General features: G+C 36.8%; 1 long non-coding RNA gene across 3 annotated transcripts; it reads left to right on the forward strand.

Annotated features, from left to right (window-relative positions):
* Positions 1–5,806: 5,806 nt before the first annotated feature.
* On the forward strand, positions 5,807–47,044 carry LOC118927883 (uncharacterized). Of its 3 annotated transcripts, XR_008997593.1 has the most exons (4): positions 5,807–6,882; positions 34,563–34,824; positions 42,836–43,084; positions 43,811–47,044. It is a non-coding gene; the product is annotated as an uncharacterized LOC118927883 (long non-coding RNA). The 3 variants fall into 3 exon arrangements; XR_005031003.2 differs by lacking the exon at positions 34,563–34,824 and having other exon boundaries at positions 5,811–6,882; positions 43,537–47,044; XR_005031002.2 differs by lacking the exon at positions 34,563–34,824 and having other exon boundaries at positions 5,821–6,882.
* Positions 47,045–72,089: the final 25,045 nt, after the last annotated feature.

Genomic DNA, 72,089 nt, shown 5'->3' on the forward strand with positions numbered 1-72,089 from the left:
ACTGTGTGACATATAATAAACTGGAATACAATCCTTTTTAGTCTTGAATCAAATTTGGCTACATGAATTTATTTCTTCATAATTAGATATTATCTCCATTGTAGAAACAATACATAAGTGATATGAAATTGAAAACAGCAGAACTGGTGATTCAAAACCTGCTTCACTTTAGAAATGCATGAAGAGTTCTTAACACCAGTTTCCATATTCCATGCTAAACAATTAAATGAGAATTTGTGTCAGGGGTGGGCAGATGCTTAGACACTGTTTTTTGTTTCAATTTGTTTAAGTTCTAATATTAACTAATTTTAGAACCACTGAGTTAAATCACTTCATTAAAAGGTCTATACACAGATGAGGTTAGAAATGCTCACCATATTAAAACACCAAAAAAGTATAGTTTTGCCTTTGAAATCAATGTAGAACTTGAAAAAGAAAATATGTTGGATATAGCTAATTCCAATTTTTCTCCATTGCCAGCACGTTAAAAAAAAAACAGATTTGTATAACATTTAAAAAAACTCACATACTTAAGAAAATGAATTTATTCTATGCAAGAAATGAAGGGGAAATACAAAGACAAAGCCGTAAAGAGTTTCAATCCTAAATATAACCAATGAGATACAAGGACTTGGGTTCTGACCTCCATATGAAAGTGGAAGACATACACTTGGGTCTGTGTATATGAGGGAGCTGGAATTAATAGCTATGCATGACAGTGGAATTCTGGATGGGCAATAATTTCAAATAAAAGTAGTAAGAACCTCTTGACTCACCAGTCTAGATAAGTGTTAAGGGACAAACTGGCAGGAAAAAAAGAAATGAGAAATCTGTGACATTTCAGGGGTCAGATCATGATATGAGAAATTAATATAAAAACAGAACAGAAACCAGGAGCCCTCAGAGGCCCAAAAATAAACAAAAGCAAAATCAACCTTTAGAATCAGTTTCAAAATACAGGAACATTGAAATACCTTGAAAGAAAACAAACAAAATAAAATAACACTTAGGATATACTTAATAAGAAGGAAAATATACCAAGAAGTAAGGCATAAAATCCTGAAAGTAGGATTAGTCAAAATTTTTTAAATATGCAATTAAATAAAATAAGAAGCAATGGTATAATTAAACAAAAAGCTAATGTTTGGAATTTTAAAACAAGATAAAACCAAACAGTAGATCCCTTTTCATGTAACATGGGAGAAACAGATATAAATTTCACGTTTTCTAAGGCACTTCTATTGGCTAAAGACAGAGAGATCGTTAATTAATTTGTTTTAGAATTTTAAGTCAAGTAAACATGATAAAAATATAGTCATATAGAGTAAAATAACATAAATAAAATGTAAATTATACTAGGGGAGAGGAATAAATAAAGAATACAACCACTATAATGGAAAGCCAACACAGTAAAAGCAACCAAAAAAAGCATGGTATTTGAAAATACAAAATAAGCACACAGTAAGATGGTAGGCAGTAGTCCACATGAAATATTAATCAAAATGTTTTAAATTCATAAAAATAATTTTGAGGAAAACAGATCCTTAAATTGTATTTTAAAAATCTAGCTGTTTTCTCTTTAATATATAAACACAATGAAACTGAAATGTTGAAAGCAAAGGGTAGAAAATACAGAGCACACAAATACTATCCAAAAAAACTGGTGTAGCGTTATCAATATTGGCCAAAAGAGAATTTAGACAAAGTGAAAAAGAGATAAAGAGGCTAATGAGTTAATACTGAAAGGAAAATTCTTTCCAGAATAACAAAATAAAATAGAACATACTTGTTCTTAACAACATAAATTTAACATAAAGGAAAGTGAAAGAATACCATAGAGAAATTGATACACCCACATTCATTGCAGGACAGTTTTAAACATCATTCTCAAGATGATATACACAAATGCAAAAAAAAAAGAAAACTATACATGGAAGATTCATATTACCAAAATACACTATATCTCATAGATGCATAAAGTACCCTACAAAAGAATAATAATATTCTTTTAAAGAATCATTACATAACATTTACAAAATTTGAACTTCATTACACTACAAAGTAATTCTTAACAAGTATCAAATTATTTAAATCATATAAACAATGTACTCTGGAGAAAAAGGAAATACAAAGAGCCATAAACAGGTAGAGACTTGCAGCTCATCTTCCATTCAAATAATTTTCCCCTTCTTTGGCCACCCAACTGAACAACATTCCTAGCCTTCTTTGCAGTTAAATATAGCCAGGCATCTAAGTAGTCTGCAATGTGAGCATAAGTAACAAATGTCATATTCAGGCTTATACCATGAACACTTCTCTATGATCCTATTGCTTCTACTGGCACAATGAAGGTTACGATCAAGCCCTAACAGACATTTTAGGCAGAAGATGTTAGGAGAAGAATTTTTCAGATGATCACCAAATGGAGGAGAGTTCACTAACCCCAGTTGAGCAAGAACTAAGCTACCGTAAGTTGGAAACACTGGATTTTGACTTTCCTCTTACAGCAGTTAAGCCTTCTCTGATACAAAGAACTGAAAAAGAGCCTTATGATTTGCAATTTAAAATTACACTTGAAAAATGAAAATCTATAAAAATTTGAGAAATACAGGAGTTATAGTATAATAGCATTAATACTCACATCAGAAAAAACTAAAGATGTAAAGTTAGTAAGTTAAGTATTCAATTTAAGAACAGCATGGAAATTTTAAAAAGGAGAGAAATAATAATGATAAAATAAACTGATTAGATTGCAAAGAAATAATAGATACTATTGCTTTAAACATTATTAACAATGTAGGTGATACAAACAAACTTTATTCAACACTTTAAATGGGCAGTTGCCTTTTAGAGAAGTGCAAAATGGGGAAGAGAGCTTTTCAGGGTAAAGAATAAAAAACAAGGAAGTGACAAATAGAAAATATCTGATTGGCTAGGGCTACACAGTCATTCTTCTTGGGAGTGAGAAGGTCCAGAGTTGGCTCATTGTTTGGGATTGGTTGACTGGACATACTCTATTTCTGATCAAGTGGAGCATTTATAGGGACACAAAAAGTAACTAAATTTTGGGTTGCTGACATGGCACCCCAGGCAGGAGCAGCAATATCTTGGGCATCAAAATTCATTTCAACACTCCCCCCTTCTGTTAATCCTCTTGACCATTCAAAAGGTTTGATCAAAAATACCAGAGTTAGTGTGACTCTCCTTAACATTGCTCTTTGAGGTATCAGAGCAGTATTTACAAAAGACTATGCCAGGTGCCTATTATTGGAGCTGCTTATGTTTTTCTGTTATCTTTTTTGGTTCAGTTGGAGAGAGACCAACTGTGGGCAGGTCAATGACTCTCCACCTGCACCCAAAGCTTCTTAGAGAATGTAGCATAATAAGGAGAGAATAATAATTAGCAGCAACAGACAATGCCCATGGTTTGGAAAGTGTTCCTGGGCTGGGGTCCCCATGTCCCAAACCAGTGAGAATGAAATATGCCTAGAAATGATTCCAAAGAGGATCTTCTTTAAGCCCATTGGCCTCTATATATTTCATGTAATTGTGTCTCCACTTCCCCAGAAGTGTCCACTCAGTGAGCTTATTTCAGAAAAACTGAGGCATTGGAAATCAGGGAGAAGTTTGCAATGGGCAGAGAGAACTACGGGATCACCAGCATCACAGCAAATCCAACAGTCATTGAGAGTTAGATTACCCTTCTTACAATGGCTTTAGATATGTGAACAGTGGCATTATTTATCCCAGCTGGACAAGGCAATAAATGGAAAAAAGAATCATAAAGAATTTCATGGTGTAACAATCAGAAAAAGGATGGTCAGAGAGGGAAGGAGGAATAGAAAAAAGTGTTTTTGATCTGACATTTTGGGAAGGTTAAAATCACTTCTTATTTGACAATGGTTCCTATGTAATTTAGTGTATCAAATAAATCTAATTAGTTTGACATTTCTAATTTTATAAGGAGAGAAAACAAACCTTTTAAGATGTTCCAAGGACCCTCTGAAAAAATCCCTAAATTAGTTTAATGTCAAAAATATTTTAGAATTTTATTTTTGGAAAGTTTTGTCAAAAATATCCATTTAACTGAAGTGACAATGAAAGACTTTGAAGGCAAATACAGAAAGTTACATAGTGGTAAAAAAAACAAACTAAAAAAACAAACAAACAAAAAAGCCTTTAATCTTTTACTATTGAAAAGATTGGGTTTTCTTAAGTAATCAAAGACCTGATAAAGTCAACATGTAGCAAAGTGAATTACTTTGGTAAAACACAAATCTGCTTTCCAGGAAGATTATTTAAAAGGTGAAGAAAAACCTTTGTTTAAAATTTCTTATTAACAGAAGACTAATAACCTAAGAAAATTTTGTCCATTCAAGAAAGAGAAAACCAGAATCTAATTTTACATTAGTATACTCTTGATATTTAAACTCACTTTTTATTAAAGAAACAAACAAATCCATTATAGTCGTAGCCAACTTCACCACACATGAAATCCCTTTCTCAACATTCCTTTTCCACAAACTTTCTACAGTTTTTTGATATCCATTCATACTTTTGTTTTTTTATTTATTTTATTTCTCTCATTCTGGAACAAATATTTTACTTTAGGACAAAATTACTTTATTTTTTCTCTTACCAAATGAAAAAGTTCTCCATGCCTTTCTTTATCCAAAACCGCATTCTGTTTTCTTATATACTTGCACACACTTTTGTTTTATTTCATCCTTGTTATTTCTAAGTAGTTTTAATTTCTTAGAATTCTTCACATTTAGAATCCTTAATTCCTAGTGGAAATTAAGGAGTAGACAATTGTGGACTGTTACACCATCATTTTGTGGACTGGAAATTATAAATACATTTCATCATTTCTAGAAGCATGTTCTTCTCATAATAAATTTTTCTCAAAATAAATGTGGCACAAAACATGTTTACTAACAGACCCAAGTATCTTTAGTTCCTTTGTAAAAGGAAGCCAAAGTAGATAAACCTATGTCCAGTAATTAATGTTTCAGTATTTTATTTGGAAATGATCTAGTCAATGAATAACCATTTTACTTATCTTAGTAAAACCTTAAGGTTTCAAGTTACCAGAAGGATTTTGGAAACAATTTTTAAGTAGACATACCATAAAGCATAACTAATTATCATTTAAAAATTCATTTAAAAAGTTTGATCTTACATACATCTACTTATTTGTTCTTATGTTTAGATTACTCATGAAAGTCGCATGAGACATTAAACAGTTAACCATCATCTTAAGTTATCTTTCTTGTTGACAAATTCTGTAACAGATAATATGAGCTTATTTGACTTCTAGTACACCTAGGTAGAGTAAAAGTTAAACATCTGTATTATACTTAATATTGATAATTCTAAATACATGACTGCTTTAATTAAACTAACATAGTTTTTTTTTCCTCTAAAATTATCCTAGATCACATGAGCTAATTTGGATTACTTTCTATATTTCTGACAATATACTTGATTTATATAAATGTTTAATTTTATTTAACCCAATTAAATAGAACTCTTTACAAACTAATTTCGGCAATACCATCCAGAGCTAGAAAAATATCACATATCCGTAACATACATACATAGGCTTAAACATACAGATGGATGCAAACAGACATCTTACAGTTTTTGTTTAAAAATTTTAGCCATGAGACAGTTATGATAATGCAAAACTCACCAGTTTATTTAGAAATAGTTTGATCGAGATCATGTTTCTGGCAGATGGAATAAATTAAGATTACTTGCTCAGATGGTTTAAACTTTTTAGTAATATATGTGGGATTTTTTTAAGATTTTTTTTTTGTCTAGTTTCCTAATAGCCCTGAAAACAAACTTTTTTTCCCTTTTGATAAGCATTACCTAAGTTCTGAGAGACCAAATAGAACATTTGTATGTCAAAGTCCCAGGGCAAGAACGCAAGTTCTTCCAGTTTCCCAAGGCCAGAATTTTTATAATAGCTATAAACCTTTTGAGATGAAAAGGGGACGTTTTGTGATCAGTTAAAAAAAAAAAATGAATTTTTTTTTCCTACTCTTGCAAAGACTCAATTTGTAGGACAAGTTGTCCTCAATTCGCAGGACAGTTGTTTTCAGTTCCTGAAAGAATTGGGTTGTAACCTGAATAATACCAAGGGTGCTGACCCACCCATACAACTAACTACATTATCTTCAATTTGCTTCTTTACACCAGAGAGAGGATCTTTAAATAGAAATCAAAATATTCCTATGTTCCAGATTTAAAGTTGTTTGTCTTTGGAATGTTTTCATTGCCCTGGGGGTGTATAGTTTAATTTTCGCTTAGGGGAGAAGGCCAAAAATACTTTCCTGCCAGGCTTTGAATATTAGCTACCAGTTTGGCCAACTTCTAACCATAGAGTTTCTTTAAAAAAAAGCTTTTCAAATATCTTTTCAACTTTCAACCAGGACAAGCAGCAAATATTCTGGCAATATTGAGCAACCCAAAGTATTCTACTCTTTCCAAGATCCAGAGTCACTTCCAAAAATAGCCAAAAGAAAGAAAGACTTAGACAATTCCCTTGAGAGCTGGCAACAGTTGGTAGGACCCTAACTACAAATGTAATGCAACACACATTTCTGTCCAGCCATATTTTGGGACCCCCAACCTGAGGGTGGAGCTGCCTATGTACACAAGAATGGATAACCTGTATGTCCCAGGCAAACAGAATGTGGATCCAAGTTTTCAGGACACTGAACACAAACAACAAGGAAATAGTTTTCCCTGGGATAGAAAGGAGCCACAATGAATACCCCAAAACCAAATCTGTAAGAGTCTGGATTTGGAAAGTGACGTGAGATTTTACTTTCCTTTCTCAGCCTGCCACCTCTGACATCAGGAGACTGACTGGTAAGAATTCTTACCTTTTACTGGTTTCTGCCAGTTTTCCAAGGATTCCATTTGCAGGCTTCTAAGCAGGTGGATTTAAAGAAAAGAGTAGGGCCCAGGTTTTACCACAATTTGCAAGGTTTCCACTAATTTTAATTTTAGTTTCGCCCTGGATGTTAAGGAAATAATTGGAATGAGTTTGCCAGAGATTTCCTGAATTTCTGCCAACCCTGGGAGGGGCCCATATGGGGGACCCTCTTTCAAGGTGTATATGGGGGTGTGTTTGAGTTAGTGTGGAAACATTTGATGAAACCTTCAAGTACAATGTTTTCTCCAGTGTTCCACTTAATTTCAAAGACATCCATTTCTATGCCAGTGTTTTGATGATGGACCCCAAGGAGGGTATAAGAGGCAAAGTCCAAGTGTTTTAGTTTTCTGGCCTTGAAGCAATAGAATTGTAAGGCCATTAACTTATTGGACTTTTATTTACAGTCTGCCAGTCTCTTCAGAGTGGAAAGACAATTCAGAGAGAGAAGTAGTAGATTGAACACTTGAATAAAGAAGGATAGAGGGAAGTAGTATGAGTCACACCAGTTTTAGAGTCTTTTGTTTTAGGTACCTCTTGTGTTTTTTAAGTTTTATGTCACCTTTGCAATCAAAGTTTTATCGAAATCTATTTTGGAATTTTTGAAGCCTTTTGGAAGCCTCTGATATGAATTAAAATAGATATCTCGTTCTGTTTGTTAACTTGGGAAACCTTGTATTCAAGTGCACTTTTTAAGTGAAGAATCTTGTCTAATTTGAACATTCCCCATAGTGGCCATTGTAATTCTCGGTTGTCTTAGTTAGATCTTGCCATTCTTATAGATATCTCTATCTTTCAGGACCACAGTTCTTTGACATAAAATAAGCAGGTATGCCAGAAAGTAGAGCACTCATTTTTTTGAAATCTGAGAATCCCATTTCTTCAGTTAAGCCTTGGGTCTTCCAGAACCAAATTAATACCTAAAAGGGATGTACCACTGGGTTTGGGATTTTGTGGTATTTTACAGTGTGCTTCAGTGCTTCAGTGCGTGGATATTTACTTGAATTTGGCCAGTGACTTAGTGTCAGTTTAACCTAGTCTGTGGCCAACTTATCTTAGCACAGGAGTCTTAGAGCGTGGTGGCAAGCACTCTAACAGCTTTTAAATGCTCACCCATTCCTACAAATTTTGCATCTTTGGCTTTTGAGATTCCCACTAGCAATAAATACATTATTTCTTTCACAAGATTTCTTTACAAGAGGCATATAAACTGATGGTCTTTAATAGTCTGACTTGTGCCTGTTTTGATTTTGATTTTGATAGTCAAAATAGTCTGAAATTCTTGTCTTAACTTATTTTCCCAGTTTCCCCAATAGTTTATGCCATGGACTAACTCCATGGTTTTGTGAGTCCCCTAACAACTGCCACCCACTGTGAACAATGGAATCTCTTCTTCTTGATTCTGCCAATGGCTATCACTCATAGTACACTACCAGTCTTATTTCTCAGGAACCTTTAAGGGGAAGGGGCCAAGGGCAGGCCTCCCTAAGATGTGCCACTTTGCCATATAGATTACTTTGAGCTGAAAAACCATCAAGGCCCAAAAGAATACCGGAGGATACTGTGACATCCTTCCCTCACTGTACAAACAGAATTACATGGAGAAACTACTCCAGAAGGAAAGCTCTCACCTTAGATAGCTATATTACAATGTAAACTAGGTGTGGCAGATAGGGAGGGGTGTGGTTAAGTCTGTTAAAATTCTGTCTGTGCCCCATTGTTTCTGTGTAGCCCATTAAATATTTTGTTTAACAAACATTTACTCTTTTCATATTCCTGTGAATTTCTTCCCTTTTTCTTTGAAGTCTCTGACCTGTACCCTCTTCTCCTTGGTTCAGGATGATACATACACCTCATTCTTCCTGACTGTCTTTGAAACCCATATCTATGGCTTCCCCATACATACATAATTAAACTTTGGTTTTTCCTCCTGTTAGTCTGTCTCATGTCAATTTGATTCTTAGACCAGCTAGAAGAACCTTGAGGTATAGAGGAAATTTCTTTCTCCCCAACAAAGGTATCCCAGAACCTTTTTGAGAACTTCAATAAACTCCAGAACCTTTCCAGGGTCCCAGAACTTCCCTGGGAACAATATATATACATAATACATACATACACATACATATACAAAGTAAAGTTTGGATCAGAGTGCTGCACACAGTGGGGCACAGCTCAAATCCAAGAGTGACTTACCCAGACCCTTTGGTAACGATGAGAGGAACAGTGAACTCCAAGGGTTCAGCAGGTGTCTTACCTACCTGTGTGTCTAGAAGTCCTGCACACCATTAAGCAGTCAGCTTTGGATACCACTCCTTGTTGCCAAAAGATTGTTTATAAAAAATGATTAAAAAAGACAATTTAGTTGATACAAACAAACTTTATTTAACACTTCATGAAACTGATATCTCCTTTCAGAAAACTGCAAAATGGGCCAGAAGGCAGGAAGCTTTTATAGGATAAAGAAGAAAGAACAAGGAAGAGACAAACAAAATATACGATTAGCTGGGGCCAGTCAACTTTCTTTGGGGTGAGGAGGCCCACAGTTGACTTGACTTTTGGAGATTGGCTGACTGGATATATTGCATTTCTGGTCAAGCAGAACATTTATAGAAACATGAAAATTAATGAAGTTTCACTTTGCTGATGTGGTACCCTGGGCAGGAACAGCTCCATCTTGGACTTAGAAATGTATTTCAACACTATCAACAAAATCAAATGCTACTTCTTTGAGAAGACTCATAAATAAGCTGATTTGATAGTCAAGAAAGAAAACCTAAAAAATACAAGTAATTTTAGAAATTGTAACATTAGCAAAAATCTAGTCACAAAGATAACACCATGACTACATAATGTATTTTAGAGGTGACACTAAAAGCTTAAGAAATTGATAAACCCTAACTTATGCAAGATATTGATTTATTATTTTAAAAGGTAAAATTCTGTTATCCATTTTAATGTTATAGTAATAATATAGAAAGGCATTTAGGTGAATAATTTTTTATATCAATTTGACTGGGCCACAGAGTGTACAGACATTTGGTTAAACATTATTCTGGGTGTGTCTCTGTTTTTGGGTGAGATCAACATATAAATCAGTAGACTGAGTAAAGCATACTGCCCCCTAATATGGGTGGCCTTCATCCAATCATTTGCAGTCCTGGAAAGAATAAAAAGGCTGACCCTCCCCCAAGTAAGAGAGGATTCCTCCTGCCTGACTGACTTTGAATTAGGACATCAGCTTTTTCCTATCTTCATATTCAAACCGAAACATAAGCACTTCTTCAGTCTCAAGCCGGTTGGCCTTGAGCCTAGAACTCCACTCTTGGCTTTCCAGGGTCTCCAGCTTGCCAACTCATCCTTCAGATCTTAGGACTTGTCAGCCTCCATAATCGCGTGAGCCAATTTCTTATAATAAATCTCTTTTTATAGATAGATGGGTGGACAGATGGTTCTGCTAATAGTTCTATGTCTCGAAAACTCAAAGTAATGTAGCACTGAAAGAAAAGAAAATTGTGGGACAATTCTCTTTCTGAACAGAAATGCAAAAACATAGACAAAAATAATAGAACTCCAGTAATATGGATGCATATATGTTTATTTACACACACACACACACACACACACACACACACACACACACACACAATTGTTAAGTGGGACTATTCCTAGGAATGTAAAGACATCTTTTTATGAACTTTGCCACATGAAATAATTAAAAGAAAAAACTTTTTAAACAAATTTAAAAAGATTTTAGCAGTAGCCAGAAGAAAAAGCATTAGACAAAATTGAAAGCTCATCTATGACAACTGCTTCAGTAAATCAGAATTATATGAAGAAATTTTAACTTAATAAAAGTTATCTATCAAAAATCAGCAACAAATAATGTAATAAAAAATGTAAAAATATCTTAAAGCAAGGAACAAAACAAAATTACCTACTATCATAGATTCTATTCAACAGGATGTTTACGAGATGTTCTATCCAGGGCAAAAAAAGTAGAAAAAGTAAAGCATACAGGAATTGGAAAGAAAGGCTTTAAAATATTTTTGCAATGATTATCCACATGGAAAACTACAGATAATACAATAAGATGAATAAACAAAATTAAAATATATAAAATCAATATAAAAATCAATAGTATTTTTGCCCAGCAAAACTATTTTTGAAATGAAGTTTTCAAAAATTCAACTCACAGAAACAGCATCCCATATGGTATATAGAAATAAATCTAAAATACAGCCAAGATCTTTATAAATAAAATTATTTTTAGAAAATAAAAAAGACCTCAGTAAATAAATGGAGTGCTAAACTATATATAAAGACTCAAATCATAAAGATAATAATGCATCTCCAAAATGAATCCTTAACTTCTTTATTGCTGATATCTTTTCTAAGTGTATCTTTCTTATTGAAGTATAGTTGATATACAGTATTACATTGGTTTAAAGTATACAGCACTGTGATTCAACAGTTATACACATTATTAAATCCTCACCCCAACTTGTACACTTACTATCTGTCAACATAGAAAGATGTTACAGAACCATTGACTATATTCTCCATGCTGCACTTCCATCCCTGAGACCAACTTATATGATGATTGAGATTTACCTTTATAGATATTGAAAATTTTATCCTAAAATTATTGAATCCTAAAAGAAAAAAAAAGGAAACTAGGAGTTTTTAGAGATACGTCAAATTAATTCTCAGCATTCCAGAAAGGTATTTCACACTGTCCTCATTTTTCAATGCTTTCTTTATGTATGAAAATCTTCAGTATCTTTCTATTATATTGCTAATTTATGGTTAAGTGGTCTGAGTTGCTATCACTGATGTAACACAGAGAATTTTAACTAATACATTTGCTTGAGTTCAAATTATTCATTTAAGTCCCTGTGACTATTTCCTCACCTACTAAGACATTTTTACTGAATATTTTCCAAGTTTCCCTCAAGCCACTCAAAATCTTTATTTTCCCCTCATATATATGCAAAGGACAATGCATTTTCTATCTCTTAAATCAAAAAACACCTCTGATTAGAGGAGTTAGAGGAATTAAAACTACTTGCCAAACTCATTCCATTAGCCTAGGCACATTAGGCAGTCTTATGAATACTACTACTCCAAAGCCAAGGTTGCTGGCCTTTCACATAGGAGTGATGTGTATGGTTCGCACTTTCTAAGACCATACAACACTGGAGATTGCTGGAGTTTGAGAGTGCTTATGTTGATAGTAAAATCACCATAGCAACATAGCCCTGATCTGGTCCTGAAGATTCCTTCAAATTATGCATTGTTCCCAAGCTCAATAACCAAAACTATCCACTTTTATCTGGAAAAGAATTCTAGGAGAAGAAAAAAGAAATTAAATGGATTTTGTTGCTCTGTTGAAAAATAAAAAAGGTAACATTGATTTCATGCAGTGGAAAAATAATCTGAAATTTTTAGTTGGACTTCAAATTGGACATTTGTTTTCTTTCTTGAATAACAAGTATTTATTTACAAACTAAATCTTCCCTTAGTATTAAATTAACCTCATGATAAGATTTAAAACTCTGAGAAACACAAATAAGCACAAAAAGGAAACATAAGTGGCACATAGTCTTCTCTAGGACTCAGATATTTATTGCTTTAATTATTTTTCTTTCTGAGGAAATGGCACAACCTTTTGAACAGTCTAGGTTAAGGTCTGTTGCTACAAGAATTCTTTATATGTAGAGGATCTCTGAAACTATTCAGAAGTTTTTAAAGTATATTGATAATGAATTACTTAAATATGAATGTATAGCTTTCATTAAATTAGCCTCTGGCAAGGAATTCTCTATTCTAACGCTAAATATTCACTTGGAACAATGTAGTGACAGTGGTAAAAAAGCAGGATATTAATAAGTTAGCACATCTTCAGTGATAAACAGTAAACAAACTGTTTATATTTAATAGACAGTAATCTCTTCATTATTTTATTATTAGTCTATCCAATGTAAATTCCATTTTACTTTTAATTTAACTTATAAAGAAGTCTAGGTTGATTCCTAGGACTATATAAAATTTTATAAAACTTGTGCTTTAATTCCTTATTAGCTATTTAGATATTTTGAGCTTCTGTTTTTCTTGCTCTAGCACCAATTAAAAGTTGTGAATATAATTTACACTTCCTTATTAGAATTCGCTATAGATTATACTTGTTGAATGCACTCCATGGAAATTAATGCTTCAAAGGGACTTTCTTTTGTCAAAAACATTTCTGAATCATGTACACACTGATTGAGTGTAGAACAAACATCAAAACTGAAACATTGATTGATGATTCTGGTTTTATTTCCAAAATATTTTTGTTAAAACCCCACAAAACAGTGCATTCTAATTTAGCATGTCTCTTCAAAAGCCATTACTTCTGGGTATTTCAAATCAAGTTATGATATGCAAAGATTTTTAAGTCATCTGCTTTATAGCCACTTGCAACTTTACACTTGATTCAGCAAATCTGGATTATCAAGTATCCCACAAGAAATACCACAATTACATTGTGCTGTAATGATTCTCAACTTCATAAATAATATCCCAAAACCCATGGATGCAATAAATGCCATGAAGACATTCCAACCTGGCTTTCTTTATCCTACACAAATACTATGTCCAAGGTAGTTTTGAATGCATTACAAATAACTGATAAATTAATTATATATTTTAATAAGGAAATATAATACTGTGAGATAGACTCATTGTTAACTCACTTTGGAATTTTAAATATTCTTCTTTTCTCAGTGAAATTTTGACACAAATGTTTGACCCAAAATTTTATTTAAGTGTTCCACATTTTTTGTGAATATATAGTTTCCTATTTTTAATTTGAACAAACACCCTAACTTTCTATTATAAATGGTGATTTCTGTTCAGAGAGCATCTATTTGAAAGGGAGGCTAGATGACAGGAAGGAGCTGCTTACCCATTTAACTATTCATTGAAAAATATTAATAGATTTTTCTGTGTGCTAGCACATTCTGATAGGCACAAGGGTTCTATGGAGAGATGAAAAAAAGAAACAGGAATTTCTTTCATGAAGTAGATAATACATTGGATATATCTATATGTTTCTCAGTATCACTCACATAGAGTTGGGTGCAATAATTAAAAGGCAAAATCTGAAACTTTTGAGTAATATGGATCTTTACTATGGTTTTCATTGAAAGAGTTTACATGGCTCACTACATACCAAATGCATTTTAAAACCTTTAAAAATATTTTTTTCTCTTTCCAGTATTTCCAACTTACAGGAACTACAAATTTGCTATTTATACTTTCAGTTGCTCAGGGCAAATATCCAGAAGTTATTTTTTACCCTTTTTCTTCTCTCACAGCCTTTGCCAATGTCATCAGCCTATTCTTTTGGTATCATCTTCTAAATACATACAGATCATGACTTGTTCTTATCACCTCCAACACTACCACACTAAGCCATATAAGATCACCATAAAGTTACTCAAATGGTACACCTTAAGAAATAAGATACAAGTAATAACTCATTAGAAAAACAAGTATAAACTGGGACTCTTCTACGAAAGGTCACTTTGGTCAGAGTCTTTTATTCTAGATCAAATCCTAGCCAATGTAGTTTCAATAGCCTCCTAATTGATATTTCTGTTACTCCTATGTTTAATCAGCAATCAGCACTCCCAAAATGGAACGCAGGTCACGTCTCTACTCGGCTCAATACCATTCAACATTTTCCTATCTCCATCAGGTAGAAATCCAAAATTCTCGTAATTGTCTAAAGGCCTAGATGACAGAGCTACCACCACCTTCCCACTGTGTCTCTGGCATTGTTTCTTTGTCTGTTTCACATGCTTGTTTGCAGTAGCCATACTTTCACCTAGCCAATGATAAAACATGCTGGGTCATTGTACTTACTGCTCTACTTCAAATTTCTCCAGTCTCTGGCTTCCACTGTCATATATTCTTGCACAAATGTTAACCTCACCACACCCTATTAAAATAGTAATCCAAAACTCTCTACTTCTGTTCTGTGATGCATGTTCTCCATACTACTTAACACCATCTGACATACTGTATTATACTTAATTATTTATGGTCTGTATCCCCCACTATTTCACTGGAAATTTGATCCAGGAAAAATGTAGAGATTCCTATAAATATTTCCATATTTAATGTGTTTGATATTCATGAAATCAGATGTAACCCTTATAAGGGCCTACAGTCTAGTAGGCAAATTCTTCTTAAGAAACCTCATAGCCAATAAAAATCAAAGTTGATATTTTTATTTTCATTTATAAAAGGTTAAAGCATTATGATAGTCTAGATAAATCTCTATCCAAAAGGTTCACAAATTATTTATGTAGATACTCTGCTCTCAAGTAGTAGAACATGACTCCATACTCTTAATGTGGGCTGTGCATAGTAAGTTTCTTCCAAAGAGTATAGTATGGAAATGGGGGGACCACGATTTTAGAACAGAAAAACTTGACACACACTACCTCATCTAGGCGATCAATATTAACAACAGTATCAGACACTTTAATAGAATGTATGTTTGATATGATACAATGAAATGCCACTTTAAGTCTGTGTCTTCCTTTCAAAAACCCATAACACTAATCATAGGAAAAACATCAGAAAAGATCCAATTGAGGGACATTATACAGAACACATGACCAGTACACCTCAAAATTGTTAAGGTCATCAAAAACCAGGAGAGTTTGACAAACTGTCACAGTCAGGAGGAACCTAAGGAAACATGACTAAATGTTAGGTAGGATCCAGGATGGGATCTTGCAACAGAAAAAGGACATCCGGTAAAACTAAGGAAATCTGAGAAAAGGATGATGTATGTGTGGTCCATTATTATTATTAAGTAATAATGTGTCAATATTAGTTTATTAACTGTGACAAATGTACCTGACTAATGCAAGTTGCTAATAATATGGGATATTGAGTGTGGGGTATATGTGATTGCTCTGTACTATCTTTGCAACTTTTCTGTAAATCTATAAAGCTACTCTAAAATAAAACTATATTAATATACTATGATTTTTTCTTATTAATATAGACTTTTTAAAATTATCTTCTCCAACCTAATAATGCATCTAAAGTTCACATAACAATGACTTATAAATCTTCCTGAGATGTTGGAAATGTCCTAACTATGCACTATGTAGACTCTTAAGCATTTGAAAGATGGCTAGTATGACTAAGAAATTTTATTTTAAATTTATTAATATGAAAGTAAATTGTCACATATAGCTATTACATTTTTGGATGGTACAGATATAGAGTGATCACTGATCACAGAGATTTTGAAGTTATAATTATAATTTATTATTTCTACTGTGACTTCTTGTTTTGGTTCTTTTATTTACAGCAGTAAGGGCCTATTTTCCTTAAAAATTTTTAACAAAACACGTATGCACATTTATCTTAAACCACTGGCTCTTATGCAAAAATAGCCTAACATAGAAAATTGTATCTCTTCTCAATTGGTGTAAAGGTGATGATTAAAACTGAAAATGATCCTATATTTTATAGTGTTACATGCATGTGGCTAAAATTGTAATATTTCCAGGATATCTTGCCTGGCTTTAGTACATCTGCATATCAACAGGCATTCAGAGGTGTAAAGAAGTAGGCTTTAGTGCATTTGCACCTTTCATCTCCATATCAGTGAGTAATTACCTGGGCAACAGAGGGCTTATCTGTACCTGTGAAGTGAGGGGGAGGGCCGGTGTGGTTGCTGCTGGAGAAGGAGAGAAAGATGGGCCGGACGACACTTTTGTAAGACCCTTTCACCCCAAAAAGCATTTTGTGGTCAATTTCTTTGGTCACACTGGATCCATAGTGAACTTGCCCGGGCTGAAACCCATTATCAAGACAATTGGCATAGTTGGCAGGGTTCACTGTTGACCAAGAGAAAAGACAGGCTGCCCTTATGGGAGGGGTACTTTAGCGGGCTGCCCCTGTGAATGGGGAAACAGTGGACTGTCCCCCAATAGGTATGTGGTCTGAGGTGGTTTGCCTCCTAGAGGACTGAGCCCCACCCCAGGACTGGAGGCAAGTGGAGGTGACACCTGAGGCAGTAGGGGTGGCTCTTAGTATAGTAAGCAGAGCCTTTGAGAAGCAGAGTGCCTGTGAGGCAGTGGGGACTGTGGGTTGGCTGCTTCTCACAGACTTAAAAAGGTCTACAGAGGAGACCCAATAAATGACAGCACGAGAATGTGAGCTGAAAACTTCAGTAGATTCCCTGAGGAGGGAAGTGGCATTGTTGCAAGAGGCAGCACGAGAACACAAGCTGCAGACCTCTGTGGATGCCCTGAAGACTGAGATGGTACTGATGCGGGAGGAGGCGGCACGAGAACAGGAACTGCAAACCTCTGTGGATTCCCTGAGGAAGGAGATGCGGGAGGAGGCAGCACGAGAGCGCTGGCAGCAAGGAGACACTGGAGATGAGATGGCAGTGCTGCCAGATATTCAGAAGGAGGAAGAGGCCATCAAGGAAAAAGACGAACCCCTGAGGGAAGCACAGGTGGAGGTGGCATTAGAACATCAGCTGTGCAGCATTGAGCTGAAGGTAAGAGAGCTTCTGAAGACAGAATAGCATTGCTGCGAGGCACAGTAGAAAAGGTAGATTGTAGCAGAGGAGGCAGTCGGGGGAGGGGAGAGAAAGGTGCCATCTGCCCCAGAAATGGAAGAGCTAGAGGAAGATGAAGGGGTGGTGCCGGAAGCACTGGCGCCTCCTGTATTGAAAGCATGCCCAGTGGTTGTAAAGAAAATAAAGACCCAGCAGCTGAAAGTTCCTCAAGGAGATGTGCAGCCCCCTCCCCAGGTCGTGGCACACTCTATGGTCCGCCCCTATACTCAGGCTAAGCTGGTAGATTTGGGCTCCCTGTTTAGACAGAAGCCCTCGGAGTCAATATCAGCTTGGCTCCTGCGTCTGTGGGACTTAGAGGTGGATGGAATTGTTCTGTCAGGATCAGAGATGGGAAAGCTGTCTTCCCTAACAGTGCAGCCTGCCTTGAGGCAGCGATTACAAAATGCACATCAGACCCCAGGGAGTCACTCCCTCCTCTCTTGGCTTATGGCTGCACTTAGTGATGTGGGGCCCAATCCGAGTGATCTGCCATCCTCTCCTGTTAGGTGGCAAACATATGCTGAACTCCAACAGGTGCTATGAGAGTTAGGCATAAGAAATGCCATCTATAGTCCAGACAATTATGGCCCAGATGAAGAGATTTTCACTACTGGGATGAGAAATATTGTACTTCAAATGGCTTCTACATCCCTCTTTGGGTCTCTAGTGGCCATTCTTTCCCCTCACTGAGGGCATGTCAATAAGCGAGATGACACATACAGTAGCAGACTTAGGAGAGGCAGAAGCAATGAGAATCTGGAAAGAAATAAGACCTGTTACTCACAAGAAGAATTTACAGGGCCCCATGAAGGTTACGAGGACCCAGATGTGGGTTAATTTAATACGGGCAGGAGCAGATGGAAAGAAATTAGATGGAGAGTCCAATAGGATCTTACTAGAGCTATGGTAACAGCTGAAACCAGAGCAGCAGTTCTAGCCATTAAGACCAAAGAGGCAAAGGTCAGAGACAGAGCCACGAGACCGGCCTGTGTGTTTGCAAGAATTCCTGCTGGAAAACGAGCCAACCTCACTTGAGCCCACACAGGAAGGTTATTGGGGAACATGGTTTGACTGAGGGAAAGGTCAAGGTATCTGCCCTGAGGGACCAGGGGGGGAACAGAGGCCACATGTTGAAATAGCTATCCATTGGTCCCCAGTGAACCTACAACATGTCCTGGCTCTAGTGGACACAGGAGCTGAATTCATTGATTCATGGTAACCCAAAGCAGTTCCCTGGGACCCCCACTATCATAGATGGATATGGGGGGGAAGGCTATCAGAGTAAAAAAGCCCAAATCCCTTTGGGAATAGGGCATCTATCCCCAAAAGAGTATACTGTGTATATATCTCCTATTCCTGCGTATATTTTGGGGAATGATATCCTGCAGGGTCTATGGTTGCAGACCACTGCAGGTGAGTTCAGACTGAGAGTATGTGTGGTGAAGGCAGTTCTGAGGGGACATGCTAGGCACCCACCCATAGTTTTGCCTGTGCCTCAGCAGGTGACTAATACCAAACAATATAAACTGCCTGGAGGGCACAAAGAGATTAGAGAAATTCTCCAAGAGCTGGAAAAGGTGGGTATTATAAAGCCCACCCATACTCCTTTCAATTCCCCAGTGTGGCCTATAAAAAAGCCAGATGGCTCCTGGAGTATGACTGTGGATTACAGAGAACTGAATAAAGTCATACCCCCTATGCATGCTGCTGTCCCCTCTATTGCAGGCTTGATGGATACCCTCAGCCATGAACTAGGAGCATACCATTATATGATAGATCTTAATAATGCCTTCTTTTCCATTGACACTGAGCAGGAAAGTCAGGAACAATTTGCCTTCACATAGGAAGGACGGCAGTGGACTTTCACTGTCCTCCCACAGGGATACCTCCACAGCCCCACCATCTGTCACGGACTTGTAGCCCAGGACTTGGCTACATGAGAGAAACCACCAACTGTGTGGCAATACCATTATATTGTTGATGTCATGCTCACGTCTGATTCTCTTTCAGATCTAGAAGATGCTGCACCTAGACTGCTACAACATTTACAGGAGAAAGGATGGGCTGTGAACAGCACCAAGGTTCTGGGACCTGGTTTGTCTGTTAAATTCTTGGGGGTCATCTAGTCGGGTAAGACCAAGGTTATACCAGAAGCAGTTATAGACAAAGTCCAGGCCTTTCCTACCCCCACAACTGTAGCATTGCTGCAGGAGTTTCTGGGTCTTCTAGGCTACTGGAGAGTGTTTATACCGTACATGGCACAAATTCTGAAGCCCTTATACTGGTTGGTACTAAAAGGCGTCAAGTGAGACTGGGATGAGACATGTGCATCTGCCTTTACTACAGCAAAATGGGCAGTCAAGGCAGTACAGGCTTGAGTGTGATAGACGCATCAAGGCCCTTTGAGCTGGATGTTCATGTCACTGAAGATGGTTATGGCTGGGGTCTCTGGCAGCAGCTTGAATGAACTCGCCAACCTGTTGGATTCTGGTTACAACTCTGGAAAGGGGCAGTGGTACGATATACTTTGATAGAAAAACAACTGGCTGCCATGTATCACGCCTTGCTGGCTACAGAACCCATCACTGGAATGGCCCCAATAAAAGTAATAACCACCTATCCTATCTTGGGGTGGGCACAAGACTGGACCCAAAAGTCAAGGAGTGGTGTGGCACAAACACCCACACTAGCCAAGTGGGGTGCTTACCTACAGCAGCATAGTGCCCTCTCTAGTAGCCCCTGGAGTGAAGAACTCCAAAGCTTGTTGAGGCCGGTGACATATAGCAGTGAAAAGCAGGAAGAACTTGCTTTTGAATCATTAGCAGCAAAGAGTCCCTTTCGGGAGGGAAAAGCCCCTATACCTGAAGATGCATGGTACACAGATGGCTCCAGCCACGGGCAGCCCCCAAAATGGAGGGCCATAGCTTTCTACCCTGAGACAATATGGATGGAAGATGGTGAGGGGAAGAGCAGCCAATGGGCGGAGTTGAGGGCTGTTTGGCTTGTGATCAGCAAGGAGCCTTCCCCTATAGTTGTCTGCACTGACAGCTGGACTGTCTATCAGGGCTTGACCCTGTGGCTACCAACCTGGTACCATGCCAACTGGCTGGTTGGTCACTGATCCCTTGGGGGCAAGAATTATGGCAAGACTTATGGGCTTGTGGTCAGACTAAAATAATTACAGTATACCGTGTGACAGGTCATTTGCCACTGGCATCCCCAGGAAATGATGAGGCAGATAAATTGGCCCAGATACGGTGGTTAGAAGAAAAGCCTGCCTCTGATGTAGCCCAATGGCTACATCAACGTTTGTTGCATGCAGGGCAAAAGACAATGTGGGCTGTAGCCCATCTGTGGAGCTTGCCTTTGACCTTCGAAGAAGTTAGTAGAGCCCTGCAGGAGTGTGCCGTGTGCTCCAAAAGGCACTTACACCGAGTTCCACAGCAACATGGTACAATAGCTAAGGGGCCTATACCCCTTGTCAAGTGGCAGGTAGACTATATTGGGCCTCTACCTGTGTCAGAAGGATATCGGTATGCGATGCATTGTGTAGACACAGCTACTGGACTTCTGGTTGCTTTTCCTACCTGATGTGCAGACCAGCAGGCGACCAAAAGAGGCCTAGAGCGTCTCTTTGCTGCCTATGGCTGACCACAGGTGATTGAGAGTGATCAGGGCACCCATTTTACTAGACATACACTGCAAGTATAGATACGACAGCTGGGAATCAAGTGCAAGTTTCATGTGCCATACGTCGTACCGCAGCAGGCATGATAGAGAGGCACAATGGCTTGTTAAAATCCGGACTAAAGTCAGATACCAATAGTCTGCGGGGATAGTCAGTCTGCTTATGGACTGTGCTACAGCATTTGAATGAGAGACCCTGAAAGGGAGCTTTGATCCCCATAGATATGTTAACACATATGGCTGCCTCCCCTGTACAACTGCAAGTACAAATCAAAGAAGAATCATTGAAGCTGAGGTTTGGCACCAGAATAACCTCTTGCTGCCAGCACCAATTGCACTGAACCCCAGAGACTCGATTGAGTGGATGTGGCCTTGGACCTTTCAACACATGGACCAACAATGGCTGGCTCTCCTGGCACCTTGGGGACAAGGCCTAGAAGCTGGCCTCCTGTTATTCCTGGAATAACAGCAAAGTGGCCACCAAAGCTTACAGTAGTATTTCCTGAATGGCCAGAAGGTAAGAGCATCTTACTGGGGAGTTTTGTTTGATCATTGTGGCCAGTGCATGCACCTCCAGTAGCACTATATATATATATACCCTTCAGTAACCCCCACAGGGAAAGGAGTAAAAGTATGGTATACTAGACCAGGAAGGGACCCCCTTCCTGCTACAGTCCTATCACAAGACCACTCTCTTGCATGCATCCTACCTGATGGACAAGATTTACCTGTTGGTGACATTAAAACATATGTCTTATCACCCCTAAAGTCTTTGTGGACTAGAACGTCCTCTGGCTTGAGGATTATTATAATTTTTGTATCAAAATCTTGCTGTATCTTAATTTTTATTATCTCTTAAGTTGTTGTTATCCTCTGTTGCTATTGTGGAATCTGGTTACAGTGTTCCAGCTTTCTCGCACAGGGACCATTACGGAAGATTAAAAGCATGTAGATTGTAAGGCAAGAATCCTGGAGGGGTAGAGTGTGGGTAAAATTCTAATATTTCCAGAATATCTCACCTGGCTTTGAAACATCTGCATATCAACAGGGATTCAGAGGTGTAAATAAATAAGTTTTAGTGAATTTGCATCTTTCATCTCCATATCAGTGGGTAATTACCTGGGCAACAGAGGGCTTATCTGTACTGAGAGGTGAGGGGGAGGGCCCGTGTGGTTGCTGCTGGATAAGGAGAGAGAGAGATGGGCCAGACGGCAGTTTTGTAAGACCCTTTCACCCCAAAGAGAGTCTTGCGGTCAATTTCTTTGGTCACACTGAATCCATAGCGATCTTGCCTGGGCAGAAACTCATCATCAAGACAATGCCTAATCAATATAAAGTTGTCAAAACAAACGAAAAATCATATAAATATCAAATTATGCTTTTAGTTATCAAGAGGACAAAACAAGGATCAAGCTTATGGATGTCACTGAGTATCTCCAGCTCTTAACAAGTGTATCACACAGTTCAAAAAGATTAGGAATAAATACAATAATTGCTTGCTGAAAACAGTTTCAAATTATAAGAAAAACATACTGTGGGTAAAATTGCAATATTTCAGAATCTCTCACCTAGTTTTAATTCATCTCCATATCAATAGGTGTTTCCAAGGGATGGAGAGCAGTCCATCTCCATATCAGTGGGTGATTACGTGGGGAAGCAAGGGCACACCTGGACCGGAGAGGCTGGGTGGGGGCTCTTTTTGTAGCCAGATTGTGAGAGACACGGGCAAGCAGAGTGGATGACTGCCTGTAAGCAATAAATGGGTTTCTCCCACTTTATTTCTTCCTTTGACTGATTTTGGTTTCAAAAGTAATTTGCCCCAGGCTGGGAAACTATTTTTCCGAGTTACACATGCCTAAAGTTAGAGAGCCCACATCTTTACTAGGGGGCAGAAAGAGGCAGAAATGGAGAGAGAAAATTCCTGTACATAACTCTTACATATGTATACTTATATATAGTATAAATACTATAAAGAGCAGAATACCAGGAATATGCAATAAAATTACCTCATAATAGGAACACTGGCAGTGTTTCCAATAGCTTTTATTTATTTTTTTACGATACTATTTTAGGGTGATTTGTTAAAAAGTTAGCAGCATTTCCCTAGATATAACAAATTTCAGAAGAATGATCATTCTTTTTATCTCTTTTCTAGCTCATACTTGAATTTAGGAATTTAAGGCCCATACTGGAAAAGATAAATCCCATGGTGCATTCTATGGTTGTGTCTACACTGAGCAAAGGTTACTATTATAGTCAAACAAAAGTCAAGTCATCACTTCTTTTTCTATGGAATTTGAATAAGCGGGCCCTGAAGAATAGTTGCTGAGTGAATTTTATTAAAGATTAGTTTTCTAGTGATTTTTTTTATTGCAAGATCTCTCTAGTGTTTATTCTTCCAACATCTTTCCCTGTCTGGAATTTTGAAGAACAACTTAATATATTCTCAGTCAAAATATCATAACTTTCTAACCCTCTCTTGTGGTTAAAACATTATTCACTTAAGGTCAGCATTATGAACATAATCAAAAATATGAGACCTGGGAACAATGATGTGAACCAACTATAAAAATACATCAAAAGCAAAGTAGGTATATTCATCTCCTAGGAAAGCCGGTTTTTATTAAAGATTATCTGCAGAGATACTACTACATATTTTTCTTTAAGAAATCAGAATCCTTTCATTACTATTTTCTCATTACAATTTGTGTTCATTATTTATTGATGTTCTATCATTTAGAGCAAGCAATTATTAGATATTCTTCTTTGGAATAAACCTAATTTCAATGAAATAATGTTTTGTCATTAGTTTCAATCAAATGGATATTTATATTTAAATCACTCTTTTTCTAAAGTTATATTGATTCTCTTACAACTTGCCATGTATTTTATGATAATTAAAATGTAAGTGTGGTTTAAGCTAAATTTTCTTTGTCATTGATAACTTTTCAGTCAGAATCAAGCATAAATTGATCTCAATACACAACTGTTAATCCAATAAAGTTAAACTATATATTCAATGCATTTTTGCTATAATTCAAGTTATAGCATTCCAGGATGAAAGAGTAAAAAAGGGTTTAAATACAGTAATTATATTTTCTTCTATACTAATTTGAATTGATATTTAATTACTTTTAATCATAAAATTAAATATGAATAATGGCAACATTAAAATTAAAGGAAATAAGTAACAAATTATTTCATTCAAAGATAAAAAAATTAATGTGCTCTTAATACCAACCTTGCCATTGTTTATGAACTCGAAAATACATCATTCTGTGGCAAAGTAATTGACTCAAAATTGGTCAAACTAGATCTACTCCACAGATAGATCCCAACTTTCATTCCTGCAAATTAGGATCTCTTATAGGAGCAGATTCCTAGAATTATCTCCACAGATTTCCAGGGACAGTGAATTCCGGAGATAAAATTGTATTTAAAACCCAGCACAGATGCTGACCAAATAGGGAAACCAGGCCATCGAGATAGAAGAGAGGTTTCTAGCATGAATTATTTCATTGCTGGATGAAAAGGTATTTCTATGAGAGGGACCACATGACTTGGAGTTAATACTGAAATACTTCAATATTTTAACAATCATTGTGGCCACACTAATGTGTACACTAAAATTTAAGTTCTGTTTCTAACACAACTGTGCTTTGGGGATGTGCCGACTCCAAACACAAGTCCATCAAATGGTTCCTTCACAGAGATCTGCCATAGATGCTAAAGGTCTTGAGTATTGATAGTAGAAACCTTCAAAGTTGTGTATCTCTCAGGTACTAAGCTATCATGGCTTTGTTTTTAAAAGAAATTTAAACTCTAGTGTATATTATTAGTGTTTTCCAAATACCATATATACTGTATCATCAGAGAAGCAAAATAACAGCCAAAACTGCCAGACTACATTGGTATGTATTTTATATCAAATATATTTCACTATATTCTAATTTCACATATTCTGGGAAATGTACTTTTAAATTCCTACTTTAAAATTGTTCATATTTTTAAAAATTCAGGCATTCACCTAGTGAGTAAAAATGAATAGTTTTCAAGAATTAGGTTAAATACCTTAATGCTCGGCATATATCCTAAAAGCAAGTATTTTCATCATAATATTCATAAACTCACAACATAACTTAGTTATTTCCTGTCTATCATTTCCTTCACCATATCATTTTTTTTGGAGATAAGATTTTTCTTATATGTATCTTCTATAATTATGGCATTAATCATTGTATATGCCCTTGGTAAAATATTTTTAAAGTATCCAATAAATCTTTTATAGAATATTTGCTGACTTTCTAAACCTCTCAAAATAATCTAGAAAATCGATTACCTTTCTATAGGGTAAAATATGTATATGGAACAGCATATAGAATTTGTCAAATAGATTACTTTCTATCACACATATTCTTTCACTAGAACTAAAAAATAGTGATTCCTTTACAGTTAGCTTTGTCTGACTTCTAGGGAAGTTGCAAATTTCCCTTGGCTATCTCTAAGGCTTATAATCAATTATTCTGAAAATGAAGTTGTAAAGATACTGAGTTAAAAATACCAATTCCTTAAATATGGGTAAGGATTTTTGGGTATTGGGATATTTCTCTGGCTATGGCTACATATTAGAAAATGTTTTAAAAGAAAACAATGTTTTGAGAGTATATATGAATTTGTGCAGCAGTATCTCAGAAATGGAATGTATTCCCCTAGAGATATCCCAGGAACATGCTTCTTCCAAACTGTTCTCTTTGATTATATAGAGTTTTTCCCCACTATAATATTGGCTTTCTCTAATCTAAACCATTAAAATGGTTTGCCTTTTCCCTCAAATGAGTGGCACAGAGGCTTGGAAAGAATATGTGGTGAATTTGTATCAGAAGGTGACTCAGAAAAATACCTCTGCAGTTGTCCTGAACAAACACTTCAAAGTTCCATGACCCTCTACTAATTGCAGTTAAAATAGCTGTCCTCTCTGCATCTTAAATAATGAAGAGACTACTGGCATTTAGCCTAAGCATTGGACCAGAAATACTTTCTGTGCTAACATGGCAGAGGGAAGGAAACCAGGGATCTTTAATGGTGCAATAAACTCTGCTTCAATACGGCTAGCACATTCTCCTATTTCACATAGACAAGGCAGATGGGAAAACTTCCTTACAGAATTTTACATCACTGAGTGCACATTTTATATCCATTTTAAAAAGTCATGTAAATTGAACCTGAAAACTCCTACCTATTATTATAAAATAGAAAAAGTATCATATTATAAACAATTATGAGGTTCTAGAATCAATATAAATCTAGAACAAATAAATCCCATTTCTGGTTTTGATAATTATATAACTGATCCTCAGCTTCCTTATTGGTAAGCTGCAATATTCATATAAAATAAAATATAAATGAATATTTAGCCTGATACAGTATGTTAGTTGCAGATATTACAATAGGGTTTACATATTAGCCAATTTATATATTCTAACTGCTTCATTTGATGAAAAATAAATAGGAAATATTTACAATGTGCAAATATCTTTATTTGAATGACCAGAACATTTAGGAAGGTAAGAACTTCTTACTGTACTGCAACTTAATTTTCTGTAACTGTAATTTGGTGTTTCACAAGAGCTAAGCAGACAGCCAGACAATGTATGTATCTGTGTATATTAAAACATTTTCCTTTACCAAAGTTCCCTACTTATGTTTATTTAATGATTTTCTGGAAGAATTCTTTAACTGAATTATAAAACTCTCACACATTTTATATGCACGTTCTAAAACATTTTGTTTGGTAGAGTCAGTAATTGAACTGGTTGTTTCTTATTTTCATTTATTCAATTGAATATTAAGTATACTTGCATCAAGGTCTACTCCTAAAAGTGAAGAAATACATAAAGGAATAATTTAATCTCATAAGAATCTAACTGTAATATGCAATAGCACATCCTATCTTTTTTCCATCATGTCTGTCCTCTGATTCTCTTGACAGTTTCCACAGGTAACATAACTTGTAGATCAAGCACTTTCCAGTTTTAAGACAACTAACTCTGTAAAGCAGGATACAAAAGACAACCTCATACACACCAACTTTGAGGTTTACATTTTAAGTATATTCCCTAAAGTTAAGAACCTATAAATTAGCTGTAACTCTAAGGCTCCTGAATGGCTATCAAAATTGGCCTCAGACCACCCTGCTTCATTCAGTGAGCAAGAGTCCCTAGGTCAGCATCCCAGCTGCAGTTCTCCACATTTCCTTTGTCACATCACACATTCCTCTGAATTACAATTTTATACTGTATCTTCACCCTGTTGACAATCTGGTTATTCTGCCCAGCGGTCCAGTCACTCTCCAGGTATAGGGCTAAGGTACTCCAATTACTTCCCACTAGCTTTTTGCCCTCAGTGCTTCAGTTTTGTCTTGATATCCCCACTTTTGCCTCTGAATCTGTTTTTAACAAGTGGATCCATTGGGAATCACTGTCTCTCCGTATGTTTCTCCCAATGATGAACAATTAGAGTTGCCTCTGGTGTGTCCTACCTTATTTCAGGTTGTCCATCCCAATTCCAGGGGTGGCTTGTTCTTCTCTGTGCTTTGGACTATCTGCTCCATGTCCTCCTGCCTGTCCTATGCTGCTGGCTGTTCCCCTTTCAATTATCTAGTGTTGCTGATGAGCCACCATCACTGTGCCACTTTCTTTTGCTTTGGTTTCAAGAGAAATTTCATCTGATTTGTGATTGATACTTGCATTTTTTTGAACTAGCACTATGACTGAGTCTTCACTTAATATTTTTAATTATTTTCCTGAATAATATATATTAGAATAAGACACCTATCCTAAAAATGTAATGCAATCCAATCTCATACAGTTATGGAAATGGTAATACTATCTTTAACTCAGCTAGATTCATGGGTCTGCAACCTAGGCAGTCACACAGAGCCCCATGATGAGAAGGATTCCACGCTTGGTTTAATGCTCTGCTGTCACCATCTTGAAATTCTTAATGATTTCATCTTTGAACTTATGTTTTGAAGTGATTTCTAATAGACAATGGAGCATGTGCATGAGGTGAGAAGTTACTTGCAAGAAGTGTGTGTCTACTTTTCTTTCTTGCTTTATTCCAATATAGTATTTGAGGTCCCCAGAGCACAGGATTCCACTGGACCCTACATGGAAGTTCAGTGAGACTCAAAGTGAGTGCTTCATAAGCTTGTTTTGTCTATAACTGAGTAAGCTGAGGCTTTGACAACCAGTAAAGCCACACTTTCCCATTAGAACAAGAACTTGCTTCAAACTATAGAAAACCAATGGCATGTTAAGGAACACAAATGACAAAGGAATCCTTTCATATACTATCTTAGTTGTGTTATTTCTCTGTAATTAGCCAACCACTTATACAGAAAATGATCACAGAGAAGAAAAGCAAAGATAACACAACCCATAGTTCTTTCTCCTTTCAGTCCTTACTTACTTACCAGTAAGCTGAAGGTAGAGATTTTTAGTAAAATCTGTGCATATTAAGAAGTGAAATGAAAAATAGTTTTGGGGCAACATTATCCACTGTTCTGGTAGGAATGAAACATTTAGGTATCCACAAGATATGCTATACAAATTATGTAATTTCAGTAATTCTGCATATGAGTTCAATATTCTAATATTTGCATTTAAAACTGTAGTTGCACACTGTAAAGATCAATGGTAAAATTCATGTTAACAATTTACTTTTTTTTTTACTTAGCAATTAAATAAAATCACCAATACAGTTCAAGAGAGAGATGCTGGAAGATAATTTTAAGTTTCATATTTTAATATCTTTAATGACAGTTTTTCCAGATTTTTTTAGAAAATGGTCCTGTGTTTTCATTTTTCACTGCATCTCATGAATTTATGTAGATGGCCCTGATTTTTATTAACATATTTAAATATTATCAGTTCAGTCTATAGCTGATTAATCTTATTGCATTTTTAGTGGTCACATATTGATTATAAAAGTAAGCTTACTTCCATTTCTTCTCTGGGGATGTCCACAGTTGACAAAAAATATACTTGGTAGTATTATTCTCATTTATTTTTATCTCCCTCACAAACCAGTAAAGTACTATATCAAATTTAGCAGTGTTTCTACTTGATTAATGAGAAGTCTCCCTTTTCCAACAACATTTTCTATAGCGGACACTGTCCCTCCAGAGATTGAAACACCACTGATGACTCTATTCTGCTATCTTTCTTCATTTAGTATCTCCTCCTTAGAGAGCACAGGAGGACTAATAGATTGTTTATCCAGATATGGTATCAGTTATAACACACACAAAGTGCTGACTCTATACCCTTCCTATACTCAGTGGGATAAAGTAAAAAATATTCAAATATACATTTTTCTACTGTTTCTCCCCAAGTGTTTATTGCTGTCTTTTCCTATAACTATATAAATAACCTCACAGATACCTCAAAATTTAAAGTAAAAATTAGATTCTGGAATGGACTACTTATCTAGTGGCTTCTCCTTTGCTTTACTGATTCTGGTAAATCTGCTTTACTGATTTATAAACAGTATAAGTCTTCTCAGAATGCAACCTTGAAAACAAAGTTAATTTGAATTAATTTTAATTCAGCCCTGTTTTCCATTTTAGCTCAGTATTTGACATGACAATTGTTAGATCTTGTGAAAGTTTTTTAAAGATACATTATAGGCCATCTGCAGTTTATATGTTTTTTGCATTTATATTATAATAACATATGAAACACGATTAAATTTGATTTTAACATTGTGGATACATAAAATCGGAAGAAAGGAAAGAATATTAAATGGAAAATAAAATTTTCTTAAAGCATTCTACCACATAGCTTATTATCTAAAAGATGAAATTAGTATATAAATTTGTATATTTTTCAGTTACATTAAATTCAGTTTTTTAATTTTATAAATTGTTATTATAAATTTATATTTAGGTTTATATTAAATTAAAATTTTAGAGAGCTCTAGAGCATCCAGTAGATAATGCAGTTAGCCCTATCTTACTAGCCCTATCTAAAGAGTCAGTGAAATGAAGTTCTATAATAATTTTAAATTTAAAAAGTAGAAAAGTTTACTGTGGAGTAAAACAATATAGTATAATTGATATTTCCTCAAAATGTATGATTTTTTTTGGCAAATTATTTTAATTGACAAATTTTCTATCACAACATAAAAGATGGCAAAGCATTGTAGGGTGTAAGAAGATTCTAGATAGTCAGCATGGTTAGGTTGGTAATCCAAGCTCCACCACTTTCAGTGTAGTATGAATTAAGCAAAGTACTTAATTTTCTTTACTTCAGCTTCCTCATCAGAAAATGAGGACACTAGAACTAACATCATAAGTACGTCACATAATTATCTAAGTTTATATTTGTGAAAAGCTTAGAATAATTACAGGCATATGATAATTGCTTGATGTATTTGGGTACTTAAAACTTAAGATTAATATTACTAATTATGCCTAAATACACAATCATAAATAGATGAATAGAAATAGTACCAAAAACAGTTAATCTATAAGAAAATGTCATTCAGATACTGTTTCTGGTGATGACCAGATTTTATATCTATAAATTTGTTATATTGAAGTATTGTACAGAATTTTAGCTACAACTTAATACACAATTTACATTGCAACATGTGACTTAAGTATGCTTTGCTAGACTATGAAAAAATTAAAATTAAGTTTAAATCAATTACCTAAATATATGTGATATAGGGAATCAGAATGCAAAAAGCCTATAGAAAAGTTAGCTGAGCCATAAGAGTAACAAGGCTGACACGTTGCACATATTAAAATGTAAACAAGTCCAATCTTGACTTATCACTAAGTGTTCTGTCTAGTTACACTAATTTCTAAGGAATTTGAGGTCTATAATAATCAAACATTTATCCTGTTGATATAATACTCATATTCATCACATAGAAAACATTGCATTAAGATTTATTGTCTATTTAAAGCTTTGAGTACCTCACTTTTATGCACTATCAAATTAACAAGGCTGACAGGGCTGAATTAAACAGTATTTTGTTACCTTCATATCTGAAATTGAATAGGGTTGAGATCACTAGGAAGGGAGCAATGGTAAATGAAATCAGCTTGAAGGTGGTTCTTGTTTGCCATTTTTAAAATCAAGGTAAATCACAGACAGCTCTTTGTATCCAACAGAGACTGTAGCTGTCTAACAATAGCTGAAGAGAAGCTAATCAGTTCTAGAAACTAAGATCAGTGGAATATTCTGAGTCTATTAAATAAATATTCTGAATATATTCAATAGAATACAACAAAGCCACATAAAATCATGTACCATCTGATTGTCTTTTTTGGTTTTATTTTAATTTTTAGGCACAACATTCTAAACACACAGTTTAAATGAATGGATTCATTTTAGAATGAATAACAGTGTATTACTGTAGAGTAATAATATGAAGACAAATTGAATATATTTAGTCTTAAAACTTTAGTAGAGAAATCAGATGGGGAATTGAATGGAATTTCTTCCACTACTAAACTCCTAATATGTAGATTCTTACTATACATTTTGACCTCCATCCATTCTGGATGACTTCTTAAATCTGACATTCAATTTTATGCCTCTATTCTTTTAAGTTGTTCCAGAATACCTTCTGTTCAAAATCCAAATAAGGCTTAATTCAAATATTGCCTCTTGCCTTAAGTCAAGACTTACCCAGCTCCAAAAATGAATTGTTCTCCATGTTATATTGTCTTTTCAAATCTTTTCTATTAATTTTGTCTTATGTAAGAAGACCTTTCCTATCACAGAGGAAATAATCTATTTTTCAATCTTTGAAATTATAGAAGAAATATAAGGGTTTTAAATATATTCTAAAATTTTCTTCAATACTTTAGTTTTTTTATATCTATGCATTAATACTTGAAGATGTCACTTTAATTTTTTTCCAAATGGGTTATGAATTATTCTAATTTTACTAATTACATATTCCACCATTTACCTCAATTTGAAAGCCACCTTCAGTATATACTAATGTATATCTAATCATGTGTTTATTTCTTGATTTTCAATAATGCTGCCTTTCTTCATTTGTCCTTCAATTCGGTATTATATTATTTTCATTACAATACTTCAAAAAATGTTTGATATCTAGGAGGACAAGTTCAAGTCTCCCTTGTCCCCCGTTCCTAGCCTACTTTTTCTTCTCTCTAAAGTTTGTCTTGTATCTTCATGATCACATTTCTGTCTACGAATGTAAGAAGCATTTAAGACTCCATTCAATTTCCAAAACAGAAACTGCTGCAATTTTGACTGGGAGAATAATAACTTTGTAGAATAAAATAGAATATAATTAGTATCTCTAAATTCTAGAGTTTTGTGTCATGAAATTGGTTTCTATTCATTTAGGACTACTTTTACTCCTTTCAATAGCATTTTATAATTTTTCCCATAGAAGTGTTATGCATTTCTTATTAAGTATATTACTAAATATTTTAAACAATTTTTTCTCATATGTTTTGAGATCTCTATTCTATTACGTTTTCTATCTGGTTAATCTTGTATAAAAACACTATTGATTTTCTTATTTTGATCTTTCTGGGCAACTTCCTGGACTACCTTAAATCACATTTTTTTTTTAGCTGATTGTGGTTTCTATGGATACGAGCATCTGCAAATAGTGAGGTTTTTAAATTTTAACCCTCTCTTTCCAATATTTATAGTTCATATTCTTTTTCCTTTCTTTAATATATCTATTAGGAACTCTACTATTATCTTGAATATTAACAAAAATAGTGGCAACTTTTTCGTATTCCAGACTTTAGTGAGGGTGATTCAGTTATTTGACAAATAGAATGTTTGATGTAAATTTCTGCTAAAAATATTTCCTCAAAATTGTGCAAGTTTATTTATAACCCTTGTTTCTTGCTCTTTGCTTTTTTTCTCCACTCTCGTGGTTGTGAAACAGTATGTAGTTATGGTTTTAATTTGTATTTTCCTGATGACTAATGATTTTGAACACCTTTTCATATGCCTTGGCCATTTTTATATCTTCTTTTGGGGATATAACTGGCATAAAACATTGTATTAGTTTCAGGTGTATAACATAGTGATTTTATATATATATATATATATATATATATATGTATGTATATGTATTGCAAAATGATCACCCATTGTAAAGTTAACATCCATCAACTCACATAGTTATAATTTTTTTGTCTGATGAGAACTTTTAAGATCTACTCTCTTGGCAAATTTCAAATATATATATAAACAGTACAGTATTATTAACTATAGTCACTATACTTTATATTACATCCCCAGAATTTATTTATATTATAACTGAAAAATGGCACCTTTTGACCACCTTCACCTATTTTGCTCATCCCCTATTCCCACCTTTGGCAACCACCAATCTGTTCTCTGTATCTGAGTTCAGACTTTTTTTTTAAGATTCTGCATTTAAGTGAGATCATGCTTTGTCTTTCTCTGATTTATTTCACTTAGCATAATACCCTCAAGGTCCTCCCATGTTGTTACAAATGGCAGGATTTTCTTCTTTTTGTAGCTGAATAATAGCTACAGTGTGTATGTGTGCATACATGTATATACATATGTGTGTGTATGTGTGTGCGTGTGTGTGTGTGTGTGTGTGTGTGTGTGTGTGTGTATATATATATATATATATATATATATTGTATTTACTGTGCCCACTCATCCACTGATGGACACTTAAGTTATTTCCATGTCTTAGCTGTTATAAATAAGGCTATAATGTCCATGGGGAAGATACCTTTTTGAGTTAGTGTTTTCATTTCTTTCAGATTACCACCCAAAAGTGGGATTACTGGTTCACATGGTAGCTCTATTTTTAATGTTTTTAAGAATCCCTGTACTGTTTTGAATAGCGGCTGTACCAATTTACATTCCCACCAATAGTGCACAAAGGTTCCATTTTCTCCACATTTTTACCGACATTGTTATCTCTTTTGTCTTTTTTACAATAGCCATCCTGTCAGGTGTGAAGTAGTATCTCACTGTGGTTTTGATTTGTATTTTGCTGATGCTTATTTATACTGAACATCATTTCACATACCTATTGGCTATATGGATATGTTCTTTGGAAAAATGTGTCTATTCAGGTTCTCTGACCATTGGATTATTTGTATGTTTGCTTGTTTTTTTGTTTTACAATTGAGTAGTAAGAGTTCCTTACATATTTCAGTTATTAACCCTTACCTGATATACGGTTTTCAAATATTTTCTCCTATTTCACAGTTTGTCTTTTGATTTTACTTAGGCAAATGCTGCACTGATTTTGCTGCCTCTGCTAGAATGTTAGTAAAGAAACTCTGTGCTGGGACTATAACCAGATGGGCACTCCAAATAAAACTATTTGGGGATCAAAGATGACGGCGTGAGAGGAGAGACAGAGGCTTCCTCCTAAAACTGGACACAATTAGAAAATTTAATTGGCGCAACTAATCCTGAGAGAGCAACAGGAAAGAAGACTGCGTCAGACTGCACACACCTGGAGAAAAGAGCAGACCTCACCGAACTGGGTAACGTACCAGAGCTGTGGCTCCGAGGGACTCGAGCCCCTCCCCCACCCCAGCTCACCAGCGGGAGGAAGAGAAACAGAGCAGGGAGGGAGTGGAAGGCTTGGGACTGCTGAATACACAGATCCGGAGATCTGCTCTGGGAGCACAAACCTATATTTCATGGGACTTTCATGAGACTCGCATGACTACCAGGTTGGAAAGTTAATACAGGCAGAATTCCTGGGGAGACTGGGATTCTGGCTGCTTGTGGAAAGCAGGGATCCATATCTGGCTGCTCAGGGAGAAAAACACACCTGTGTGACCGGCCCACTGGCACAGGCACTGGAGACAGGCACAGCAGCTGGGAGGCAGAAAACAGCTCTTTCCTCCCCCCAGGCACAAGTACTACTCCCCTGTGATGCCCAACATTGCTACAGGGGCTGAGAAGCTCCAGAATAGAGCTTATGGATACTAGAGGGCACCATATACAAACATGAAATGCCAAAGGAACATTGTCCAGAGTAAAATTATTAACACAACTCCCGAGAAAGATTTAAATGATATGGACCTCGTGACTCTTCCTGAAAGGGAGTTCAAAATAAAAATCATCAACATTCTAAAGGAGGTATGGAAAGACATCCAAGAGCTCAGGAATGAATTCAGGTCAGAGATCCAATTGTTGAAGAGCACGATAGAGGGTATTAAAATCAGGTTGGAAAAGGTGGAGGAGACAATAAATGAAATAGAAACTACAGAACAGGATTACAAAGAAGCTGAGGCACAGAGAGAAAAAAGGATCTCTAAAAACGAAAGAATATTGAGAGAACTGTGTGACCAACCAAGAGGAACAATATTCGCATTATAGGGATACCAGAAGAAGAAGAAGAGAGAGAAAGGGATAGAAAGTGTCTTTGAGGTGGTAGTTGCTGAAAACTTCCCCAATTTGGGAAAGGAGATAGACTCTCAGGCCATGGAGATCCACAGATCTTCCAACACAAGGGACCCAAGGAAGACAACACAAAGACACTTAGTAATTAAAATGGGAAAGATCGAGGATAAGGACAGACTGTTAAAAGCAGCCAGAGACAGAAATAAGATCACATACAAAGGAAAGCCCGTCAGGCTAACATCAGACTTCTCAGCAGAAACGTTACAGGCCAGAAGGGAGTGGCTTGATGTATTTAATGCCATGAAGAAGAAGGGCCTGGAACCAAGCTTACTTTATCCGGCAAGATTATCATTTAAATTTGAAGAAGGGGTTAAACAATTTCCAGATAAGCAAAAGCTGAGAGAGTTTACCTCCCACAAACCATCTCTGCAGTCTATTTTGGAGGGACTGCTATAGATGGAAGTGTTCTTAGGGTTGGATAGCTATCACCAGAGGCAGTAAAATCATGGTAGGGATGGTGGAACAGCTGATTGTGAGGCAAATGCAAAACTAAATTGACTATCCCCTAAGTCAATCAACGGATAGACAAAAAGTACAGAATTTCATACCTAATATATAAAGACTGAAGGAGGAAAACAAAGGAGGAGAAATAGGAAAGAACCTACAGATTGTCTTTGTAACAGCATACTAAGTGAGTTAAGTTAGATTCTTAGTAAGGAAAGTAACCTGGAACCTTTGGTAACCACGAACCTAAAGCCTGCAATGGCAGTAAGTACATACCTATCGATAATCACCCTAAATGTAAATGCACTAAATGCACCAATCAAAAGACATAGAGTCACCGAATGGATAAAAAAAAAAGACCCATCTATATGCTGCTTACAAGAGACTCACCTCAAACCCAAAGACATGCACAGACTAAAAGTCAAGGGATGGAAAAAGATATTTCATGCAAACAATAGGGAGAAAAAAGCAGGAGTTGCAGTACTAGTATCAGACAAAATAGACATCAAAACAAAGAAAGTAACAAGAGATAAAGAAGGACATTACATAATGATAAAGGGCTCAGTCTAACAAGAGGATATAACTATTATAAATACATATACACAAAACACAGGAGCACCAGCATATGTAAAACAAATACTAACAGAACTAAAGGAGGAAATAGAATGCAATGCATTCATTTTAGGAGACTTCAACACAAGATTCACTCCAAAGGACAGATCCACCAGTCAGAAACACAGAGGCACTGAACAACACACTAGAACAGATGGACCTAATAGACATCTATAGAACTCTACACCCAAAAGCAACAGGATACACATTCTTCTCAAGTGCACATGGAACATTCTCCAGAATAGACCACATACTAGGCCACAAAAAGAGCCTCAGTAAATTCAAAAAGATTGAAATCCTACCAACCAACTTTTCAGACCACAAAGGTATAAAATTAGAAATAAATTATACAAAGAAAGCAAAAAGGCTCACAAACACATGGAGGCTTAACAACATGCTTCTAAATAGTCAATGGATCAATGACCAAATTAAAATGGAGATCCAGCAATATATGGAAATAAATGACAACAACAACACAAAGCCCCAACTTCTGTGGGATGCAGAAAAAGCATCTTAAGAGGAAAGTATATAGCAATCCAGGCATATTTAAAGAAGAAAGAATAAACCCAAATGAATAGTCAAACATCACAATTATCAAAGTCGGAAAAAGAAGAACAAATGAGGCCTAAAGTCAGCAGAAGGAGGGACATAGTAAAGATCAGAGAAGAAATTTAAAAAATTGAGAAGAATAAAACAATAGAAAAAATCAATGAAACCAAGAGCTGGTTATTTGGGAAAATAAACAAAATAGATAAACCTCTAGCCAACTTATTAAGAGAAAAAGAGAATCAACACACATCAACAGAATCAGAAATGAGAAAGGAAACATCACGACAGACCCAAAAGAAATACAAAGAATTATTAGAGACTACTATGAAAACCTATATGCTAAGAAGCTGGAAAACCTAGAAGAAATTTACGTCTTCCTAGAAAAATACAACCTCCAAGACTGACCAAGGAAGAAACACAAAATCTAAACAAACCAATTACCAGCAAAGAAATTGAAGCAGTAATCAAAAAACTACCCAAGAAAAAAAACCCAGGCCAGATGGATTTACCTTGGAATTTTATCAGACATACAGAGAAGATATAATACCCATTCTCCTTAAAGTATTCCAAAAAATGGAAGAGGAGAGAATACTCTCAAACCCATTCTATGAAGCCAACATCACCCTAATAACAAAACCAGGCAAAGACCCCACCAAAAATGAAAATTACAGACCAATATCCCGGATGAACGTAGATGCAAAAATACTCAACAAAACATTATCAAATCGAATTCAAAAATATATCAAAAGGATCATACACCACGACCAAGTGGGATTCATCCCAGGGAAGCAAGGATGGTACAACATTAGAAAATCCATCAACATCATCCACCACATAAAAAAAAGGACAAAAACCACATGATCATCTCCATAGATGCTGAAAAAGCATTCAACATCCATTCATCATAAAAACTCTCAGCAAAATGGATATAGAGGGCAAGTACCTCAACATAATAAAGGCCATATATGATAAACCCACAGCCAACGTCATACTGAATAGTGAGAAACTGAAAGCTTTTCCTCTGAGATTGGGAACAAGACAGGGATGCCCACTCTCCCCACTGTTATTTAACATAGTACAGGAGATCCTAGCCACAGCAATTAGACAAAACAAAGAAATACAAGGAATCCAGATTGGTAAAGAAGAAGTTAAACTGTCACTATTTGCAGATGACATGATATTGTACATAAAAAACCTTAAAGACTCCACTCCAAAACTACTAGAACTGATATCAGAATACAGCAAAGTTGCAGGATACAAAATTAACACACAGAAATCTGTGGCTTTCCTATACACTAACAATGAACCAATAGAAAGAGAAATCAGGAAAACAATTTCATTCACAATTGCATCAAGAAGAATAAAATACCTAGGAATAAACCTAACCAAAGAAGTGAAAGACCTATACCCTGAAAACTATAAGACACTCTTAAGAGAAATTAAAGAGGACACTAACAAATGGAAACTCATCCCATGCTCTTGGCTACAAAGAATTACTATAGTCAAAATGGCCATCCTGCCCAAAGCAATATACAAATTTCATGCAATCCCTATCAAATTACCAACAACATTCTTCAAAGAACTGGAACAAATAGTTCAAAAATTCATATGGAAACACCAAAGACCCCGAATAGCCAAGGCATTCCTGAGAAAGAAGAATAAAGTGGGGGGGATCTCACTCCCCAACTTCAAGCTCTACTACAAAGCCACAGTAATCAAGACTATTTGGTACTGGCACAAGTACAGAGCCACAGACCAGTGGAACAGATTAGAGACTCCAGACATTAACCCAAACATATATGGTCAATTAATATTTGATAAAGGAGCCATGGACATGCAATGGGGAAATGACAGTCTCTTCAACAGATGATGCTGGCAAAACTGGACAGCTACATGTAAGAGAATGAAACTGGGTCACTGTCTAACCCCATACACAAAAGTAAATTCGAAATGGATCAAAGACCTGAATGTAAGTCATGAAACCATAAATCTCTTAGAAAAAAACATAGGCAAAAATCTCTTGGACATAAACATTAGCGACTTCTTCATGAACATATTTCCCTGGGCAAGGGAAACAAAAGCAAAAATGAACAAGTGGGACTATGTCAAGCTGACAAGCTTCTGTACAGGAAAGGACACCATCAATAGAACAAAAAGGTACCCTACAATATGGGAGAATATATTCGTAAATGACAGATCCGATAAAGGCTTGACATCCAAAATATATAAAGAGCTCACATACGTCAACAAACAAAATTAAATAATCCAATTAAAAAATGGGCAGAGGAGCTGAACAGACAGTTCTCCAAAGAAGAAATTCAGATGGCCAAAAGACACATGAAAAAATGCTCCACATTGCTAGTTATCAGAGAAATGCAAATTAAAACCACAATGAGATATCACCTCATACCAGTAAGGATGGCTACTATCCAAAAGACAAACAACAACAAATGTTGGCAAGGTTGTGGAGAAAGGGGAACCCTCCTACACTGCTGGTGGGAATGTAAATTGGTTCAACCATTGTGGAAAGCAGTATGGAGGTTCCTCAAAATGCTCAAAATAGACTTACCTTTTGACCCAGGAATTCCACTTCTAGGAATTTACCCTAAGAATGCAGCACTCCAGTTTGAAAAAGACAGATGCACCCCTATGTTTATCGCAGCACTATTTACAATAGCCAAGAAATGGAAGCAACCTAAGTGTCCATCAGTAAATGAATGGATAAAGAAGAAGTGGTACATATACACAATGGAATATTATTCAGCCATAAGAAGAAAACAAATCCTACAATTTCCAACAACATGAATGGAGCTAGAGGGTATTATGCTCATTGCAATAAGCCAAGCGGAGAAAGACAAATATCAAATGATTTCACTCATCTGTGGAGTATAAGAACAAAGGAAAAACTGAAGGAACAAAACAGCAGCAGAATCACAGAACCCAAGAATGGACTAACAGTTACCAAAGTGAAAGAGACTGAAGAGAATGGGAGGGTAGGGAGGGAAAAGGATGGGGAAGAATTAAGGTGGTATTATGATTAGCATGTATCATGTGGGGGATGGGGGAAAGGGGAGGGCTCTGCAACTCAGAGAAGACAAGTAGTGATTCTACAACATCTTACTATGCTGATGGACAGTGACTGTAATGGGGTTTGTTGGGGGGACTTGGGGTAGGGGAGAGCCTAGTAAACATAATGTTCTTCATGTAATTGTAGATTAATGATAACAACAACAACAAAAAAAGAGCAGCGTTCAAATACCCTAAGGAACATCATTTAGTTTTCTGAGTCAGAGTTTCCTTGGAGTTATTAAGAATATCAAGTAGTTGAAATCGTATGGGTGTTCCATAGATTTAGTTTATGAATATAAATATAAATACATGTCACTGTTCCATTATTGATAATTATATCAATAATTATATAACTTTAAGGGTTTAATTAGAATGATAGGAAAGACTCATTTTAACTGTCATTTTTAAACAAGAATTTTGAGAAAATATGCATTTGAACTAGGGTCCATTGAATAACTAGGACAAGGAATATTTTGCAATTACTTTGTAATTATTATTTTAGTTATTTTTGATCAAAAAATGTCACTTGGTCTCTTAAAATGAAAAAAAAAAAAACTATTTGGGCGAATATTTCCACTAAATGGAACATACAGTGTTACTGAAGCTATGCAATAATACAGGAAGTCAGCAAGAAATAATATTCAAAGAAGGTAAATCTCCCATCACACAATACTGAAAAATCGGTGTTCTTTTCCATCTAAAAATTCCCCTTAGAAAATTCAGATTTAATTTTTAATTTTTTAAGGCTACTTATAGAAATCTAAACTGTATAAAAATATCTTAAATGCATTAAAATGATGATACGTAAGATCCTCACAATACAGTCTTCCAAGATCATGATTTTACTCCATTGATTTCCTCTACTTTTCCTTCACCATAGCAAGTGTTTGTCAAATTGTTAACATAACTTACTCTTGGTTATTTTCATTTTTGGATAGTCATCTCTTACATTAATTCTGGGTTTGTTCATGCGGTCTTTGGGCAATGGGACTTAAGCAAATATACCATAAGGAGAAATTTGAAAGTTCTGCTACATTAAGGGCTGCGCCGTTGTGAAGTTGTTTGACACTGGTGTTTCAACAATAAGCCACCATGTGAAATGCAGCCACACCAGAAAAACTCACTGAGGAGCCTCATCCAAGAATCTCATCTGCATCTGGACTTGATTTAGATGATAAAATTATGAGATTCAACTTCTAGAGCAAGGTGAGTCTATTTTCCTCATGAAAGAGATGTAATTACTGCAGCCAGAGAGTGAAATAAGACAAATTATTTGCATGTAGGCCATCATACCCCCGCTTCTTGCATTTATGCTTTGAAGCACTTCTTCCCACAGACTTTGAGATTGGTCATGTGACTGGCTTTGACCAATGGGACCATATCGAATGTAATAAGGAGAGGAAGAGTGTTTTCTTATAGGACCTGTCCTCTCTTGTGGCTTTTGAAAGGCATTCACCCTGTGAAATAGCTCAAGACAACTATAAAACACATTATTGAGGTCCCTCAACAAGCCCCCAGCTCACCCAGCAGCTAACTACAGCTGCACAAATGAGCTAGGCAATACCAACAGAGGAATGACCCTAATAAGCTCAGACTGACTTCATAAACCAGAGAATTATTAGGTGACAAATGACTGTGGTTCTAAGCCATTAAATTTAGAGATACTTTGCTATGTATCAAAAGTTACCCAATGTAACCCAAACTCTGTATTTTATCTTGGCTACTCTTTAGTATGACCCTGACAATAACTGCAATCAATCAAAGAATAGCTTTCTACCTTTGTGGGCGGGGGGAGATTGTATATTACATAGTTTCTATCTTTTCAGACTTATTCATGCAAAAATATTTTAACATGAAATATTTTATAAATAACTGGGGAAAATATGATTTTCTAATATTGCTTTTTACTGACATTAATTATTAATACTTTGCATTTTCAAGTGATGCTAATTGAAAATATTTCATACTGAAAAATGTCTGATAATTTGTTATAAAGTCAACGAATAAACAGACCTTTTAAAAAATAGGATGCAGCACTATTTCTCCAATAGCTGATAAACAACCACTAAAGGCTTCCACACAACTATTGGATTTTCCAAGAAAACAAGTTACCATAGCAACTTCCAAATCATATGATACACTTTTAGACTATTACCAGTCATTAATATTTCTTCAAATATGAATATATGTATAAGTATATCAACTCAGGATTAAACACACTGATTCATGATAAATTAGGTTGTAGCATTTATAACATTGCTACTTTTAAAAATACATACAGCATCCTGATCCAAATACTTTTAATAATGTCAACTGCTAAAACAAGTTTCTAGAAAGTCAGTTGTGCAATAGATCTCAAGAGTCCTGATATTATACAAAAACTCTCCTGACCCTACTCTCTCATGTCAGGTATTAAAAGGAGCTCTGGGATGTTCAAGAAATAAATGTTACATAGGAATCTTTTAATAAATACACAAGCCGTCTGGACCCCAATCCCCACTTCTCAACCACAATTAATAAAAAAGAGGAGGCAGCAACAAGCATGGACCTGGGCAAAGAAGCAAACCCATTATGGAATTCTAAGTATCCTGTTACTTAACCAAAAGAAGTTGAAAAAATGGTGGCTTAGAATACTCAGGTCTAATGACTCAGTGACAAGTTAGTGCCTTCAGAATTTCTGGGGGTGTTGTTGTAGGGGAGGGGCTCTTCTTCACTGGACAAAGGGTCTTCCCAAGGTTTAAAAGCACATACTTTAACCATTCTTCTTGTCTATAACACTCCCCAATTAGTAAATTTTCACATTGTTGTAAGGGTTGTTTTCCTGAAGCTTTTATCTAATCACGCAACTCCCACATTTCAAAATTGCTCCTACTTTCCCATTGTCTACATCATAATATATAGACTGTCTTTACCATGGTGAGGAGTCCAGCTTCTGGTTATAAACCTCTGTGATTTTTCAGGCTCAAAAAATTCATATATATATGCGAGACTTGGTATACAGACAAAGCATTGCAGTATCTTAAAGGGAGTTGTACTCAAGGACTCAGACCCCCTGGCTGGTCATGATCTTTGAACATTTGCATCCCTAACCCAGATATCTTCATTTCTAGATCTCTTTGTCTGAGGCCCTGGGTCAGATCCTTTTCAGGCACCTCTGAGGAGGCCTTCTGATGTGAGCATCCAATATGGAGTTGCTTCTTTCAGGCTTCCAATATGGAGTTCCTTATGGCAGGCTTACCTGCTTTCGCTGCTAAACATACCCCACCCTAAAAGGCATGCTTGTGAAAGCCCAAACCAGATAACTCCATATGTCAGGCATGCCAGTGAACGCTCAAACTGGACAACACCACATGTGGACTGTCCCCTCTTATCTCCAACCCCCAGATGGACGGACTGGACTATATAAGGGACCAGACACAGAACCCCTGTGGCAAGCTCATCTCAGAGGTCCCAACACCAGATGACAGACATGTGCTCTGAGGTTGGCTCCTGCTTATCTGCCCACTCTCCTGCTCTGTCACAGATCTGTCACTCTACTGAACTGTCTCAGCTGCATCTCCTTCCCCTTGGGAAAGACAAGAGGCTGACTGGGACAGCCTGGACTCGAACCATCCATCATGACCAGTATGAGAGGTACTGATCTGTGACATGTGTGATTTTCAGATATGTGTGATCCCCCCTTTGGGTGTTGTATGAAAGGAAATTGCAAAATAAACTGTGTGATTTGTGCAACCATAAGTGTGTTAATTTCATTACTCCACCACCCTGCAGCTCTATACTTCCTGACCCACTCGCATCACCTCCCTACAGGGAGAGTAGAGGAAAACCTAGAAAACAGTTTTCCCCACTCAGATCCAATATCCAGTACTTTTTTACTCCAAACCCTTCCCCATTACCCTTCTCCTGACTTTAGGGTCCATAAAACTGCCTGAGCCTTTTGCTGGGGCTCCCTCGATAGTGAGAGGACTCCCGCCCGTCTCAGTCCTGATCCATCTGCCTTTAACCTGTGCACTGTCCATAGGGGTGTTGGAAGGAAGAAATTTCCTCTACCTTTCAAGGTTCTTCAAGCTGGTCTAAGAATCAAATTGAAAAGAGACAGGAGGAAAAAACAAATTTAATTATATACCTAAGGGGAATCTATAGACAAATAATAGAGACAGTCAGGGAAAATAAAGTATATACGTTATCCTCAACCAAGGGCAAGAGGTTAGGAGTCTGAGGTTTCAAAGGACTATGAAAGATTAAATGTTTGGTAAACAAATAATTTGCTGGGCCACACAGAAATAGTGGGACACAGAGAGGAATATTAATAGACTGAGCCACATCCCTGTCTACCATACCTAGTTTACATTATAATATTGTTATCTATGGCGATAGTTCTCCTCCTAGAGTTCCTCCATCTAAATTATTTTTATGCAGTTGTGGGGTGTGGGGGATTATCAAAGTGTCATTGAGTCTTAGGGCATTGTAACTCCGGGAAGAGGAAATCCTGGGGCAAAACACCTCTAAAAGCAAAATCAGTCAAAGGGAGAAATAAAGTTTAAAACCCATTTATTGCTTATAAACCGTGGTCCTGGGGCCATCTCTTTCCTGCTCCAATAGAAGCAAGCGAGAACTCCCCACAACCTCCAATGTTCAGATAAGCCCTCTGTCACCCAGGTAATTTACCCATTGATACGGAGATGAACTACTGCTCTCCACCCCTTAGAAACACCTATTGATATGCAGATGCTCTAAAGCCAGGTGAGATATATTGGAAATATTACAATTTTACCCATAGGCCTTGTCTTCAGCTTACATGTGACAATGGCACATTTTGTGATAGCCTGCCCTTGGCCCCTACAGGGGAGAATCAGAGGAAGTCAGTGGTTTCTCCAGTTTTAGCTTCTGTCTTATATATGGGTAAAATTGCAGTATTTCTAGAATCTCTTGCCTGGCCTTAGTCCATCTCCATATCAATAGGTGATTACAAGGGTGGAGGGCCCGCAGAGGTTTGGTGGGGTCCCTTTTTGCAGCTGGCTCCTGAGAGACACAGGTGAGCAAAAGTGGACTACTGCTTGTAAGCAATAAATAGGTTTCTACCACTTTATTTCTCCTTTGATTTCTGCTTCAAAAGTAATTTGCTCTGGGCTGGGAACTTATTTTCCCTCCATAGTTACATTATACCATCACAGAAAGTGAATAAAGGCTTAACTCTTTCTTCTTTGGCTTGTTGCTTTATTTATTTATCCAACTATCCAGGCACCTGACAGCTCATTTCTCTGGTTCCCACCCAACCTGAGCTCCAGATAAGGCACTTAGGCCCTGTCAAAGTTTGCTCCAGTAAACCTTCAGGGCATCTTTTCCCCTGCAATTTTCCCTAATCTTCATATTCAGTCACACTGTACCTGCACCAGTCTCTACAGTTATCCTTTCATATTCAGCGATTTTGAACAATGTTTTGTCTAGAAACTTTCCTTTCTTCTTGCCACTGAATAAGAGAAAAATAACTAATATTGCTAAAGAATCAATATGAACATAACTAGGTCAATATAAACATAACTTCCTCTCCAAAGATCTTCCCATCTCACTAACAGGAGATTACCTTTATGTTACCCCATCTTGTAAGAGCTTTGTCACAGTTATATATATATCAAATCATATTACAATTTATATGTCTATGTAGGAGTCAAAGGTAGGCTGCCCCCAAGTGTGCCACTGTGATATGTGAGCTGAACACAATCAAGGCCCAAGACTCAAAGACATTTTCACACACACACACACACACACACACACACACACACACACACACAATGCACACACAACTTCATAAAAAGAATTTAGATGGAGGAACTGCTCCAGAGGAGGACTATCACCATAGATAACAATATTATAATGTAAAACATGTATGGTAGACAGGGAGGGGTGTCGCTAAATTTGTTAAAATTCCTCTGTTTCTCTGTGAACCTTGCTAATGCTTTCTTCTCTATTCACATAGCACAGGACAGTAAGGAACAGTTTGCCTTCATGTGAGAAGGCCAGCAGGGGACATTCATTGTCTTTTCACAGGGATCCCTCCACAGTCCCACCATTTGTCACGGACTTGTAGCCCAGGACTTGGCCACATGGAAGAAACCACAAACAGTGTGGCTGTATCACTATATCATGATATCATGATATCATGCTCACATCTGATTCTCTTGAAGATTTAGAAGGGGCAGCTCCTAGACTGCTGCAACATCTACAGGAGAAAGGATGGGCTGTGAACAGCATCAAGGTTCAGGGACATGGTTTGTCTGCAAAATTCTTGGAGGTTGTCTGGTCAGATAAAACTAAAGTTATCCCAGAAGCAGTCATAGACAAGGTCTAGGCTTTCTCTAACCCTACCACTGTGGTAGTATTACAAGAGTATTTGGGTCTTTTGGGTTGCTGGAGAGTGTTTATACTGCACTTGGCACAAATTCTGAAGCCCTTATACTAGTTGGTACAAAAGGGCTTTAGGTGGGACTGGGATAAAACATGTGCAGCTGCTTTTACTGCTGTTTAGTGAGCAGTCAAGGCTATACAGGCCTTGAGGGTAATGTACTCATCAAGACCCTGTGAGCTAGATGTTCATGTAACCAAAGATGGTTATGTGTGGGGTCTTTGGCAGCCACTTGAATGGATACATGAACCAACTGGATTCTGGTAACAATTACGGAAAGGAGCAAAGGTCCAGTACACCTTGATAGAGAAGCAACTGGCTGCTGTGTACCATGCCTTGCTGGCTACAGAGCCCATCACTGGAAGAGCTCCAACCAAGGTAACAACCACCTATCCCATTGCAGGGTGGGTGCAAGACTGGATCCAAAGGCCACGGAGCAACATGGCACAGACACCTACACCGGCCAAATGGGGTACATATTTACAGCAGTGTAGTGCCCTCTCTACTCGCCCCTTAAGTGGAGAACACCAGTTCTTATTGGGAGTGACATATATCAGCAGAAAGCAAGAAGAACTTTCTTTTGAGCCATTGGTAGCCTAGTGTCCTCACCAGGAGGGAAACACACCTATCCTCAAAGATACTTGGTATACAGACAGCTACAGTCGTGGACAGCCCCTGAAGTGGAGGGCTGTGTCTTTTCATCCTAAGATGGAGACAATATGGATGGAGGATGGAGAGGGGAAGAGCAGTCAGTGGGCTGAGTTGCAGGCACTATGGCTCATGATCACCCAGGAGCCCTCCCCTATACTTGTCTGCACTGAGAGCTGGGCTGTCTATCAGGGCTTGACCCTGTGGCTACCAATATCATAACATGCCAAATAGATGGTTGGTCACTGTCCCCTTTGAGAACAAGAGCTGTGGCAAGACCTTTGGTCAGACTAAGACTGTTACCATATATCATGTGATTGGTCATTTGCCTTTGGCATCCCCAGAGAATGAAGAAGACACATTGATCCAGGTGCACTGACTAGAAGGAAAGCCTGCCTCTGATAGTGCCCAATGGTTACATCAGCATTTTGTTGCATGCGGGGCAAAAGACAATGCGGGCTGTAGCCTGCCCGTGCAGCTTGCCATTGACCTTTGAAGTAGTCAGCCAAGCACAGAAGGAGTGCATTGTATGCTCTAAGCAGGACTCACAACAAGTCCCGCAGCAACATGGTACAATAGTAAAGGGGCTGATACCCCTTGCCAGGTGGCAGATAGGCTATATGGGGCCTCTGCCCATATGGAAGGATATCAGTATGCTAGATTTGTGCAGACACAGATACTGGACTGTTGGTTGCTTTTCCTGCACATCATGCAGATCAGTAAATCACCAAAAGGGGCCTAGAGGGTCCCTTTGCAGCCTATGGCTGGCTGCAGGTGACTGAGAACAATCAATGCACCCACTTTACTGGACATGCATTACAAGACTAGGTGAGGCAATTAGGAATGAAGTGGAAGTGTCATGTGCCACTTAACCCTACCAGGGCAGGCATGATAGAGAGGTAAGATAGTTTGTTGAAGTCTGTCCTAAAGTTGGACACCAGTAGTGTACTGGGCTGGTCAATTCATTTATGGACAGTGCTATGGCATTTGAATGAGAAGCCCTGAATAGGAGCCTTGAGCCCTGTGGATATGCTAACACACATTGCTGCCTCTCCTGTATAACTGTATGTGCAAACCAAAGAGGAGTTGTTGAAGCCAGGATATGGCCAGCAGAGCAACATCCTGCTGACAGCCCCAAATGCTTTATACCTCAGAGGCACTGTTGAGTGAACATGGGTGGCCCTGGACATTTTGACACGTGGACCAGTGATAGATGGCTCTTCTGGCACTGTGGGGAAAAGGCCAGGAAGCTGGCCTCATCTGTGTTCCTGAAGTAACAGCTGAGTGGCCCCCAGAGAACATGGTAATGCATGAAAAATGTCCAGGAGATAAGAGCATCTTATGGGGAAGTTTTGTTTTATCTTAATGACCAGTGCATGTACCTCCCGTAGTCCTATATACTGACCCATCTGTAACTCCCACAGGGAGAGGGGTGAATGTCTGGTATACTAGCCCAGTTGAAGATCCCATTCATGCCACTGTCCAATCACAGGACCACTTTCTTGCATGCATCCTACCTAACGGACAAGATTTGCCTATGCTGGTGTCATTAAAACATGTATCTTATCACCCTTAGAGTTATTTTATTCTACAGTCCCTATGGCCTGGACACACTGCCTGGCTGCAGCTGCTGTGTGATGATTGCTCTGAACTCCCTACCTGTTCAACTACTGCCTGCCTGTGGAATGGTGACCTGTGGACTTACTCTGCATAAGACTTTGAACCTAGCTGAATCCTTTGGTGTGAGGATGTTATTAGTCTGGTTACAAAGCTCCAGTTGTCTCACACAGGGGCCATTGCGGAAAATGGGGAACAAGTAGATTGTAAGGTGAGATTGTGGAGGAAAGGACTGTGAATAAAATTGCAATATTTTCAGAATCTCTCACCTGGCCTTAGTGCATCTCCATATCAGTAGGCGTTTCCAAGTGGTGGAGACAAATAATCCATCTCCTTATCAACAGGTAACTAGAAGGGCAAGCAAGGGCATATCTGGACTGGAGAAGTTGGGTGGGGCCTTTCTTCTGCAGCTGGGTCTGTCATGAGACTTGGGCAAGCAAAAGGGACAACTGCTTTTAAGAAATAAAGTGTATTTCTCCCTTTGACTGATTTTGATTTCAAAGGTATTTTGCTCTGGGATTTTTCCCCCAGAGTTATAGGGAGTTACAGTATTCTAAAATACTTTTTTTCCAGGCACCTACCATACTCTCTCTTTCAGATATACTTGTTCAATTACATATTAGTTTATGAACAGTAGTGTGAAAAATTGATCCAACCAGAGTCAAACTGGTCATTGGAGAGAAACTGCCTTTCTTACCTTTGTTTGAACTGGGCCCAAACCTTTGGACTGTGAAAAATGGCAATTATTGTAATTAATTGTTTGAGAAGTCAGCAGGAGAATGGACATCCTGAACACAATTTTGATGGGTGAAGTTTCTGAAATAGAGTCAGTAATCAACCAACATATAACCCAGTATAGCATAGCTTGTTAAAATGCCAGTAAAAAACTTTTTACTCTTTTCTTAACTTATGTAATTGCCACCACTTCCTTTTCCTTATAAAAACTTTTTCTTCCACCCTACAAGCAGGCCATTATTTGGGTATCTACCTGAATCTGTGCTCCCCAAAGTGCAATTCTGAGATACCAAATAAAAGGCCTTTGTTCTTTTTATGTTCCATCCCTTTTCTTGGTTGAAAAGTATCTCATGGATGTCAAATAAACAAACAATATGTCATAATAATATCACTTTAATATGATTATAAGCTTAAATAAGATTATATAAATAAAATCTTTTAAAGAAAGTAAAATTTATACAATTTTTACAATTAATTTCTCATGTAATATTTTCAGTTGATTTTCAAATGAAAACTAGAATAGAAAAAACTTATGGAAAATAATTTTTACACATCATTCTCATGATGGAATTGCTTATAACATGTTTATGGTAGCAGTCTAAAATAGGGTTAAGACACTGATTTATAAAAATAGTTTGTATCTAGAAAATTATAAGAAAATCAGATCCTACTGTTCTCTTGAATAATTTTTAAGAGATTACTCTTAGTTTTTGTTGCCTTTAATTATTCAAAAGAGAAGCTTTTTGAACATCAAACAAAATAGATTTAATCTATACCAAATATATCTTTTCCAAAATCCTAAACTGACCTTATTCTGGTGGTTGTACTTCAGTATTATACTTATCATAGTTAAAGGTAAAAAATTGGTAGAAGTTTAAGAAGGCAAAATATCAAATTTATACATAAAATCCTGATTTTTACATCTACTGTGATTTAGCATAATTTATTTTGAAACCATGGTCTTTTAATTAAAAAACCAAAAGTCATTTTCTGCCTGTTATTCACTACGTTTTAAAAATTTGTTACCACTTTCTTTGCTGTCATTTCTAAGGCAAAGAAGTCACAAGTTTTTTTTTTTTATGGGACCCCTGGAGCTAGACCAACCCAAGCTGGTTTAGCCTGCAGACCTCTGCCTGAGCCTACACACAGGGATCCGCCTGTCTGGTCAATGAACTTTTCTCTATCCCCATACAAAGATCCTCCAGAGAACAGAGCAATTAAGGGAGACACCTGAAGCAAATGGTGCTACTAAATTTGCATTCGAGACCTGAAATGAAGGAGAACTACAATTTTCCAAACCTCAACCGAACTTTATCCTTCCGTGAACTGTCCCTTTCATACCCTTGCCCGAATGCCTTAAATATCCTTTCTTTCCAGCCATGGAGGAGACAGATTTCAACAATACCTCCAGTCTCCTTGTGAGACTGCCTGACAATAAACTTTTCTCTGCAAAAGAACTGTGATTGATCTTCTGATGTGTGAGGGCAAAGGAGCCCATTGTGGCTAGTTTATATTTATATTTAAATTGGTTTGTCTTACTTAGTCATGATTCTCTGTCAAAAATAAAATTATAGGATATTTAAATTTCCACAACTAGTATGACATTTGCATATTTATATTTACAATCAGATTCAACATCTATTTATATTTTCACATCTTTTCACTTGCACAGAAAACATAGAAGCATATCTAAATTAACAAATTACATCATTCACACCAGAACTATATGCAAACCTCTGACTCATTTACAGTGCTTTATGCCTCTAACTAATCAAATTAGTAATTCTCATTTTATTATAGACCTGTCTACAATAAACATCAAAATTATTGTAGAGGTGATCAACTTATGGCCAGACAGTATGAAGAAGTGATGTTGACATATTTGTACTCGGTGAAACTGGTGAAAATTAAAAAAAAAAAAAAAAGTTGGGAAGGAAAAATTTTCCTCTACCCTCCAAGGCTCTACTAGTGGCCTGAGAGTCAAACTGACACAAGACAGATTAACAGGTAAAAATCAAATTTCATTAGGTATGTACAGGAAAATCCACAAAGACATGTGATTCCAAGAGAGGGAAACTGAGATACATATATGCACTCCTGAACTCAAGAGGAAGGGGTAGGCATCTGGGTCGTCAGAAGAAAGGAAGGCAATTTGCAGGAATATGAAAGAGTAAATGTTTGTTAAACAAATGTTTGCTGGGCCACCCAGAAAAAAATAGAGAGGAATGTTAACACTTCACTAAATTCTTATCTACCACACCTACTTCCTATTATAATGGACTTATCTATGGTGATATTGGGTAGAAAGACAGACATGCGGGGCTGTGGAAAGGGAAGATAAGGTTCAAGGAAAATCTGCCCACTTAGTAGGTCCCACTTAAAGATAATAAAGGTTTTGCAGGGAGATTATTTTCTTGCCTATCAGGACCAGGCAAAACTGGTCCCAACCAGATCACAATGCAGGCACAATCAAACAAACTACAAACCACCTACCTCATTGTAATCTCATTAAAGAAAAATTCCAGTCCCCTGCCACAGCTCCCCACTATTCTGTGTGCATTTTCAGAAAAGACATGCACACCAAGAGGAATGGGTATATAAATGAACTGTCAATCAAATAACTCATCCTGTCAATCAAAGAGGCACCTCCCACCTAGGACATGATAAATAGACCCTCCCCTAAAAGATTAGGGCCTTTGTCAACCTTGACTCTGGCTGACTCCTCCCTTGGAATGTATTGAAATAAAACTTTTACTCTGCTTTGCTATTGTATCTCTGCCTTTCAATTCTTTGTTTCAGCAGGGACATGATCCAAGGAAAACAAACTCAATGTGCAACATATTATCCACTTCTTGTATCAGGCCCTCTATCTAAACTATTTTCATTCAGTTAGAGGGAAGATCAAAGTTTCTGAGTCTTTTGGACTGTGAAATAAAGGAAAGCTGACCACCATACTAGGCACCACCAAAAGGATTTCTAAGGCCTAAGTATCGAAAGTTTCACTAAATCTGGGAGTGTCAAAATGGCCACCCTTGAAAACTTAAACTTCTTAACTCTATAGTACCATCTGTTATTAAAACCAAATTGAAAACTAAACAAAGTATGTATCATCACATCTATTCTCCTTTATCACCTAGATTCCTGCTCAAGGAGCTAAGATAAGATGAGCAAGAATGTTTGCCCTTTCCCTTAAGACCCTTTGGTTGCAAGTTATATATGGACCGCAACCATTGCTTGTTTCAGCATCACATGTTATGTAAATGGATGTACACCTTTAGAATGCTCTTTTTTGCCTATCTCCCCAAGGATATAAAAACCTTTCTATGACTTGGGCAACTTAAAACATTTCTTCTCTCATGGGAGTTAATATTCCCGGGCTTAAGTCCTTATTTGGGCTTAAATAAAACTGTATGGCAAGGTGATTTTTTCAGTAGTTAGGCAGACATGAGCAGGTTCCACCCTGTCCTGGACAAGATCCTACCCCTCTCCACTTACCTACAAAACCCCTCCTGTTTATGTTCAGTGTCTCACCTTACTAGGGCCAAACCAGATGCAAAAAGCCCAAAGGGGCTGCCAGACCACCACCTCACTTCAACACAGGCCACACCAAGACCAAAGAGGTGACCAGAGGTTACCTCAGGTTCATTATATCATAATTACAATAAATTTACATTGTGGTTCCTCTGCTTCCACAGATTTACTTGGGTACTTATGAATAAGCACCTGCATGGTAGGAAAAAGATTATATAACCTGAATCTGTCAATCAACATGTCAAGTAAGTGACATAAGACATAGGGAAGGACTTTCCACCATTTCAGAGGAAATAAAAACCAACCCTAATCATGGGGCTGCTTCTGGTTTCCATGTAACCCACTCACCTCCCTTCTTGAGAGTATACTTCTGTTCTGTTTAATAAACTCCTACCACTTAAAACTGTTTTAAGTCTCTTGATTGAATTCTTTCCTTTGAGAAGGCAAGGGCAAGAAAACACAATGCACTCAACCAATAAAAATTTTAATGAACTTTTTGTCCTCAGGGCCTTAATTGTTACCAGCTCTGACATAATATGCATGCCAAAGCGCACATCTTGGGGTGGCCTGCCCTTGGCCCTTACAAATACAACCACTTAAAGTTTCTGGCAGTGGTCCTAAGGGTTATCAGTAAGTGAGGAAGTATCTGTTCATGAACAACTATGAAAATTTATTAAGAAAGAAAAGACTCTGTGGTATTTGAACCAAGATTTTTCCCTCTCCTTCCTCCCAGTAAGTGAGGTGGAGCCACCATTCCAGACGGCTACAGGCAGGAAAGTTACACTATCCCATCCCAGTGTAACTCCAGGGTGGGGGGCTGAACTATTTTTCCAGCCCAGGGAAAATTACCTTTGAAACCAGAATCAGTCAAAGACAGAAATAAAGTGGGAGAAACCCATTTATTGCTTACAAGCAGTTGTGCACTTTTGCTTGCCCTTGTCTCTCACAGCCTGGCTGCAAAAAGGGCCAACACCCAACTTATCTGAGCCAGATATGCCCTCACTCCCCCATGTAATCACCTACTGATATGGAGATAGACTAAGGCCAGGTGAGAGATTCTGGAAATGTTGCAATTTTTTCCACAGTCCATCCCTCCAGAATCTCACCTCATAATTTACTTGCTCCCCATCTTCCTCAACTGCCCCTGTGAGAGAAAACTAGAGCATTATGACCATGCTAATAACATACAATAAAAACAGTAATAAAATCAGGATAATCCTCAACCCAGAGGATTCCCCTAGGTTCAAAGTCCTATGTAGATTAAGTCCACAGCGCACCATTCAACAGGCAGTCAATAGCTGAACAGGTAGAGTTCAGAGCAATTATCACACAGCAGCGGCAGCCAGTGGGTGGGTCCAGGCCACAGGGACTGTAGAAGAAAATAAACTTAAGGGTGATAAGATACATCTTTTAATGACACCAGCATAGGCAAATCTTATCCATAGGTAAGATGCATGCAAGAGAGTGGTCCTGTGATGGGACAGTGGCAGGAATGGGATTTCTCCTGGTCTAGTATACTAGAACTTCAGCCCCCTCCCTGTGGGAGTTACAGATGGGCCATAATATAGGGCTAGAGGAGGTACACACACGGGCCATAAAGATAAAACAAAACTTCCCCATAAGATGCTCTTATCTCCTGGACATTTTTCATGCATTACCATGTTCTCTGGAGGCCACTCAGCTGTTACTTCAGGAACACAGACGAGGCCAGCTTCCTGGTCTTTTCCCCACAGTACCAGAAGAGCCATCTATCACTGGTCCACGTGTCAAAATGTCCAGGGCCATGTTCACTCAACAGTGCCTCTGAGGTATAAAGCATTTGGGGCTGTCAGCAGGATGTTGCTCTGCTGGCCATATCCTGGCTTCAACAACTCCTCTTTGGTTTGCACATACAGTTATACAGGAGAGGCAGCAATGTGTGTTAGCATATCCACAGGGCTCAAGGCTCCTATTCAGGGCTTCTCATTCAAATGCCATAGCACTGTCCATAAATGAATTGACCAGCCCAGTACACTACTGGTGTCCAACTTTAGGACAGACTTCAACAAACTATCTTACCTCTCTATCATGCCTGCCCTGGTAAGGTTAAGTGGCACATGACACTTCCACTTCATTCCTAATTGCCTCACCTAGTCTTGTAATGCATGTCCAGTAAAGTGGGTGCATTGATTGTTCTCAGTCACCTGCAGCCAGCCATAGGCTACAAAGAGATGATCTAGGATCCTTTTGATGGTTTGTTGATCTGCACGATGTGCAGGAAAAGCAACCAACAGTCCAGGATCTGTGTCTGCACAAGTCATAGCATACTGATATCTGTCTGATATGGGCAGAGGCCCCATATAGCCTATCTGCCACCTGGCAAGGGGTATCAGCCCCTTTACTATTGTCCCATGTTGCTGTGGGACTTGGTGTAAGTCCCTCTTAGAGCATACAAGGTGCTCCTTCTGGGCTCTGCTGACTTCCTCAAAGGTAAATGGCAAACCCTACTAATGGGATACAGCCCACATTTTATTTTGCTCCATGTGCAACAAATGCTGATTTAACCATTGGGCTATATCAGAGGCAGGCTTTCCATCTAGCCTGGGTCAAAATGTCTTCTTCATCATTCCCTGGGGATGCCAAAGGCAAATCGCCAATCTCATGATATATGGTAACTATCTTAGTCTCACCAGAGGCTCATAGGTCTTGCCACAACTCTTGCCCCCAAGGGTGCCCATGGCCAACCATCCAATTGGCATGGTACTATGTTGGTAGCCACAGGGTCAAGCCCCAATAAACGGCCCACCTGTCAGTGCAGAAAACTGTAGGGGAGGGCTCCAGCATGATCATGAGCCATACTGCCCACAACTCAGCCAACTGACTGCTCTTCCCCTCTCCATCCTCCATCCATATTGTCTCAGTCTTGGGATGGAAAGCCACAGCCCTCCACTTTGGGGGCTGCCCACGACTGAAGCTGTCTATGTATCAAGCATCTTCAGGTATAGGGGCTTTTCCCTTCTGATAAGGACTCTCAGCTACCAATGGCTCAAAATAAAGTTAATCTGCTTTCTACTTGTATATATCACTGGCCCCAGTAAGCATTGGAATTCTCCACTTAAGGGGCTAGTAGAGAGGGCACTGTGTTGCTATAAATATGTGCTTCATTTGGCCAGTGTAAGTATCTGTGGCATGCTACTCTGTGATTTTGGGTCCAGTCTCGCACCCACCCTGCAATGGCATAGTTATTACTTTGGTCAAAGCTGTTCCGGTGATAGGCTTTGTAGCCAGCAAGGCATGGTAGATAGTCTCTAGTTGCTTCTCTCTCAAGGTGTACCGGACCTCTGCTCCATTCCATAGTTGTGATCAGAATTCAACAGGTCGGAGTGTCATTTCAAGCCACTACCAAAGGCCCCATCCATAACTGTCTTCAGTTACATGAATATCTAGCTCACAGGGCCTTGATGATTTACATTACACTCAAGCTTTGACTTCTTGCTGAGCAGCAGTAAAGGCAGCTGCACATGTTTCATCCCAGTTCTGCCTGATACCCTTTCATACCAGCCAGTATAAGAGCTTCAGAATTTGTGTCAAGTGCATGATAAACACTCTTCAGTAGCCCGAAAGACCCCAAAACTCTTGTTATACTGCCACAGTGGTAGGGGAGGGAAAGCCTGGATCTTGTCTATTACTGCTTCTGGGATAACTTCAGTTTTACCTCCCCAGTTGGAAGCCCCACAGATATAGGGCTCTCGGCGAAGCTGCACCTTCCACCACTGCAGCCACCGGGGCTCCCCACCAACTGCAGGGGTTTCCACATATCTCCCCACCATCTCTAGGGGCATCCTGCCCAAGGGTTGCACCCATGAAGACAGATTTTGTGTTTTGATGTCCTGCCTACTACTAGTAGATGTAACTCTTGGGGGGGAATATTTTTCCAGCCTGGGGAAAATTTCCTCTGATACTAAAATCAATCAAAGGGAGAAATTAAGTGGGAGAAACCCATTTATTGACAACAAGCAGTCATCTACTTCTCACCCGTGTCTCTCACAGTCTGGCTGCAAAAAGGTACCCCACCTAATCTCTCCATTCCAGATATGCCCTCACTCCCCCATGTAATCACCTATTGATATGGAGATGGACTACTCCTCTCCACCCTTTGGAAACACCTACTGATATGGAGATACACTAAGGCCAGGTGAGAGATTCTGGAAATATTGCGATTTTACGCACACCCCAGCACCCAGATGGATTTTTCTCCATGGAGAACATGGATATCATCTTTTCTTATTCTGCTCCCATCCATCAGTTGCTGAATCTAAAATCTGGGGAACTGAAGTTGAGAGATGGGATATTTCTAGAACAGAGGCTCCACTTTGTGTGTGGCATGTTGAGAATATGAGGGCCCTAATCACCCTTTCCCTGGCTCCTGAGGTTGTTCTATCAGGAGAGGCAAGCCCAGAGGACTCAGGATCCTGCCCCCGTCCCTCAACTCCATTGTGTTTCTAGAGCAGGGGTGTCACTCAGAGAGAAGCTTGTCATTGTCCCCATCTGAAGCTGGTGGCTCAGAGATTTTCCCTAGAGGGAAAAATAGACCATAGAATATAAAAGCTCCTAATGTCTTGCAAAGGAACTGACTTCATTTGCAACAGAGAGTGAAGAAGTTTAAGTCAAAAGTATTCTTAATAACAGTGGAGGTTATTATGAAAGGCAATTCCGAGGAGATTGAAGATACAGCCTAAAGTGTAAGTGGGTCAGTTTCCAGAACATATTTCAGGGAATAAGACAGATGAGAGGAGCCCTCCCGGGTCAGAACAAAAATCAAACATTGATCTCAGAAACTATTTCTTCAAAGAAGCCAGAATTTTATTGAATTAGTACAGAGAGAAATTTATATCTGTGTGCATTGTTGAAAACAACAGAGCAATCAGGAGGCAATTAGTGGAGTTTAGCACCTGTGTGTGGACAGAGAAAGAGAGGCCTTCAATGCCACTTTCATCACAGGTATACCCAAATGTGCAGCTTCCTGAGGTACTATGATGGAGACTGAACACTGCGTGTCTGATCAGGAGGTGGGGTGGGTTGTGAATGGAAATCTTAGGCAGAAAAACAGATGTGAGTAGTGTGGAGAAAAAATAAAGACAGTAAAGCCCACTAAAAGGGACTCAAAGAGTTAACCAGATAAAACTCCCAGATAGAAAGAGAGCCAGAAAAGACTCACAGAGCTAATGAGTTAATCAGTTGAAGCTCTAAAGGCCAGAAGTAACTTGGTATGTCTGAATATTCCCCAGATAAAGAAAAGTATCCAAGCACACAGCCCATGTCTTTTTTGTGTCAATTAGATCATACCATTGTAAGATTTACTTTAGCCTCCTAAAAGGCCCAGCTTATTCTTTAACTTAACCCATATGCTGTTTTATGCTCCTTCAGCCCTTAATCAAGTAATTTTGTAACCAGGACAGGAGACAAGAGCAGAGGATAACTCAGCCCACCTTGGGGGCAGAGAAGGTGGTCTTGATTGATATGTTCCCAGAGGGAAGCTACTATCCTGAGGAGAAACTGGATCAGTAAATTTGTGTTAAATTAATTTTTCAGAATTACCTGGAAGACTGATAATAGAGGAAACATGGTGTATCTCACCAGAGGTAAGCATCTTGAGACCACTTGACAAGTTTACACCCCCTAGCCCTTAGTCACATTCCTGAAAAATCCTTAAAATAGGGAAACCCTAATCTTTCAGGGAGCTTCCTCTCTGAGCATGCCCACACTTTTTCTCTCTTTAAGTGCATAACTTCAAATAAAAGTTCTACTCTGCTTCACTACTGTGTCTCTGCCTTTCAATTCTTTGTTGTGGCAGGGACAAAACTGAGGAAAATAAACTCAACCCCCTAACAGAAATATTTTGATATTAACTTACTATTATCTATATAATAATGGCTTGATATGACCTATAATTTATATATGTGTATATATATGAAAATTTGTGACAGAGTGAAATACGTGAAGAAGTTATTGATTCATGGGAATGAACTATAGTTTCTTAGAAATTGGTAGAAATTATGATTTTGTTTCTGCAAAATAGCCAGATGCTTACAGAGATGGTTTTGATTTTGATTGATACAAAGATAATTTTAATTTTGATAGTTTCTAAGAACAGCAATGTTTGTGAATGAAAGTTAATAAAGGCAATAGGGTTTTAAACCAGGTTGGAGGAGAGATTTTTCCTCATATAAAAAGAATTTGGAAGTAGGCTGTTACCAAGCATTCATGCTGCCTCTTAACAATATCAAAATTCTTAACAATATCATCAGATTTTTCTGTCTTCTTCTCCAATATTTTTTGTTCCATGGTTGCAAATTGGCTTCTCCAGATGGTAGCATAGTGACTGATGAAAGTATTCAGAACCAGGAATGGGGGTGGTGGGGATGCGGTAGAGGAGGACAGAAGTATACTGGACTTTGATCTCATTTATCAACGAGAATAAGAAACGTATCCATAGGCCTCTCAAGCTGACTTCCCCTTACATATCTATCTAATCTGCCAGAACTGGAACCATGGCCAACCTTAGCTACAACTCAGATGAGAATATATTTACTCATGTTTTTGCCTTAATACTTAATGATTAGCAATTGAGATGCTGGGAATAGCTAGCTCCTGGATTGTCTAGCAAAAGTACGGCAAGAGAAGAAACTACTGGGTAATTTCAAAGTACATATACTTATATAAAAGATTCATTTATGAGGAATAAGTCTCAAATACTCCAGTGAATGAGATCATCTTTGGGCACATTTTTAAATCCACAACTAATTTATGTATGAAACTGCCCTCTAAGTTATTTTTTCCCAATAATATTAAATCATTGTCTTGCCACAATTTCAACTATTGTCCTTAACCAAAAGTTTCTTCCATCAACTCAAAGAGCCTAATAATTTTTGATCTGTTCATAAATATCCAGTTCTCTTATCCCAAGAGTATTTGCAATTTTCCACCCATTTGAATACAAGCACTACTGTGTGATGTTTTTTTGACCCATTGCCATGAGACTTGTAGTAGAATAATTCTTTCCAGTCCCTGTGAAGTGGAGCTTGCCTATGTTTGTTTTCAGCAGTGGAAAATGAATGGAAGTGAGACTCCACACCTGATCAAAAATGGTAAGAATCATCACATAATCCAGCCTACTTCCTTTGCATTTCTCTGAATAAATACTTTAAATACAAATTAGTTCATGTACTTATTATCAGCAAAAAATTTTTGAATTAACTTTTTAAATATTAAATGAGCAAATGCTTAAAACTTTGTGATTCTTACAAACAGTCACTAATTATCATTTGACAGCACTACACCCTCTGGGAGTTAAACTCTGGGGAAATATATTTAGGTGTTTTGTACTGATAGAACATACAAGATCATTGGCCATCAGGACCACAGTGCCATCTGTCCCAGCTCCCTTCCTCAGAGGCATTTTGTCAGGCTGGGCAGAGTTTTTTTATATTCAGGGAGACAGAGTGGTGTCAGGAACTCACTAAATCCAGTGGCTGAACAGTTTAAGACATAGTTCTGGGATAGTCAGTGTTATGAAGCATTTCTCCTCCTTTCCCCAATCCTCATGGCAGAAATTCAGTCTTGTTCCAACTGGTAGCTTATCTTTACTATGGCCATACGGAAGCAGAGAGCAAGCTGAGTAATTCTGGGGCATAGTATATGTTCTTACAATCAGATGTCTCATGATAATAACTGCCATTGGCAAAAATCCTAGGCTCAAGACACTGTAAAAATATCATCTTGTGTTTGTAAAATTCAGGCTTATTTAGAGGCAATGGCCTATATCAGATGACTTTCTAAATAACTGAATACTTTGAATAATTTTGATTTAGTAAAGTCTATACCTTCATATTACCTCACATTCTCAATGCTTAGTTTTATATAAATTAAAAATATCTGGAATATTGGGCTTCTAAATTATTATGAAGGTATTGCTTTATTCCTTGGGAATATATTTATATATGCCTTAATAAATTAAATTTAATTATTTCCTAGACAGTTGTATTAATTCATTAACTATTTTTGATAAATACTAAGAATAAACTATATGTGCTGTGATATTTTAAAAAACAGTTCTAAGCATTTAAAAATAAAACTAAGTATTTATAAGACCACTGAAAGAAAAAAGGAAAAGAACGAACAAAAGATCTAAAGCAACAGTAACAGCACAATAGTCATTTTTTTATTTTTTGAGGAACCGATCAGAGGCATGTAATATGCTCAAATGAAATACAAATATTTGACACAAATAGACCATGTAAAATTCTGGCTAACAAAAACTAAGTTTGTATAGCAAGCATAGTTACATGAAGTTTGAGTTAAAATGACCTACCCAGAATAGCAAGCACCATTACAGGAATCATGTATCAGGAAGAAATAGCCAGCATTGTTTTTTTTCTATTGCAAGGCCAATTTTCCTCTCAACCCTTCAACTGTAATAAATTTGAAGTAATATATATAAAACTGCATAGTTTCTTTAAAGGAATGTCTTTTATTTGACAGGAAAGTAATTGTGAGGTTCAGTAAAACTTCAAGGATGCTGACCAATGTAATGGTCTTATTCACGATGTTTGTCTTTTGTTTTTCATTTATATTTGAAGGTGCAAAATTTTAGCTGCTTCTGTCAGTTCTCACTGAATTAGATAATTTTGCCTATGGAAGCATGATGGTGATCCTAAAAGCAACTATCATAGCAAATGACTAACCTCAGAATTACATTTAATGAGATGCTCTTGCTTTGCATCAATCCTTTAGTTGCTTAGGAAATAGGATTGTCTTGGTAGTTATGACGAGTTGCAAGTTTTATTCATCATTTTATTCTGAAAAATTCCTTGCTCCCCATTTATTCTAGAATTTTTTGAGGGAACAATATGTTGAAGATTAAGAATATAATATATGGGTTTTGGGAAAGGAGGAAGATCATAATAGGTCCCATTTGGAACAAAATAAAATAATGGATGAAAGTTTGACTAAATCTTTAACTAACTGTAATATATTCATCTTATAATGAGTAAATATAATACTTTACAATAGCAACTAGTCACCTGCTCACCATTATAAATTAGTTGGAACCATAAATCTGGTAACTTCATGGTTCTAATTGATTTTACTTACTGATAGATTTGTAGTCCGACTGTAATATATTTAGTCATAGTCAGTGATTCAATATTCAAATAAAACAGCTTATATGATGCAAGTGTTTAGTTTTCTACTTAAAACTTGAAAATAGAAAGAAATTTTTGTTGCTTTATTAGTAAAAGCAGTAAAGCAAAATGACTTAAAAATAGTGAATATACTTAGAATACCTCATACTCTCCTTAATACCATTACTGCTAATGAGGATCTTTGGAAGCCTGGTTATACTTTTTATATCACTCCATTTGAGTGTAGAGTTTTTAAGGCATGAGACTAAATTATGTCTAAAAATAAAAGTAAAATCCAGTGTACATATCTGCATAGCATACATGCAATAGTTTGTTTTTGTTGGGTTTTCTCCCATATACATCTAACTAGTATTCAACTTAATTACAGGCCCAGTTGATTATCTCAGTGATAAATGTACTTGCACTACACATCTCACTTTCATTCTTTATCCCTGTTATCATAGAAGAAATAATGTTCCCAAAGGAACCCAACCTAGATGCAGTTCTCTATTTTAACAAATGTGGAATACAATTGCTAAATGTTCTTTATTTCAGAGCTCCTTACCAATTTTGTTGACTGTTTTCTGACTTTATTTTGGACATCAAATAAAGATTAAAAATAATAAAAGTTGGAATTAATGAATAATGAAGAGAGGGGTATGGCTTCAACATGAGCTTCAACAATTATCTGTCTCTTGTGTTTTAACATGTCTTTCTGCTCAGTATTCTATCTATACTTGATAGATACAGTATTCTATCTATAGCTTTCATAAATCCCCTTTTTGCATTTGTGCAATACATCCTCTTCTTTGAGATTGATATATCAGTTTAAAAGGCCTAAAGCCAATAGACACTACATATTCTTTACTCATAGGAGATAATACAATCAATCTGTAGTAGGAAAAAAAATAGTTCTTCTCTATTTTTCCTGTTACCTTCTTATCCAAAATTGTTTTTATACTTTATACATATGAGCAGAGATCTTGTCCAGCCATTCAGATGGAGTTAAATTCATCTAATCTTTCAACAGTTTTTTGGAAGTTTATACCATGGGACCAGCAAAGGGAATATCTGTCCCATAATCTAAAGGATCTTCTATGGGCTCAGGTACATGGATAGTAATAGTCTTTCTATATTTTAACGAGAGTTAAAATATAGAAGGAGAAGCCTGTATAAAGTACTATAGTAACAAGAAAAAAGAGAACTGCATGTGTTTTAAAAGGGAAAACTTCTCAGATAATGATATTTAACTGCATTTTGAATGATGATTAGGAGTTTACAAGATTAGAAAGGTAGCTACAGAAAATTATAAAACAAAACAGCATATGCAAAGGAACAGAGGTAGGAGAGCATATGCCACTTTCTTGGCCCAGTTTCTCACCCGTTCCTAATGAATACACTGGCTATGGCTTCATCTTAGGCAGTAGAGAATTCTCCAGTCTTTGGCTATTGACCTGACCATGTGAAATTGCTTTGACTAATGAAATATCAGATGAAATGATAATATTTATGCCCTAACAGGCATTGTATATTTTTTAATCCCTCTCAAATGCTTTCAACCTCTCCATTAGAATATACCATAGCTGCCCATTGGTGGAAACAAGATGGAGACTTGCAGAGCTGACCCAGACCTGAGAGACTTGCAGCCTAGTGGTTCCAAGTTAAACCTACCAATTCATATGTGAGAAATAGAGGTTTAACATCAAAGGTTACTGAACTTTGAGATTTTATTTCATGCAACAAAACCATAGTGTTATAGCACAAATAAACAGTGGAAAGCAGCTCAGGGGGAAAAAAAAAAACAGCTGCTGTGCTGAGTTTCTGTGTGTAAACAAAAATACATAGTAGATGAGCTCACAGTTACATAAGGACCAAATCAGGAAGGACTTTGAATGACCATACCAAGGTGTTCAGTTCTCATTTTACAGGCAATGGGAAACAAGAGAAGACTTTTAAAGCACTATAGTTAAAAATCAATCTAATCTTGAAATATTACACTGACAGAAGTAGCAGATAAAGAGGTAGAGGATAGGGACAAAGATTGGAAATGATGATGTTGAAAATATTCAGTAAGTGAGTTTGAGATGATGAACTGAAACATGAGGATACAGGACCACAAGTTTAGAGAAGAAAGAGAAGCAGATATGTAAGAATTCCTTTTTAAGTTACAAATATTAATCCTTTGTCAGTTTTACACAACATAAATATCTTTTTTGCCATCATCTATGTATTTAATTTTTCCATGATGTTAGTGGTGTACTTTATTAAATAAAAATCTGGAAATGTTAAATTAATGAATTCTTGCTCATATTTCAACTGCTTTTTAGGAAATTTATCTAAGTATAAAATACACACAGGAAAAACAATAGTATTTGTAAGGTTGGACGCACTGGGGAGAGGGGTGAGCACGTTGGACACTGATGATGTGACAAAGTCCCTGGCTGCTGCCCCCTCCCAACCTGAAAAATGTGCCTTAGGCTAGCCAATCCTCGTGCCGCTGTAAATCTAAGCTCTGTCTCCCGCTATCTTCTTTAAAAACTCGCTGCCTGTCTACTTAATGCGACTTCCCCAGCCTCTATTTCCATAGACTGGGGAAGATCGCCCAGAAACTGCACTCAAATAAACTACCTGGCCCTTTGTTGCCTTCTCTTTGCCTGCTTATTTCAGCTAGAATTTATCTTACATTATTTTCAATAAATGATACTGGAAACATGAAGTTCTTATGGAAAAATATGAACTTCGTGTCTTACATTTTTTTACAAAAATAGAAGTGAATCATTTACCTAAATGTGAAATGTAAAACTATAAAACTTCAAGAAGAATATGCAGGAGAAAATCTGTGTAACCTTCCATTTGGTTATGAATTTTTAGGCCCAATTTAAGAAAAAAAATGTGTAAGTTGAACTTTATTAAAATTAAAAATGCTTGCTCTGTGAAAGATACTGTTTAAGAGAATCAAAAGACAAGCCACACAGTGGGAGAAATATTTGAAAAACTCCTGTCTGAAAAAAAGTAATTGTATCCAGAATATACAAGGAACTCTTTAAAATCAACAATAAGAAAACAACTCAATTAAAAATTGGGCAAAGGATCTGAATAGATATCTCATCAAAGAAATTGTACAGGTGGCAAATAAGCATATGAAAAGATGCTCAACATTCTTTGTCATTAGGGAAATTTAAATTAAAGCAACAAGTGTATCACTACACACATCTTAAAAAGGCTAAGACCCAAAAACCTGACAAAACCAATTGCTGGTAAGAATTCCAAGCAAGAAGAAGTGTCATTCATTGTTGGTGAAAATGCAAATGGTGCAGTCACTTTGGAAGACAGTTTGGCAGGGCTTATAAACCTAAACATAATCTTATCATATGATCTAGCAATTGTAGTCCTAGGTAATTACCAAACTGATTTGGAAACTTATGTGCACACTAAAACCTGCATGTGAATGCAGCTTTATTCATAATCACCAAAATCTGTAAGCAATCAAGATGTCCTTCATCAGCTGAATTGATAAACTTGCCATACCCATACAGTGGGCTACTATTGAGGAATAAAAATAAATTAGCTATCAATCTATGCAACATCATTAATGAATCTTAAATTCATATTGCTAAGAGGAGATCCCAGGGCTGTATACTGTTTGATTCCAATTACATGGCATCTGGAAAAAACAAAATTATGGAGATGATAAAATGATGAGTGGTCATCAGGGGTGTAGGAGAGGAATTGTGAATAGTAAAGCACAGAGGATTTCTTAGGGGGGGTGAAAACTATTCTGTAGGATACTGTAGTAGTGGATACATGACACTATGCATTTGTAAAAACACAGGATTTCACAGAACAAAGAATGAGCCAAATTTTAAAAAAATCATTTTGGAGGTCAATGAATCCCACCCAGGATCACCACAGTAACTCATGTCATGCTTCATTTTAGTCAATACCCCTAAGAATCAAAAACTGCATTTCCATCCAGGATTATTTTCCTTCTCTCTAAAGGACTTTCCTTACTATTTCTTGTGCAGAAGATCTGCTGGTGATAAATTCTTTCAGTTTTGTATGTCTGAAAAAGTATTTCACCTTTGTTTTTGAAGAATATTTTTGCTATAAAGAATTCATGGGCTGAGAGTTTTTTTTTTTCCATACTTTGAATAACTATCTTCTGACGCATTATTTTTGAAGAGAAATTGCTGCCATTCTTTATCTTTGGTCTCTGTTTCTAAGATGCTCTTATTTTCTAGCTGCTTATAAGACTTTGTCACTGGTTTTAAGCAACTTAATTACGATGTACCTTTTTTTGTGCTTGGATTCACTGAGCTTCTTAGGTTTGCAGGTTTATAGTTTCACCACTTAGGGAAATAGTTCAGCATTATTTCTTTAAACATTTTTTTCTGTTCCTCTTCACTATTCTTGGTTCCAATTACACATACATTAGGTCAGCAGAAATTATCCCAAAGTTCAATGATACTCTTCATTTTTAAAAATTCTGTTTTCTCTACATATTTGTTTGCATTGTTTCTGTTGTTGTCTTTAAATGTACTAATCTCTTATGCTATAATGTCACATTGGCCACCAATTCTATCCAGTTTATTTTCATTTCAAATATTGTAGCTTTCATCTGCAGAAGTTGGATTTGGAAGTTATATTTTATCTTCTATGGCATCACCTAACTTTTTGAACATACGCAATTTAATTATGTTAGGTTTAAATGTCTTTATCTGCTGATTCTAATATCTGTCAGTTCTTAGTTGGTTTTAGTTGATTTGGGACTGATTATTTTTGTATTTACTGCTGCTTTATATGTCTGGCAACCTTTATCGGGTGTTAGACAAGGGGAATCTTAACTTTGTTGGATGCTGTGTATTTTTGTATTCATATGAATATTCTTGAACTGTATTCTGCTTTGTAGATAAGTTACTTGGAAAAAACTTGTCTAGTTCTTGCTTTTAAAACTTGTCCAAAGGGACTTGAACAGAATTTAGCTGAGGGCTAGTTATCTCCCAGTACTGAAGCAAATTTCTCTGTAAATTATGAAGTTTTGGAGTCTAGTCTCATTTCTTGCTTTGAATCTAGTCTCATCTGGAAGAATTCAAAGGGAATCTGCCTTAGTCTGTTTAGCCTGCTTTAACAAAAATACCGCAGACTGGATGGCTAAATGGCAAACATTTATTTTTCATAGATCTGGAGGCTGAAAAGTCTAAGATCAAAACTATGGCAAATTTGGTGACTGGTGAGAGCCCGCTTGCTGGTTCATAGATGGTTTCTTTTTATTCTGTCCTCATATGTCACAAGGAGTGAGAGCTTTCTCAGGTCTCTTTTAGGAGGGTGCTAATTTCCATTCATGAGGCATTCACTTTCATGACCTAATCATCTCCCAAAAGTCCCACCTTCTAATACCATCACTTTGGAGGTTACAATAGAACATACAAATTAGGGGATGGAGGCACAAATATTCAGTCCATAACAGAATCCATCTAGGCCTTTATTTCATTTTTGGTTTTGGTTTTGCAGTTTTAAATTATGGATTGAATATAGTTAAGATAAATAAGACTATTCAGATGTTCTAGAAAGTGTAAGCCACTATGATCAAAAGACAGCAGAAATAATAAAAAGCAGATTTAGATTTGTGTTAACAGCAAAGACTAAATAGTCAAAGTGAACTCACATGAATCAGATTTTATCAACACCTAACTTTATCAAGAGCTCAACATAGGCGAATACCAGACGTCTTTTTGAAGAAAGTTGAAACTATCTGGTGCAACTTCCAAAAATGTTCTCTTTCTTCTGCATTATATTGCATTTTGGTTTTGGAATGGCAAGTCAGTTTTGAAAACAATGTCTGTTAAAAATGTTTTCAAGGTTGGTCATTTTGGTCTAGAGGCTCATCTGTTGTATCCTCCCTTGACACATAGATAAGTAATTTGGCCATCCATAACTGTAAGTTCATGAATGTTTATCTTCTTGATAAAAAGTACATTCAGAATAAATATATGCTGCTAATCTAGTCTAATATATATTATTAAATTGTTTTTAATGATTGCTGGTCAAAGTCATTGGTATTTTACAAGGTTGGCTGCTTGAGGTTATTCATTCTTCTAGGTATGCCCAAGTAGGGAAGGTATGAATTAGAGGATTACTATGAATTATTTTCTTCTGAGGAAAATACAGATTTTAGATTTGCAATATAAAATACAATCACATACAGAATATTTTAACAATAAAGCTGCTAATTTGAATATATGTTGCAAATTTGAAAACATACCTTACAGAATTCACTCTATATACAAGAGAACTCTCACACATGTAAACAAGGAGATATGCATAAGAATATTAGAGCAGCAATGTTTTAAACAGCAAAACTATATATATAAACAAATAAAAAAATAAAATTATGCAGTAAAAGGCTAAAAGCATACTGATCATCAAGAAGAATATAGTTTAATACATTTTGGCATAAACACAACTTAACACTATATAGTAGGAAAAGTAAATGAACCAGAGATATAGGTATAAACATAAGCAAATCTCACAAACATAAAGCAGATTATGAACATAAGTACATACAAACATAAACATAAGTACATACAAGAGTACAGGTTTTTACTGGTAGAAAAATAAAGCATTTTTTTATTTAACTTGATGTATTAAGGAAATCAAAAGTGACAGCAAACATGACACTTGCTTATGCATTGCTGGTCAAATAGTGTAGAGATTATGAAAAAAGACTATGGAACAGAAATAATTACTTTAGTATAGCTAGATATGGATTTCATCAATTCCTTAATAAAGTTCTTTTTTAATATGACTACATCCTTGGTACCTTTTCTCAATGTTACATTAATAAAATAGAAAATCATACATTGTTTTCTATCTATGTGCAGAACCAATCACTTTCAACTAACTTTTTTTAATCTTCAGTTTTCCAATTTAAGCAGCCTCTTCTCATATAGCATTTAGAAGAGATCTGAACTATCAATTAGGACTAACAGCTGAAGTCAAGATACTGGTGACTGGAGTGGGCAAACCAAACAAACAAGTAAGCATATATTCAAAGCAACATTTCTCAAATTGTAATGGGTACCCCTCCAGCTATTGATAATTGTTTATATCTTAAATAAGGTTTTTGGTAACATGCATTTTGGAAACTTGGGTTAAACAAATTAGAGAAACTTCATGTCCATATGGATTCTCAAAGCTTTTATATGTTAATATGAGTTTTGAATTACTGGGTACAGTACATTAGCAAGAGTATGTGTGCCCCACAAACTTTTTTGATAATGGAAACTTTTTTTATTAATCCCCCATTAATGCCTGCATTTTGTCTTAACAAAGCTTACTTCTGAGTGTAAATATGCATTAACATACCAAATCTTCTTTAAATTTATGAATTATGAAATAATTGATCTTTATAGTCATTACGATATTTATGTGAAGTGTTGTATTTCAGTTTTCACTCAATTTAAACCAACAGCTGTTACTAATCTAACATTTTTAAAGAAATGGAATATTTTATCTTTTACAACCAAATATTATCATTGTTTCTCTGGCCTAAGCTTAACCTGAACTTATGGAGAAATAAGATAAGATGTGAAGAACTTTTCACCAACTAAAACAATGGAATAAATCATACTGAGAAACAGACTTCTCTGTTCTTGAGCATTTTTCAAACAGCAGCTAAATGTTTCCCTCTCTTAAGATATATAGAGTATTTTTGCATTAGGTAACACCTAGAGTACATTCAAACTTTTGGTATTCACAGGTGACAAGAAGTCATAAAGAAATTGGATATTCACTTTCTTACTCAGTATCTAAGTCAAGAAATGATTGGAAGCCATTCAACCAGATGATTATTAATTCTTTGCTCAGCTTGAATGTTTCTGCAATTTTTACCTCAGTATTTGTAATACATAGTAGTACCACAAAACTTACATAGACATAAGCTTTAGGATCCTTTAAGTGTATTCAAATCCTAGACATAACTATTTTACTGTCACATAGGAGGATATCAAACAACTAAATCATTCATTCTGAAGTTGCCTAAGTATGAGAAATGTTTAGGTCTTCGTAATAGATTCAGGAGGCTTTTTACATAATCTTCGAAAATGTGTTTACATTTCTGGAAAGATAATTGACTACTTCCATCATAACAGCATATCTCATTTAGATGAACCGAACTATAGAGAGTAGTATTGTTTGGAGTGAAAAAATTCTTGCAATAAACACAAAGCTATTAGTTTTGAGAACTAACACTGAATATTGATATAGTCATGTAGATAAATGAAGCAAAAATGAAAAACGAAGTAGTAGGAAAAGGGAGTAACTAATGATTTATAGTAAGTCAGTGTAATATAATGAATTTTAGTATTGTGAGTAAATAAATGAAGTTGAAAACAGAATTCTTTGACAATCTTTCATTTATAAAACAGATGTAGAAAAAATAAGGTCAATTATCTAGAGCCAGGCTCTTGCATTAACATATCCTTACTTGGAAGAAAAGATCCACTGACAAATCTTCACATGGGTTCATAGCAGCAAGAAATAGAAAACAACGAAGTAGAATTATAGCTGTCATTCACAGAGATTTAACTATCATCATCTTTACTCCCTAGAGATGGTTACAGAAATGATTTTCTTTTTCCTTACATCTATTTAGTCTGAGTGCAGTGGCCCAAGAACTGCTGGAATATCATGGATTTTCTTTCTGAAAAATCTAATAGTATGTTGTGGATAAAAGAAACAAAGTGGTACAGATAAAGGGGAAGTGGACAGAACAAGAAGCACACTTGTTCCCACAGGGACTGAGAGGAAAAAAATCATAGGCAATAAGGGCCTATTGTGGGAGAAAATAATGCTCTGCTGTCAGGAAATCGGCCTTGGGTAATCTTTCATACTAATCTCTTTAAGACTCGCTTTTCACAATTTTAAAGTTAGGAGGAGAGAACTGTAGAAATAAATTTTAAAGTACCTTCCTTTTTAAAAATTCTAGACTCTGTGTTCAAAATAAGTGGTCTTTGCGTGACTGTGTATGTAGGCATGTGTTTACCCTCTTGCTGAAATAGCCCAAGAACTAAATATGGTTAGGGTATTAAGGGCTCTATACCCAAACCCAACATGTGGAAAGTTTTTTCTCCCACCCCAAGCAGTTCTCCAACACCATCTGGGTGTCCTACAATTCAACTCAATTTTGAACCTACCTACCTGGAGACAGTATTAGATTCCCACAGGTTAAGAACTCAGTCTTGCAAGGCTGCCCCCACCCCACCCCCACACACACTTCAGATGACTATCACAAGTCCATTTGCCACCTGTGTGTCTTACTTACCAAAAGTTTCAACAATTTCTTACTTGGGTTCAATTACATTTGCTAGAATGGCTCCCAGAACTCAGAGAAACATTTTAATTTTACTAGATTACTTGTTTATCATCAAAGGATATAACCCAGGAACATCCTGGTAGACGAGATGCATAAAGCAAGGTATGAGAAAAGAGAGCTTCCATGCTCTCTCCAAGTGAGCCACTCATCCAGTGTCTCCACCAACCTGGATACTCTCCAAACTGTCACAATTCT

Source organism: Manis pentadactyla, chromosome 1 (genome assembly GCF_030020395.1).
Source record: "Manis pentadactyla isolate mManPen7 chromosome 1, mManPen7.hap1, whole genome shotgun sequence".
Lineage (NCBI taxonomy): Eukaryota > Metazoa > Chordata > Mammalia > Pholidota > Manidae > Manis > Manis pentadactyla.